Source organism: Phacochoerus africanus, chromosome 2, assembly GCF_016906955.1.
Source record: "Phacochoerus africanus isolate WHEZ1 chromosome 2, ROS_Pafr_v1, whole genome shotgun sequence".
In the NCBI taxonomy this organism is placed as follows: Eukaryota; Metazoa; Chordata; class Mammalia; order Artiodactyla; family Suidae; genus Phacochoerus; species Phacochoerus africanus.
In genome coordinates, this window is record NC_062545.1 from 114,386,325 (window position 1) to 114,453,415 (window position 67,091).

At 37.7% G+C, this 67,091-nt stretch overlaps 2 protein-coding genes across 4 annotated transcripts; both read left to right on the forward strand.

The window, feature by feature from the left end:
• Positions 1-6,573: 6,573 nt before the first annotated feature.
• On the forward strand, positions 6,574-29,881 carry BNIP2 (BCL2 interacting protein 2). Of its 2 annotated transcripts, XM_047766212.1 has the most exons (11): positions 6,574-6,778; positions 14,164-14,270; positions 15,586-15,653; positions 16,149-16,325; positions 17,987-18,163; positions 20,965-21,067; positions 22,029-22,160; positions 23,508-23,594; positions 23,710-23,808; positions 24,809-24,844; positions 27,456-29,881. In XM_047766212.1, exons 1-11 carry the CDS (start codon positions 6,575-6,577, stop codon positions 27,505-27,507), a joined length of 1,242 nt encoding a protein of 413 aa, XP_047622168.1. In that variant the 5' UTR covers position 6,574; the 3' UTR covers positions 27,508-29,881. The 2 variants fall into 2 exon arrangements, with proteins under 2 accessions (XP_047622168.1, XP_047622169.1); XM_047766213.1 differs by lacking the exon at positions 24,809-24,844.
• A 3,682-nt stretch (positions 29,882-33,563) lies between these two features.
• GTF2A2 (general transcription factor IIA subunit 2) lies at positions 33,564-60,648 on the forward strand. 2 transcript variants are annotated; one of them, XM_047766214.1, is made up of 5 exons: positions 33,564-33,711; positions 51,350-51,472; positions 52,699-52,803; positions 57,500-57,626; positions 60,348-60,648. In XM_047766214.1, exons 2-5 carry the CDS (start codon positions 51,401-51,403, stop codon positions 60,371-60,373), a joined length of 330 nt encoding a protein of 109 aa, XP_047622170.1. In that variant the 5' UTR covers positions 33,564-33,711; positions 51,350-51,400; the 3' UTR covers positions 60,374-60,648. The 2 variants fall into 2 exon arrangements, with proteins under 2 accessions (XP_047622170.1, XP_047622172.1); XM_047766216.1 differs by lacking the exon at positions 33,564-33,711 and adding an exon at positions 33,718-33,954.
• Positions 60,649-67,091: the final 6,443 nt, after the last annotated feature.

A 67,091-nucleotide genomic window follows, 5' to 3' on the forward strand; every position in this document is an offset into this window, starting at 1 on the left:
CAATAACAATTTAAATAAAAATTTAAAAATATATTGCTTTTGGCGGGGGCAGGCAGGGAGGGGCGGCGGAGGCACACCTGCAGCATACAGCAGTTCCCCAGCCAGGGGTTGAACCTGTGCTACAACAGTGATCCAAGCCACAGCAGTGACAATGCCAGATCATTAACATGCTAGGCCACCAGGGAACTCCTATAGGAGAACCTTCACTTGACTGAGTCCTAGCCAAGTTCAAGAATTACTTGAGTATTAGGAGTTCCCTTGGTGGCGCAGTGGTTAACGAATCCAACTAGGAACCATGAGGTTTTGGGTTCAATCTCTGGCCTTGCTCAGTGGGTTAAGGATCTGGCGTTGCCGTGAGCTGTGGTGTAGGTTGCAGACGCGGCTCGGATCCTGCGTTGCTGTGGCTCTGGCTTAGGCTGGCGGCTACAGCTCTGATTCAACCCCTAGCCTGGGAACCACCATATGCCGAGGGAGCAGTCCTAGAAAAGGCAAAAAGACAAAAAAAAAAAAAAGAAAGAATTACTTGAGTATTCAATAAATGATGTTAGGTGAAATATTTTTTTCAATTTAGTGAAATCAGATTCCCTACCTCATGTTATAAGCATAAATAAAAATTTGTTTCATTTCAATGTTCATACTTTTTAAAAGATGAACTCTAAACCACTATAACTACTTATATAATTTTAGGGTGATAACACCAAATTGAAAAGCCGTGAAAGAAAAGATTGATGGTGACTCTGAGCTAAGGTATCACTTCCCAAATGAAACCTTGTGCTTAAGGTCTGGAAGCCACAATTTTTTCCTTTGTGGACTTAAGAAAACTCACAATGGGAGTTTCTACCATGGCACAGTGGGTTAAGAATCTAACTGCAAAAGTTCCCATTGTGGCTCAGTAGGTTAAGAACCCAACATAGTGTCCATGAGGATGCAGGTTTGATCCCGGGCCTCACTCAGTGGATTAAGGATCTGCTGTTGCCACAAGCTGTGATGTAGGTTACAGATGTTGCTCAGATCTGGTGTTGCTGTGGCTGTGGTGTAGGCCAGCAGCTGCAGCTCCAATTCAACCCCTAACCTGGAAATTTCCGTGTGCTGCATGTGCAGCCATAAAAAGAAGAAAAAAAAAAATCCAACTGCAGCAGCTCAGGTCACTGCAGAGGTGCAAGTTTGACCTCAGCCCAGCACAGTGTGTTAAATTATCCAACACTGCTGCAGCTGTGGATGAGATTCAGTCCCTGGCCTGGGAATTTCCACATGCCATGGGTGTGACCATAAAGTTTAAATAAACAAAGGAAGGAAGAAATGAAGTGAGGAAGGAAGGAATAAATCACAATTTCAAAGTTGCAAGCAGTGTTTATTCAGTAATTTCCTGAGGGCTATATCCTGGGAGACAGTTTTTCAGACAGCTCTGAGGAACTGCTCCAAAGAGGTAAAGGGGGAGGTCAGTATATATGTGACTTGAGCAAACGGGGTTTGTGCAACCAACCATCTCAGGAGAAAGTTACTGTTAGTCATGAGAGATATACATCTTAGCAAATGGTTTCAGTGCTTTTCTAAGTAAGGGAAGATGCAGGAGTCCAGGTTCATAAAAAAAATTCTCCTAATTATCTAACTATCTAAAGAACAGTTCTGCCAGTTTTCCCAGAGCACAGGCTGCCTCATTTCTGATCGCCACCCTGAGCTCCTTTCAGGATCTGTTAAAGGTCAGCAGCTGCAGTGGCTAATGGCTACAATCCTTGTAGAGACAGGTGGTGACATTCTTTAGTCAGCACCTCTGATTTATTATTTTTTTCTATTGTTTTACTATAGTTGATTATATAGTTGAATATTCTGTCAATTACTGATGTACAGCAAAGTGACTCAGTTATACATATATATAAATATATATATATATATACATTCTTTTTCTCACATTATCCTCCATCATGTTCTGTTACACGTGATTAGATATAGTTCCCTCTGTTATACAGCAGGATCTCATTACTCATCCACTCCAAATGCGATAGTTTGCATCTACTAACCTCAAACTCTCAGTCCATCTCACTCCCTCCTCCTCCCCCCTGGCAACCACAAGTCTGTTCTCCAAGTACATGAGTTTGTTTCTTTTCTATAGAAACATTCATTTGTGCCATATATTATATTCCAGACATGTATATTCTATGGTATTTGTCTTTCTCCTTCTGACTTATTTAACTTGGTATGAGAATCTCTAGTTCCATCTATATTGCAGCAAATGGCATTATTTTGTTTTGCTGTGTTTTTTTTTTTGTGTGTGTGTGTGTGTGGCTGAGAAGTATTCCATTGTTTATTTGTACCACATCTTATTAATTCATTCCTCTGCTGATGAACATTTAAGTTGTTTCCATGTTTTGGCTATTGTGAATAGTGCTGCTATGAACATAGGGGTGCTTATATCTTTCTGAATGAAAGTTTTTCTGCATATATGCCTAGGAATGGGAATGCTGAATCATATGATAGTTCTATATTTAGTTTTCTGAGGTACCTCCATACTGTTTTCCATAGTTGTTGTACCAATTTATATTCCCACCAGCATTGTAGGAGGGTTCCATTTTCTCCAAGCCCTCTCCAGCATGTTATTTGTAGACTTAGTAATGATAGCCATTGACTGGTGTGAGGCGGTAGCTCATTGTAGTTTTGATTTGCATTTCTCTAATAATGAGTGATGTTGAGCATTTTTTCATGTGGCTATTGGCTGTCTGTATGTCTTCTTTGGAGAAATGTTTAGTCAGGTCTTCTGTCCATTTTTCAATTGGTTTTTTGTTTGTTTGTTTGTTTTTTGCTGTTGAGTTGTACCAGTTGTTTGTATATTTTGGAGATTAAGCCCTTGTCAGTTCCATCATTTGCAACTATTTTCTCCCATTCCTTAGTCTGTCTTTTTGTTTTTTGTATCATTTTCTTTGCTGTGCAAAACCTTGTCTGTTTGATTAGGTCCCATTTGTTTATTTTTGTTGTTATTCTATTGCCTTGGGAGACTGGGAAAACATTTGTATGGTTGATGTCAGAGAATGTTTTGCCTGTGTTCTCTTCTAGGAGTTGGGTGGTGTCTTATCTTATGTTTAAGTGTTTAAGCCATTTTGCATTTATTTTTGTGCATGGTATGAGGGTGTGTTCTAGTTTCATTGAACTACATGCAGCTGTCCATTTTTCCCAGCACCACTTGTTGAAGAGACTGTCTTTTTCCCATTTTATATTCTTGCCTAAATTGTCAAAGATCAATTAATTCACCATAGGTGTCTGAGTTTATTTCTGGGTTTTTTATTCTGTTCTACTGGTCCACATGTCTGTGTTGGTACCAGTACCACACTGTCTTGATTACAGTAGCTTTAAATATTGTCCAAAAAGTTTGGAAACACAGGGAAAACAATGTTTTTACTGCACTTTTTTCAGATTAATGATTAGACTCATTGCTTCAAAATATTTCACCTAAAGTTGGAGGAAAATATATTGAGTGTAGTATTTGAAAATGTAACTAGTATATTGTTTGAAAATAAGTTTTTCCTATGTGTCTCACCTTTTGGATATCCTATGCAGTGTTGTCTTCAACTATTAAAAAAATTGAGCAACAGAGTTCCTGTTGTGGCTCGGTAGATTAAGAATCTGACCGGTATCCATGAAGATGTGGGTTGAGGATCTGGCATTGCTGTGAGCTGTGGTGTAGGCTGTAGATGAAGCTCAGATCTCTCATTGCTGTGGCTGTGGTGTAGGCCAGCAACTATAGCTCCAATTCAGCCCCTTGCCTGGGAACTTCCCTATGCTGAAGGTGTGGCCCTAAAAAGACACATGCACACACACAAAGATAAGAAAAAAAAGAAAAGAAAAATTGAGCAACCTCGAAGTTCAATAAGGAATTGTTAGTACCTAAATTATCTGTAGTAAAGATAGTGGTGTTATTGACCTGAAAAGGAACTCAGGATATGTGTGTGTGTGTGTGTGTGTGTGTGTATTTTTTCTCTCTTTCTTTCTTTTCTTTCTTTTTAGGGCTGCACCCACGGCACATGGAAGCTCACAGGCTAGGGGTCGAATTGGAGCTGGAGCTGCCGGCCTACACTACATCCACAGCAACACAGGATCCCAGCTGGATTTGTGACTTACGCCATAGCTTGCAGCAACACCAGATCCTTAACCCACTGAGCAAGGCTAGGGATCAAACCTGTGTCCTCATGGATACTAGGCAGATTCTTAACATGCTGAGTAACAATGGGAACTCCCAGTATGTCCTATTTTTATAGTTATATGTATACAAAAATATGAAAGGATATACATAAATGTGTTAATACTTTCCTTTTTGCCATATCTATATAGTTTCTAATGTTTCAACAATAAGAATATATAATTCATAAGATGGAGATAAAAAGTCAAACAGTCAAATGGCTTACACAAAACCAAAGCAAACACTGACCAAACTTATTAAATAATAAAGTTAGTGAAATGAAAAACTAAAGCTTGCAAAATTACATAACTGTATACGATTTCAGACGATTTTCTGCCACCCTGTGGAGATTACTTCTCACTGCAGGACATGGAACTATGAAAAATCTGTAACTGAATTTGAAATTATTTTACAGGGGCATGGCCTAAGAAGTTGTTTAGTTAAAACTCTGTTTATTATTTGGTCAGTTGTTTGTTCTCTTTGCCAGGTATGTAACAAAATTGATAAGAGGGAAATAATAATACCTAACACAAATATAATTACACTGACCTACTATACATATGACTTTATCCCACAAAAACCCTAAGAAGTCTTACTTTCCCCCCATTTTATAGATGAGACAGAGTTTAACTTCCTGCCAACAGTGAGTAAATGTTACCTAAGCAAAAGAAACCAGGGAGCTGCATTTTGGGTGAATGACTTTAAATTTTGAGCTTTTTAGTTCCCCTCAGCCCCCCCCCCCCCCCATTCCATAGTGCATTACTCAAGTAGTTGACTGCTAGGACTTTGCAGGGATTTAGTGTTTGGATTTGAGAGGGATCATTATATTCTCTGAACTAATCTTAGTTCCTTGGAGCTAAGAGCAGTGTTGCTACTGAAAATATGGCCCTCAGACTTGGGCCCTGCAGAGAACTGTTACTGGTCCACAGTGTGACAGGTAGGACAGAAACTGAGAAAACAATATTTAGAAACTTTTATGATAATTTAATGCCTGCTAACTCAAATGATATTTCTATTACTTTTAATTTAGCAAAGCATGGTCCACGACTAATCAGACATTTTAATTTTTAAATTTTATTTGAATTTTTCCATTTGAGGGCAACATCTGAGGTATATGAAAGTTCCCAGGCTAGGGGTCGAATTGTAGCTGTAACCCCCGCCTACACCACAACCACAGCAACACAGGATCCGAGCAGGATTTGCGACTTATACCACAGCTTGCGCCAACACCAGATCTTTAACCCACTGAGCAAGGCCAGGGATCAAACCTGCATCCTCTTGGATACTATTCCGATTCATTTCCTCTGAGCCACAAGGGTAACTCCTGGACATTTTTAAAAATAATAATGTAAGCAGGTAGGGTAGGAGGTCCCCACAGGAGAAGTAGATACTGGTTTTTTTGATGTAAGAGAAGCCATTTTAGCCCTAAACCTTTTTTTATTTTTATTTATTTATTTATTTAAGGCCGCACCTATGGCATATGGAAGTTTCTAGGAGGCTAGGAGTCGAATTGGAGCTGCAGCTGCCGGCCTATACCACAGCCACAGCTATGTGGGATCTGAGCCCCATCTGTGACCTACACCACAGCTCAGGACAATGCAGGATCCTTACCCACTAAGCAAGGCCAGGGATGGAACCTGCATCCTCGTGGACACTATATCGGGGTCCTAACCCGCTGAGGCACAACAGAAACTCTCAGGCCTTAAAAAGTTTGTGATCCCAGTCTGGCTACAGTACTTGCCCTTCCCAACCACCCCCCCACCCCCCGTCCGCTTTTTCTTTTTAGGATCACACCCATGGCATGAGGAATTCACAGGCCTGGGATCGAATTGGAGCTGCAGGTGTCAGCCTATGCCACAGCCACTGCAAGACTGGGGCGTCTGCGCTGCCTCTGTGACCTGCAACCTGGCGCAACCTAGATTTGTAACCCACTGAGCGAGGCCAGGGATCTAACTTTATCCTTAGGACACTATCCTGCTGAGTCAAAATGGGAACTTCTCTAAGGATTCTCCTGGGGTTTAGTTCCCCAACAAGACATCAGATATTTTTCCTCCCCTTTTTGTACCCATTTTATTATATAGAACTATCACAATGCTCAATAAAACCAATATAAAGAATACAAAAATGGCTCTTTTAGACTGGAGGGAGTAGGTCTAAGGCAGGGCGAGGAAGCGCCTCCAACCACCGAGCGGGTCAGAAAAGGCTGGAGGGCTTCGCCAACCGCCCAGCGGCGGAGGGCGGGGCTGGCGAGGGCGCAGGCCCATCGCGGGCGGTAGTGCCTCCGCCCCCTCCCCACAGCAGCCGAGGGTGTAGGCGGGGGAGGGACTCTGAGGCTTCAAGACGCCACGCCTCCGCCTCTGCCTCAACCTGGGCAGAAGCCAGCTGCCGGGTCTGAAGCCTGTCGGGATGTCGTCACTTCCTAGGAGGTCGCCCTCTGCATCCGGGTCAGCAGCTGCCGCTGCCGCTGTGGCCGAGGGTCTGGTCCTGGGTCTTACCGCTGTTGAAGGAGAGCGGGCTCCGCTCGACGCTACGTTCTGCGACCTGGCCGTCCGCCCCACGTCGCCGGCCTGGAGGGGCGAAGAAGACGAGGAGGCCAAGGCTTCCTCCGGGGTGAGTGAGACTCGGGAAGGCTGCTCACGGCGGGTGTAGGCAGGGAACAGTCCTGGCGGGCGGACGTCTGAGGGGCGCGTACCCCGGATCGTTTGAGAAAGGAAGCCCAGAACATTGTCAGTTGTAGGACGCGCCATAGAAACTGCCGGGAGGCGCTTCCTGCATCCCGGCCAGTTTAGGCCCCCGCCCTTGGCCGAGCTTCTGTTTGCATTTGCCATCCTTGCTTCCCACCACCCTCCTCCCACCGCTTTTCCGTTTGTGGTGCTTGTCCTCGGCCTGGAACCTGCCCTCTTTTCAGCCCCCTGCACACTTCCCGGTCTGGGTGCGGTGACTGGGCACTATTGGTCCTTTATTTATTTCCAGCGTTGGTCCTGGTGCAGAACAAAGGAGCTTGGACGTCTAATGTGCCCTGCACCCTCGGGAATAGACGCGGAAGCGGCATTTGTAATCAGATATTTAATGGACTTTACTATGCGAGAAACCGAGTTGCTGCGTGGATTCAGACACTCCTTTTTATTTACCTAGCAAAAGTGGTATGGGTTTCCTCGGTGCCACCGCAGATCTACTGCAGCAGCTCATATTAAGTCAGAAATCCATTTTGATATGTTAACGTTGCTTTGAAATTTACCCAGGTTTTCCCAAAACTTTCTTTGAGAGCACGACTTTTGTCGTGTTCATCCAGGTAGTCATAGGGCCTTCCATATAGTTAGTTGAATGAAGTGATTGCCTTTTGATGTTGCTTTTTTTAATCCTCATCTTTTTAAAATTAGGATCTCTATTTCTCCTAATGCTTAATTACATAATTTTAAGAAATTAAACGTATTCTTTCTTTAAAATTATATGAGTTTCTGCAGCTTGTAAATTGCTTGCTCAGTTATACCTGAAGTTACCAAGTCTAGTTAACCGTACAGGCTGTGTTCTTGATGGTTTCTCACACCTCCTTAGTTCCTATCATTTTACATTTTTTTTCTTTCTTACAACTTTATTCTTAATTTTTATAGTCTCCTCTATTGCAACCTGCTATTGTTGAGCTGAGATAGGAAGTGTGACAGGTCCACTTCTGCAAACATAAAGCTTGAACTAGAGCATCATAAGTCAGTGCCGTTGTAGTTTTTCGGCATTACAGGACCTTTGAAGCTAAGTGTAACCAAATTTGGCATTGCAGGTTTATTCTGTATAAACTTGCCGGTGAACAGGGGACAGTGTGCTGTAGTAGAAACAGACTAGGTATAATCCGGAAACCATGATGTTGTGTCATTTGCCTCATATATAAAATAAAATGGGAATAATAACACCAGTGTTTTAGAACACAAAGTTTTTGGTTGAAACATATGAAACGATGCTCCAGTGGTTGGTAAATGGGAAAAGCACTCTTTGGGAAAATGATTCTGTTCATTCTGCTGGAGTATTGCTGGTAGAAGGAGCAGTGGTGAAGAAAGGCTCTAAGGAAAGGAGGTATATGGATAGCCAGATCAGATAAATTAATGTTGGCTGACAGTGGATCAAAATATGTGTTAAGGAGTTCCCGTCGTGGCTCAGTGGTTAAGGAATCCGACTAGGAATCATGAGGTTGCAGGCACGATCCCTGGCCTTGCTCAGTGAGTTAAGGATCTGGCGTTGCCTGTGAGCTGTGGTGTAGGTTGCAGACGCGGCTCGGATCCTGCGTTGCTGTGGCTGTGGTATAGGCGGTGGCTACAGCTCGGTTGCGACCCCTAGCCTGGGAACCTCCATATGCCGCAGAAGCGGCCCTAGAAATGGCAAAAAGCCAAAAAAAAAAAAGATGTTTTAAGTTTACATCCTGTAAAGCAGTGTGCTAATATGAGGCTAATATTGCAAAGTTATGATTTGTGCTACATCTAATATTTAATTTTCACAGAGCATCTCCAGTATGTTCTGCATACTGATAGTATAATAAATGCACTTTTTGTAGTCGGCATAATTATCTGTGCTTTATCGTCACAATATTGAGAAATGTCAGCACCACTATAATCTTTATTGAGTTTTGTGTTAACATTTCTGATAGGGTATCACATTTAATTGAGATATGTAATTGACATGACTTTTTAGTTTCAGGTATGCAACGTCATGATTCATTATTTGTATATATTGCCTAGTGTTTACTACCGTGAGTCTACTTAACCTCCATCACCGTTCTTAGTTACAACTTTTAATATTTATTCTCTTAGCAGCTTTCAGGTATATAGTACAGTATTATTAATTAGTCACCATGATGTACATTACATTTCCAGGACTTATTTTATAACTGGAAGTTTGTACCTTTTGACCCCTTTACCCATTTTATCCACTCCCACCACCACCTCTGGCAGCCACCAGTATGTTCTCTGTGAGCTTGGCTTTTGGGTTTTTGCAATTTGGGGTGGGGGGCGGTGTTTAAGACTCCACATATAAGTGAGATCATACCATGTTTGTCTTTCTCTTTGGGACTTATTTTACTTAGCATAATGCCCTCAAGGTGTTGTTGCAGGTGGCAAACATTTTTTAAATGGATGAGTGATATCCCATTGCACACACACACAGAGAACGCTTTTATTTACCTCTTTATACATCTTTATATTAGGTTGCTTGCGTATCTTGGCTGTTGTTAATAATGCAGCTGTGAAAATGGGGGTACATATATCTTTCTCAGTTTGCACTTTCTGACAATAAATACCCAAAAGTGGAATTAACTGGATCATAATGGGAGTTCTATTTTTATTTTTTTTGAGGAACCTCCTTATGTTTGCCATAGTGGCTCCACCAAGTTAACATTCCCACCAAGAGTGCACAAGGTTTTCCTCTTCTCTATATCTTCACACTAATGCTTGTTATTTCTGGTCTTTTTTTTTTTTTTTTCCGATAATAGCCATTCTAAGGTGTGAAGCGGTATCTCATTTCATTCTTAAAAAACTACATCACCCTGTTCTCAAGGAAGCAATGTCAAGCAAGCATATAGGATTCTTACAGAGTCGTTTTAGTGATGTTGCTAAACACACAGGCTGGTCTAAAGTATTTAAAGTGCTACCAACTTGCCAACTTAATAGGAAAAAGTGAACATAAATATTTAAAATGAAGTTCTTTCATGAAAAAGGGGAAGTGAAAAGCTTGCCTAGGCATTTCCTTTTGCCAGATGTAATTGATTTCAGCATACATGTTGGTTACTAGCAACTATTCCAGCATCTCTGTTAAACTGCAGAATAGAATTGCCATATAAAATTATAATTCAGGCAGTTTTAAATATGATCTTTTTTTGTTATGAAAGTATAGTTGATTTACAATGTTGTACAAATTTCTGCTGTACAACAAAGTGAGTCACATATATATATATGTCATATATATGTATTCACACACACATTCTTTTTTTAATATTATTTTCCATCATGGTCTATCCCAGGAGATTCCTGTGCTTTATAGCAGGACCTTATTTTTCATCCATTCAAAATGAAATAGTTTGAATCTACTAACCTCAAACTCCCCATCCATTCCACTCCTTCCTCCTCCCCCTTGGCAACCGCAAGCCTTTTCTGTGTGTCTCTGAGTCTGTTTCTGTTTTGTAGATAGGTTCATTTGTGCCATATTTTAGATTCCATATGTAAGTGATATTATATGGTATTTGTCCTTTTCTTTCTGACTTATTTCACATAGTATAATCTCTAATTGCATCTAAATATATTAATATTTAATTTTTGCTTATATTGTTAGGCTGCAGGGGGAAAATCCCCATTTTTTTCTTGGTGAATTTATCATGACACCTCCCTTCTGCAGCTATGTCAGGAGGAAATATAATATGTCCTTGATTTTTAACTTCACTGAGGTCATCTACTCTTGTGAATTTATCAGTGCCCTCCACTGGTAACTGGCACATCACTATGTGATGTGCCACCACTCTGACAAATTTGTTGAAAACTCAGGTTACTCGTGTTGTAGTCTATTATTTTAACAAATAGCATCTTAAAAGTGTTATTTCCCCATTGTGATTTACCAAATAAATGAACAGAAAAATGGGAAACAACCGCGGTTAACTGGTAAGTCAGCAACATCCTGATTTCCTTCAAAGTGGTTTTGCTTATATTGCTCCTTTCTTGTTTGTTTCCTGTTCTTAAAGCTGCTGATGATAATGTGCTTCTAAGAACAGCCCTCTCTCAGTTTAAACTTTTTACCTACCTAGTGCACTTTTCTCTTTAAAATTTGTGATGGAATGATTAAGAGTAGGTCTATATTTCTTTCTTTATCTAGGTTCTATTCCACTAGCTTAACTAATGATCCCCAAACTAAATATCCAAGTCCATATGCTGTGGTGTATTACCATCACATAATTCGATGATATTAAAGTAAAATTGAATGAATCAGACAAGTGAACTGAAAGACTCTGGCTTACTGTGTTTAGAGGAGTACTTTCACATGATAGACTTGTTCAAGTGGTAAAGCAGCATAAAGATATGGTTTTGTATTTTAGAATTTCGCAAGATAAATAGTTTCTGTTACAAACATGGAATAATTTTTTTTTTTTTGGTCTTTTTAGGGCCACACCCACAGCATATGGAAGTTCCTAGGCTAGGGGTGGAATCGGAGCTGCAGCTGCTGACCTACACCATAGCCACAGCAACGCAGGATCGGAACCAAGTCTGCACCCTCCATAGCTCACAGCAATGCCAGATCCCCAACCCACTGAGCGAAGCCAGGGATTGAACCTGAGTTCTCATGGATACTAGTTGGGTTTGTTACTGTTGAGCCATGATGGGAACTCCAAACATGGAATAATTTTACCAACAGAAATTGACACTGCTTGTATATAGGTTGCACCAAATACTTTCACCCCTTTTTTTGAAGGGTGAAACTTAACATGAAGCCTACTTATATAGCTTAATAAGCAAGATAAAGCTAAGAGGTTGAGCAAAACAAAAGTTTACTATTCAGTGTCATGTCTTACAATTAAATATTTTTAAATTTAACTAATATTTACAGGCCTTATTTGCCAGACACTGTGTTGATATTGGGAATAGAATGGTAGCAACTTCCAGTCACTTCTTTTATTTTTGAAATATTAAATATTTTTCTGGGTATGTAAGGTGTTTGAAAAAAATACCGAGAACATCTTAATATTTTCCCAACTGACCCCGTAAAAATATGAGACTAAATAATACAGAGCTTTCCTGATTATTAAATCTAGGAAAAGAGATTAGTTCACTTTAGAGTGAGTATCAAAAACTTGAGAAAACTTTGAGAAGTATAATGAGTTTAAAAGTTGGAAGAGACTGTCACTTCTCAGCCTTTAGTAATAGAATGCTTCAGCCTTATTTGAACATGAATTCTAGAGTAATAAGCATTAAGGATTTGGGTTTATTGGCCATCATTTGGGGGTCTAGTCTAATAGTCCTCTGGCTAAATAAGATTGCTTGGTAAGATAGGTATCCCTTTTTTGTTTGTTTTCCTCTCTCCAGAGAGTAAGAGTTGCTGTCAGAGGACAGTCTATGACTTGAAGATATGTGCTAATTATTTTAAAGTATAGGGTATGTGTCAGAAACAGAAACTCTAAAGTTAAGGTTATTGTATTTTAAGTGTATTTCCATTAATTTCTCAAAATTGTGTTTTTCCCAGAGAGTTAATAGTGCCTTACTCATATATATCAATTAAAATTTATTTATTTTTTAATTTTATAAATTATAAATTTGCTGGCTTTTCCCAGCAAATATGTTGGTAGGGAAAAGACAGCATTTACTTTTTTTTCCCATGTTTGCAAGTGGTTCCTCAAAAATTTAAACCTTTTGAGAATATTAGAAACCTCTTGAACATAAGTAAAAATTCAAACTGGGAAGAGAGCCTTCCAGTCTTGGCAGAGATATGAACTTAGTTTATTATGTGAGATCTAACTCTTGAGAAAATTCCCAGTGTAATTTTGTTGTTGTTCTGGAACGTAATGGGTTTTTTGGTACAACTTTGTGCGTCTTTTGAATGGTTTTAATGACACAGGAGATAGGCAACCATGAAACATGACCACTAGTTATACATAGTTTTAAAAGTTAAATGATTCAGAAGAATTTACTTTGAAAAGCACCATTCTCATCCCACTTTCTTTCTTCTTCCACTGGTGTCAATCATTTTTAACTTCGTTTTTAAAATTTCTAGTGATAACTAGTAATACTTTCTATATCTTAGGAGATACATGTTACTGCTTTTTTAAAAGATAAATTCAGCTATCTATTGAGTTACTCTAATGTAAGTGAGTTAAATATTTTGTTTATACTGCTTGTCCCCTAAAGTTGTACCAATTTGTTGCACTGTTAACCAGGTGATATTAATGACTTCTTTAATATACTTAAACCTCTATTTCTTACTACATCAACTATACCAAACTATATCCTTCATATTATAAGGTGAAAATAGTAACACCTACATCCTGCCTTGAAAAAACTAAAACAAAGTTAAAACATGTAGTTGCATGAATAGAAACTAAGTTCAGTATCTGAAAACTCACATGCTAAACAGTGTGAGAAAAGCTTGGTATAGATATGAAGCAAATCAGAATGTGGGATAATTCACTTACTGAACAGGTACTGAATAGCTTTCTTTTAAGTGGCTCAGGACTTACAGCATTGGAACTGTAGAGAAGGAAATATAAAAGACAGTATACCACTTGAGCTCTACTGAGTCATGGGAGTGTAAACGCTATTTATTAGTGTTCGGTTTCCAGAATTAACCTCTCTCCAAAGGATATAAAATTTACCTATGGGTCTAGAGTAGAGAACATGTTTACTTGCTTTTATTTTTTGTGCTCTCCTCCCCAAAATTGCTTTTACATTAATCACAGTAACTAAGAAATTTTAAATTGCATCCTGGAACACACATGCATGTTTGCAAATGAAAACAAGTACCTCACTGCACAATACCCCTATTATAAACAGTAATTACTTTATTAGCATATATATATCCTCTGTTTTCTAATTCTTTTTTTTTTGTCTTTTTGTCTTTTTCTTGTTGTTGTTGTTGTTGTTGTTGCCATTTCTTGGGCCGCTCCCACGGCATATGGAGGTTCCCAGGCTAGGGGTTGAATCGGAGCTGTAGCCACCGGCCTACGCCAGAGCCACAGCAACGCGGGATCCGAGCCGCATCTGCAACCTACACCACAGCTCACGGCAATGCCGGATCGTTAACCCACTGAGCAAGGGCAGGGACCGAACCCGCAACCTCATGGTTCCTAGTCGGATTTGTTAACCACTGCGCCATGACGGGAACTCCTGTTTTCTAATTCTTGAGGGGAAAATGTGATAGTTGCAACCCAATAAATTTCATGACCAGGGTGGAAGTGTAAACTAAGGTATAAGATTATTGGATCTTTTCAGCATAACAAGTGGAAAATAAGCCGATAAAGTTTCTTTTTTTTTTAACAGGACATTGGCTCTCCGGATTATCAGGAGTTTGTAGTTGACATAGAGTCCAGGCTAAGAATGGAAGGTGTAGAACTTAAGGAAGAATGGCAAGATGAAGATTTTCCAATGTGAGCAGTGCTTTTTATTATTGTATTTTATTTTATTTTATTTTATTTTATTTTATTTTTTGTCTTTTTAGGACCACACCCAAGGCATATGGAAGTTCCCAGGCCAGGGGTCCAATCAGAGCTGTAGCCACTGGCCTACTACAGCCAAATCAACATGAGGTCCAAGCTGCGTCTGCGACCTACACCACAGCTCAGGGCGATGCCGGATCCTTAAACCACTGAGCAAGGCCAGGGATCGAACCTATGTTCTCATGGATGTCAGTTGGATTCATTTCCACTGAGCCCTGACAGGAACTCCTGTTACTGAGCCTTTTTAAATGCATTTTAAATGAAAACAAATTTAAAGCAAAACTTCATAGTTTCTTTGCTGGGATATCAGTAAATGAATATTGCATTTAAAGAAACCCACTGTTGCAAGGTGTTCATTTAATACTAGTAATAGATTCTGAGGGGTTTCTAGGAGAAGGCAGTCTTTAGATTTCTGTAAGAATTGTTAAAATGTACACTTTTAAGAAAAAACTTACTAAATAGACAAGGAAGAGCTTTCTAGGTAATCTGGCCAGCTACCTTGACATGTCTGCATTTGTATTTACAATTGTATTGCCACCACGTGAGTTGAGGAAAAGAGCAAAGGCAGAGGTCTTTGAATGATACTTCCATGCCATCGTGGTCAGAAGACCATCCCAGTGCATAAGAAGTTTCCTCAGCAGGTAGAATATGGACAACTGGCGAGCGTACTGTCATTGCATAGCACAGCATGATAGTAATGTAGAAATGCTGTGCTCAAAAGAAAATTGTAATCGTCATTATCATGTTCCTATTGTGAGTGACAGTGTAGCTTCATCATACATTGTATCATTCATCACGTTAAATTCATGCATTTGAAATATGTTTGTTTTTTAGGTTGTTAATGATTTTTTTTTGGAGGGGAGGCCCACACCAGTAGCACATGGAAGTTCCTGGTCCAGGAATTGAACCCATGCCACAGCAGCCACCCAAGCTGCTGCAGCGACAATGCCAAATCCTTAACTCACTGTGCCAAAAGAGAACTTTCATGTTAATGATTTTTATATTTGTCTTGTAGTTGTGTTTAAGAGCAGCAGTAGATTTATATCTACTTTTAAGTATTACTTTATAAGTCAATTCAGGCAGTCTGAAATTTTTTTTTAACAGTGGTTTGTAAATTAATAAAGCTGAAGAAACATTGCTTTACTCAGTTTTTCACATAATTGTTTCTATAAGCTATTTTAATCCTTGTATTTCAAAAAAAATTTCTTTTAATTTCTGGGTGAAAAATTATGTCTGTGTGTTCTAGACCATTACCGGAAGATGATAGTATTGAAGCAGATGTATTAGCTGTAACTGGACCAGAGAGTCAGCCTGGTAAGAACTTGACACTTAGTTTCAGTGAAATGATAGACTTTAACTGTGCTATTTTTTTAAAAACACATTTCTTTGTCAAGATGAAAAATATACTTAGTTTTTGTTCTATCATAGGGTGCCAAAGGATAAGTTAAATGTTTAGGAAAGTGTTTTTGGAATGCTTTGGAAATTTAGCTTTCCAAAAACATACCCTTGGGTTTTGGAAATTTCAACAATAAAGGGATGAGGTGAGATCATTTTTAGTAGTAAAAAGTAACTATAAGATCTGCTGCTTTTATTTAAAACAGCATATCCTTGTTCAGATGTGTCTTGCTATGATATAGAAGCAATAGTGATCAAAATCCAATGTTTATAAATTAGTGCTCTAGAATTGTAATTAATTAATTAAGGTTATTTTCTCAAAAATAAAAGGTTAGAGTTTTTCTCATTCACTTTATGCTTCTAAGCATTTTTTCTAAAAGTATCTTTCACTTTTTTTTTTTTAACCCATTCCAGGCTCACTAGAAGTTAATGGCAATAAAGTGAGAAAGAAACTAATGGCTCCAGATATTAGCCTGACCCTGGACCCTAGTGATGGCTCTGTGTTGTCAGATGATTTGGATGAAAGTGGGGAGATTGACTTAGATGGCTTAGATACACCATCGGAGGATAGTAATGAATTTGAGTGGGAAGGTAATTATGCCATTGTTTTTACCTGACCTTTATTAATAAATGTTTGTGTACATATATATACATAGTGGCATTTTCATATTAGGATATTAGAAAAAAAACTTAATCATGAAACCAAATAAAATCAATGATGAAGGGATCTTTTTGAAATAAGGTTATGCTTTGTAGAATTCATATATTTGTTACTCAGGTACGAAATTCTGCTAACACTGAATATTCTCATGGCTTTCAAAACTGTTTATAACAGATTACACATGTAGCTTTACTTTTTTCTTAATTGCCCAGTGCTGTAAAGTTAGGTTTTTTCCGTGTTACTGCCAAATACTACCTGATAATTTGTCATGTTCTTTTAGTCAGTTGATCAACTAAGAAAAAAAAACTTTGAAAAAACATGTACTTTAGGGAATGTGCTAAAAGTAGTTAAGAATTTGCAGAGATGGATTTCTGAAGGGAGTTTTATTTGAGGGTGATTTTTTTTTTTTTAATAGGTTTACCCGGTAGTGCTGCACTTTGTAAACAACCGATTTGAATTAATGTCTACTCCTTGCCTTCACCCTTATATTCCTTATCATTAGTTACTTGGAATTGAAAGCAATTGGCATGTGTTGTGCTTTGCATGCTTTCTTTATTAGGTAATTGCTGTCTGTAGTATCTTTATAGCTATTACTAATTTATATATATATATTTCATCTTTAAAGTTATTTTTACTTCAAAGCAGCACTAGATATGTTATCTGCAGTAAGGAGTAAGGTCTTTAATTTGCTCTATCTTTTGTTCCTTTTTTTCTTCCCCATTTTACTGGTTCAATAAGCAGTCCAGTAATAAGCAATATTTTATAAAGATACTGAAATAGTTTTCTGCCTGTGTGTTTTGTCTCTTCTTTCTTTAATGCTGCTGTAGTCATTTCCTGGAAGGATATTTTCCGTTAACAGCTTTGTCTTGGAAACAACTAACATACAGTTAGTTCCCCTCCCCCCATCTTTTGGTAAGGACTATGATACTGAATTTTTGAAAAATCATTACTTCATTAAAAATAGCTAAAATGCAATCTTAAAATGTAAATTATGCCTAATCATTGGTGCTTTTGCTTTGGCTGATGTCACTTTAAAATAGACTTTTGCATGTACACACTTAAGAATATTATCCATAAATTTCTGCTTTATAAGACTGATCAAATGAGAAGTAATTATTGACTAGTTAACCACTTTCTATCTGGTATTAAAATGTTTGGGGAGTAATTTATGTGCTCAACAAAAAAAGTCATTTGGCCCCCAGAGTTGCTTTAAGTTACCATAGTGGTAACTGTCAAGGGCAGTGTTATAAATGGAATCTGGAAACGCCTTGCAGGGCCAGTATACTAAGATTTTGATGGCTGTATCAATTACCTTTTCTGAACTTGTGGATGTATGTTGCACTGCGATTAGGTCCTCTCTGAATTAGGCAATGCGGAAAAGTTAAAGATCTATGATTTGTAAAAACAAAATGGCCTTAAATCAAGAGCAAGCCTTTTCTTCCATTATGGAAAAAATATTTAAAATTCTGCAGAAGGTATGATGAAAAATTCTCTGAACAAACTGAAACTAGATAGTAAGGTGGTTAACACGTAATTTGATTTTTATTGTGTAAATAATAATCTGTGATTCAAAAACCTTTTATTTTGGCAGATGATCTTCCAAAACCCAAGACTACTGAAGTTATTAGGAAAGGCTCAATTACTGAATACACAGCAGCAGAGGAAAAAGAAGATGGACGGCGCTGGCGTATGTTCAGAATTGGAGAACAGGACCACAGGGTTGATATGAAAGCAATTGAACCCTATAAAAAGGTTATCAGCCATGGAGGTAAGAGTGATCAAAGGGTGTTCATATTTTTTATTATAGTTTTAGAACTCTGAATGTTTAAAGAATCTCTCCTTTGAGATATTACATAATTTTGAAAGTATAATAAATATTATGTCTTTTTTGAAACATTAACAAGTTTGAGGTAAAAGGATAAAAATGAACATTTGAAAATTAATACATGGTATGTAGTAAGTTCATAGGTTACAGAGGTATGCAGTAAAAACTGTCTGCCTCCAACCCCTCTCCCTTGGTACCCCTAAACTGGGACTTTCTTCCCTTTTTATCTACTTGTAATTAATTTATATGCAGTGAACTACTTTAATCCTTTTTTGGTAGCATTTGTAATTTCCTTTTTTTTTCCAGATTCATTGAGATAAAATTGACTTAACATTGTAAGTTTAAACATGTTGATCTGATACGTTATATATTGCAGGTGATTGTTACCATAGCATTAGCTAAGACATGCATAAGGTCACATAATTACCATTTTTTTTTTTTTTTTTGTGGTGGGAACACTTAAGATCTACTCTTAGCAACTTTTAACAACATTGGGAACTATATCACCACGTTGTGCATTAGTTCCCAGAACTTAGTTATTTTCTAACCAGAAGTTTGTACTTGAGCAACATCTCCTCTTTTGTCCCAGGCCTCAGCTCCTGGTAACCACCATCCTAATCTCTTTCTGTAAGATTGCTTTTTTTTAGATTTCAGATACAAACAGTATACTGTGTATTTGTCTTTCTTTTCTCTGACTTATTTCACTTAAAAATGCTCTAATCTAAGTGTTGATGAATGCCTGTGTAACCGTATATACCCATATAATCTACTTTCTCTAGCCATACGAAACATGTTCGTTGCCCCAGAAAATTCTCTCATACTCTGAATATCCTCTCTTTAATAATCACTATTCTGATGCCTTATCCCATGATTAGTTTTGCCTGTTACAGAATTTCACTTAACTGGAATCATTTAGAATATACTTTTTTGTCTACTTTTGCTCAGTATAATGATTTTGAAATTCATTCATGCTTTTGCTTATATCCGGAATTCATTCCTTGTTGCTGCTGAGTGGTACTGTATTGTGTGAATAAACCACAATTTGCTTGTACATCCCTTTTTTGATGGACATAAGAGTTTTTTCCAGTTTGAGCTATTATAATTTAAACTGCTATGTTTTTTTTGTTTTGCTTTGTTTTTTTTTGCTTTGTTTTTTGGGCCATGGCATGCAGCGGTTTGATGTGGAATCTAAGTTCCCAGACCAGGGATTGAACTTGGGCCACAGTGGTGTTATGTGCCAAATCCTAACTGCTAGACCACCAGGGAACTCCCCTTTCCACATTTTTATGGAACACCTACTTTGTTTATTTGTGGACTCTGCAAGAATAAGGCTTTGCTCCTTACGAAATTTACAAGTCAAACAGGAAAAGCTATGAAGTGCAGTTTTCACTTCTATCAGTCTGACTGTGCTGAACATAGAAGTTTATCTAGGCAGTGTGTAAATAGTACCAGAATGTTAGTGGTAGTCAAAATGCAACTCACTCTGTAAAGCATGTCATATTACCTGAAACCCTTCTAATATAGGACAGGGGGCCACATAGGTCAGGCAGATTGGGTTTTTTTCACAGAGCGTTGTTTCTGCTTAATTTACTCTCAGACAAATGCATTCTCCTGCTTATTTCTGTAGTCTTCATTCATCTGAAAGCAAATCACTTGAATACTTGAAGTTATATTATTCTGCCTAATTTAGTCTTATTCAGTGAAGAAAACAGGATAATATGGATCAGGAAGTCCACAGACATGTATTAATTCAGCTAGTTCATTGGAAGCAAGTTATAAGACCTGCCTCATGATTCAAACCTAGTATTTTTGAGAAATAGCACTTTATTTTTTTAGGGGAAAACAGGGCCATTTTATCCCATTGAGTTAGCACAGTGTGTTTTGTGACTAAGGGATTCAGAAAGGTAGTAAAGATTCTCATGTACTTGAAATGTTTAAACCTTTTCAGTGCGTGTTTGTGAAAAATAGAAAATTAAAGCTGAAATATTTCCTAATAGTTACAGCTTAATCTGTATTATATTTAAAACATTTATATTTTAGATATTATAATTAAAACATGTATTTCAGCACTATTTTTCTTCACTTGGACTTATGTCAGATATAATCTCATCTTACTTTTTAATACCTTAAAATCTATAAAATGCTAGAAATCATTAAATGTAGAACTTTCCTTTTTTTTGCTTTTTAGGGCCGCAGCCACAGCATATGGAAGTTCCCAGGCTAGAGGTCTAATCAGAGCTACAGCTGCCGGCCTACACCACAGCCACAGCCACAGCCACGCCAGATTCTTAACCCACTGAGCGAGGCTAGAGGTCCTACTCACAACCTCATGGTTCCTAGCTGGGTTCGTTAACCACTGAGCAACAATGGGAACTCCCTAGAACTATTTTTTAAAAAGCAACCACTTTAAGCTTAAGTTGCATAAGAATGTTTTATTGCAGATACTGTGTTGTGTCTGCCTAGATTATATTACTCTACTTGCTAAAATAATACTGGCTTTCTGAGTGTGCTAATTTAAGTGGATTTTTGGTTTTTATGCCTTCCCTTTCCTCTTTAAACTTTATTGTTGTCTTTTTGAGAAGAGAGGATTTTAAGATCTCTATAAGACTATATAGGGTCAAGACAAAAAAATCTATACTTTCTGATTCAGAAATGTATGGAACGTCAGCCACTATAATTTGTCAACCATAACTGGTATCCTCTGAAAAATCTTCAGAGTAGACTCATACTGGTTTATTTTTCAGGATATTATGGAGATGGATTAAATGCCATTGTTGTGTTTGCTGTCTGTTTTATGCCTGAAAGTGGTCAGCCTAACTATAGATACTTGATGGACAATCTCTTTAAGTAAGTAGATCATCACAAAAATATTTGAACAGAGTTGTGTTATTTAGGTCTCCAGTTTAAGGAAGTGAACTTGATTTAGCTGGGTAAAAATGATAAAGATCCTAGTTCTGATTCCTTAGGTCTATTTTTTGGCATTATGAAACTATCCAGTTTCCAACTCAGTAGAATTATCATTTTAAAACTGGAAGAGATATTACAGATGATCTGTTCCAACTTCTTTCTTTTACATTTGAGAACATTTTAAATGTAAAGAAGTGACTTTTTTGTCTCAGAATCACTTGGCTGAAAGCTAATTCAGTTCTGTTGTGTTTCCACAGTCATTCTGTTTCTCAAGTTATTGCAGATTTTTAAAAACTTTAATGGGGAAAATTTCAAACATATGCAAAGGTAAAGAGAAGTATATTAAAGCTTCGTTTAACAATCACCCACTTCCACAATTACCAGTTTATATTTTATTCCCACAAATACTCCCCCCATGGTATAATTTTGAAGCAAATATCAAACATCATTTAAACCTTTTTTCTTTTTTTTTTGTCTTTTGTCTTTTTGTTGTTGTTGTTGCTATTTCTTGGGCCGCTCCCGCGGCATATGGAGGTTCCCAGGCTAGGGGTCTAATCGGAGCTGTAGCTGCCGGCCTACGCCAGAGCCACAGCAACGCTGGATCCGAGCCGCGTCTGCAACCTACACCACAGCTCACGTCAACGCCGGATCGTTAACCCACTGAGCAAGGGCAGGGACCGAACCCGCAACCTCATGGTTCCTAGTCGGATTCGTTAACCACTGCGCCACAACAGGAACTCCTAAACCTTTTTTCTTTAAATAACCATAACACCAACTAATGCAGTTTTAAATTTTAGTTTTTTCTCTCCCTGAAGGAGAAGGAAGGGAATTGTATTATTTGGATAAGTGGTTTGATTCTGCATAGCAATGCTTAAGCCTTGAACTTAATTTGTTTTTACAGGTATGTTATTGGCACTTTGGAGCTGTTAGTAGCAGAGAACTACATGATAGTTTATTTAAATGGTGCAACAACTCGAAGAAAAATGCCCAGTCTGGGATGGCTCAGGAAATGTTATCAACAAATTGATAGAAGGTATTATAAATACAAGTTTGAAATCTAGTCTGAATAATTTCTATAATGGCCTTATTAAATTTCATTTTATGTTTCCACTTGAAGGCACCATGTATCTGCTTCATAAATTACATTTATTAATTTCATAACAAGTTTCTATTTTCAAACTTACAGCTCCCCCCTTTTTTTTAATGATCTTTATTTTATTAGGTAACATTGTATTTAATTTTTTTTTTGTTTTTTGGCTGCCTGGTGGCATATGGAATTTGAGCCACCGTTGCAGCAAAGCTGGACCCTTAACCCACTGTGCTATGCTGGGTATGGAACCTGTGTCCCAGCAGTCCAGGGTTGCTGCCAGTCTTGTTGCATCACAGCAGGAACTCCTTCAAACTTACAGCTCTTTATTTCTCCTTTATACCTTATGGAACATTTTCCTATAATTTACATTTTGAGAAGGGGTGGAGAATGTAGTACATTTCTTATTTTATTACATTCTGGATTTTGCCTCATTTGTAGTACTTAGTATATTTTGTTCCTTAAGATGCTTGTTTAGTTGTAGTCTTTCTTCAGAATAGCTCTGGGAGTGTATTCTCCTGGAAGTTAGTCATCGATGCAGATGAAGGGTATTTTCATCCTTCGCTTGGTTTGACTTGATCATAGCTAATTCAGACTAATTTAATCAAACCCATTAATAGATTTCTCTTCATACCTAACATGACATAGGCTGGTTCTTGTGATTTTTAAAGAATATATGCTTAGAGATCACTTTAAGTGTGAAATATGATGATAAAACAGCAGTTTTTATTTGTCATTAAGTTGTCTAGGATAATGCTTTTAACTTTTAATCAATTTTTAGACTCCATAAGAATGCATTATATCTGATTTATGTTTCCTGTTTCTCTGATCTCCCCTCCCACCTTTCTACGTGCCCAGTGTCTTTCATGGTGTTGAAGAAATTAGTAATAGTTTCTTTCCCCTCTGCCCTGAAAAATGAAAACAGCTTACTTAACAGCTTACTTTTGTATAAATTCAGTATTCGCCTCTACCCCTGGTTGACAGAGTCCTGTCCTGAAGGCAAGTGAATGTATACTAGGAGACATTTAATAACAGGCTACAAGGTGGACATAAATTTAGCCAAATGAAGTAGAGTTCAATGTCATAGCAATAAGAAGGACCATTGAATTCAGTGAATTCAAAAGTGCATTTGCTTTCTTTAGGAATAACATATATAAATGACACTCTTGGAGGAGGGTTTTTTCAAATAATTTTTGTATAGACTTGCACATACTTGTAGATGTCTTAGCTTTTCTTCTAGCATTAGACTTTATAGAGCTTTTAAAGCTTTCTTTCTTTTTTTTTAAACCCCAGGTTACGGAAAAACCTAAAGTCTCTAATCATTGTACATCCCTCTTGGTTTATCAGAACACTTCTGGCTGTTACAAGACCATTTATTAGGTAATTTTCTGAGAACCTTTGACTCAGGGGAAAAAAAACCTCTTTGTATGAATTTCTTGTCAGTTCTATTGGTCAGAAATAGTAAGGTGATTAATATTTTTCTTTTCTTCTGTAGCTCAAAATTCAGCCAAAAAATTAGATACGTCTTTAATTTGGCAGAACTAGCGGAACTTGTCCCCATGGAATATGTTGGCATACCAGAATGCATAAAACAGTATGTTTTTGTTTTATTTATTTTATTTCTTTAATTGTACTGGATCTTTATATTTCGATGTGCAGGAGGTAAATATTTTAATACTCATTCTTTCTCCCTTCATATATTGTAAATATTTTGTAACTGCTCTTGTTTTTGTAACAAAGAAAAGGGGGAAGAAGACACTTTCCAAAACCCTTCCCTTAAGTCACTGTTTTCTTCAGGCTCTCAGTTGAAGAAGCGGGAGGAATCCTGTGTCTGGTCGTTCATTTATATTTTTAAAGCCTAGTTACAATCTTAGGAGATGATTTCCTAATTGGCTACTTGTAAAGAACATTCTCCAAACTTAAACGTACTGCTCTCCAAATTTGAATAATCTCATCATTGCATCAAATAACTTTAGTACTAGGGAAATAAAATACTTATATCAGCCTGATCTTAATACTGGAATTTGTTCTTTTTACCAAATTCACTTATTTTTGTCTCATTTATTTATTTATTTATTTTGTCTTTTGTCTTTTTAGGGCCAAACCTATGGCATATGGAGGTTCCCAGGCTAGGGGTCAAATCAGAGCTGTAGCCACCCCACCGGCCTACACCACAGCCACAGCAACGCAGGATATGAGCTACATCTGTGACCTACACCACAGCTCATGGCAACACTGGAAGGCAAGGGGTTGAACCCACGTCCTCATAGATAGTAGTTGGGTTTGTTAATCACTGAGCTACAACAGGAACTCCCTATTTCACTTTTAAAGGACTTGGTAAAAGGCTGTTAACATAGATAGTTGAGTATCACAGTAGTATAATGTAGGAAAATGTTTCTTTGTTCTGTTAATCAGAGGTTTAGTCTGTTGAATGTGTCAAAGCCACATTTAAGTCAGTTTTGACTTTCTATATAGTATAATCAATGTTTTTGGTTTTGCCTGCAAACTTATAAGATTATTTTTAGTGCCTTTTTTTGCATTTTTGTTCATCTTCATAACATGTATATTTACTGAAATAACTCTTCCCTACCAAGGTATGAAGAAGAAAAGTTAAAAAAGAAACAGAAAAGGTATATGCACACCTTGACTGGGTTGCATCTAGACTAGTCCATTTGCATTGCACAGACTAACTCTTCCTTTTTGGTTGGTTAGCTTGTAGACAAAGATAATAGCATTTGTAAATATAAATATACCCCAGAATCCAAACACAGAGTGAATCCAAAGTTCTTCATGCTGGGTATGGCTTGGATTCACTCTTAAACTGGAAAATAAAGACCTTAGCTTCTCTCTCCTTTTGGTATAAGTACTAATGGTAAAACCAGAGAAATTCCCAAGAATACTATTTGAAAAACCAGTTACTTGTAAGACCTTATCAGTGTCACCATATACCTTAAATCTCTGGCTTGTGATTTTGAAATATTTATGTACCTTTTAAATGGATCAGTTTTCCCCCCACTCCCTGGGGTTGACAATTATATTTGCAATGCACATATTCTTTGGCTAACCAACATTGATTTCCTTGTATGCTTAAATGGCCTGCTAACTAGTCAAATTCTAAATGTGATAAAATACCTAAAAGTTCAATCTACCATTTAATAGTGAAACACTCTGCTTTCCATCTTTAATTTTGAATACCTCTGCTTTGAGCATAACAAACTATCATTTCTTAATGTCTTGGCATAGAAGATGAAAGGCAAGAGTATAAAATAGTTACCATTTTTTAAAAATAGTTACCATTTTATATAGTAATTTAGAAAAGTGTAGGATTTGGATTTAACTCATTACTGGATTTTTAAAATATTGACAAATTGGCAAAACAGATTTATACAGTCTTTCAGGAGGGTTAAGGTGAGAGATTTATATGCAGTTATCATTTTGACCATTGTAAAGAACTAGAACTAGAATATTAACTTTGAACATATTTTGCTCTGTTGATGAGCAAGAATTGAGTTGATAGAATCATAGCTTTATACGACACTTTACAGTTAAGTATTTTAACATAGAGATATGGACAGTGATTTTAGATCTTGCTAATATCTCATTTCTCTCAATGCATTGTGCATTTGCCAGACAACTATCTGAAATGTAGTCTAAAATTGTAGAATATTTTGAAGCCAACTTCTTCATGGATCTCAAAATAAATTGCCTTTGTTGATAACACCTATATTGTGCTGTTTTACAAAATTCTTAATTATGTAATGCAGGCATCATAAAAAATGGAATTCTACTTTTATTTAAATGTATTATTTGAAACCTACCACTATTGTTTTATCTTGATTTTTTTTAACTTCTGTTTCATTTACCTTAAATAGAATCATTACATATATCTTTTAGGCACTTCTTAGTTTTTGTACAGTTTCTTTAGCCTTAAGAGGTAACAAATTCTTATCAGCTTGAAAATGTTAACCTTCAAGCTTTAAAAATCTAAGGGCATGTTTCAAAATCAAATGAACAGAAGCTACATGTTGGGGAGTTTACTTACTCTCTATAATGAGTACTGGATAAGGAGGATTCAGAACTGAGTGTTGAAGTATAACGGTTTTAAATGTTTTAGATGTTTCTTTCAAAGAGCTCAGTTCAGATATGACCAAGGAGATGTTTCTTTCAAAGAGCTCAGTTCAGATATGACCAAGGAGATGTTGACTGTTAAAACGACTGAACAGAATTTAAAAATAAAGTGATTATGAAATTGGCTCATACCAGTATTTCAGATGTTGAAAACATTAATGTGTATTGCATGCCTTATCAAAAATGTGTGCCTTCAATTGCTTGATAACAATATAAAAAATGTTTTTAAAGGTTGTTAATCTGGTGTCGCCACAGGCCAGGGGTTTTAGGTCTGATTCACTTAGTGTTCAGGTGATTGTAGTAGTTGAAACAAGTGTGAGAAGTATCTCCATATGTTATACCAAGTTGTTCTAAAATCCCCTCCATCAGTGATTCAAACTACTGCAAATATAAATATACAAATATAATAGTAATAGATTGTTGTACATTATCTGCAAAGAGTTGTCTGTAATTTTGTGTGGTAATTACATAATTTTTCTCATCCCCACTTGCCTAAGTTTTGACGTGGTCTCTGTGTATTGTCCTCCTGTTCTAGTCATATTTTTAAACTACATCTAGATATTTGTGATTATTAAATCCTACAGGCTCTTACTATCAAAATAAATGACAGGCATTCACATTCTAAGTGTACCTGTAAATTTTGGAGAATAATTATGGCATATGTAAATATGTACTTTTATCACTGAACTTGAAAATATAAGTTGATCATTTGGTGGCATCAGTGTCATTTTAATATTTCTGTTAACAAAATTATTTTGATGAATTGTTTTTCCTGCCACTTTCTTATCACTTGGCTTCTTGCCCCAGCCACGCTACATTTTAGCATTTTAATATGCCTGTTGTAATTTAAACTTTTAATAAAGTTTATGGGCATTTGTATGTAAAGTACCTTATAATCTTCAAAGAAACAACAGTTACATTTCTTGCCAGTGTCCTCTTGCCTTTAAAAATTATCTTTTCCTAGTTTGGGAAATGTTTGGTAACCTTTTTACTATGCTTCTTTGCAAAGCTTTGTTTTTAACAGAATAATAATCTATCCTAAAATTCATCATTATTTTTAGAAAGAGAATTGTTCATTTGCTGATTGGTTATCTGTTATTTTTCATTAAACAGAGTTGATCAAGAGCTTAATGGAAAACAAGATGAACCGAAAAATGAACAGTAAGTTTGGCATCTAGTCCAAACATGACTGAAGAATGTGCTGATGAAGCAGTGCTTTTTTTTTTTTTTTTTTGCATTTATAATGCATTTATTGGTCCTGGTTTTTATGTAACCTGTTACAGAATTGACTTGACTTTTTCTTAATGGACTTTTGTATGAGGGACTGTTCACTGCTGTATTGGTTTGCAGATCTCTTGAATTTAGCTCTTTACTAGCTACTTGTAATCATTTTATATTTTATATTGCTAAATAGCAGAGAACCACACTTTATATAAAGCAGTTTTTGGATTTGTTTGTTAAATAATGTGTCTTCTTCAGTAAAATATTTATATGCCTAAATGGAAAAGGAGAGAGATAATATATATTTTTATGTTTTTGAGCAATATTTTTTAATGTATACCTTTCATGTGGAAGAATATGCAGATAAATAAGACCATGGTTTTGTAAAGTGCATGTTAGAATTTTTGTTTTTGTAAATGGTTCAATACATGTCCTGGGTCACTTAGAAAATATGCTCATAAGGTGAGGGACAGTTAAACTGGTTCTCATGAATATCCAAAGGTTATGTACATAATCTAAGTAGATTAGTACCACTCTGAGCTTTTTTCCCCCTTAACATTTGTTGTTTCTTAATTCAGATACACATACTCAAGTGTATTATGCACTTTTTCCTTTTTTAACTTAAAAGACAAGTCAAAAAGACATTTTTAGAATTAGAGAATTTAAGAGGTTCAGAATTGGGGGTTGTGTATGTATATATTGGACATTTTATCTTTTGGCTAAAAGTCAGAAAGAACTTCATTAAAATTTTTAGGTCTGTTCACTAATGTGAAATAAACTGTGTGTCCAGGGTATCACTTTCCTGAATTTGTGTGAGGGCAGTGTAATATTCAGAGAATGTGGTGAGTTATTCATTGTTAATACTTTTCTTTAGAAAACAGGGGCTGCTTTATTTAGTTGTCTTCAATGTGGGCACTTTACCAAAATACTTTCACATCAGGTGTTTGACCTAACCCATGGTTTGTTTTCACATTTTCTGTTGAATCGTCTTGACAGTACTGTAAATTAAGTTATTTTGTAAGTCTTAGAGCATCATCATATTATGCTGTTTTGGATGACACATTTGGTGTAAGCATATAAACTTGTTTAATTTGGTAAGAACCTTGACTCTACATTGAAATTGTACTTAGGTTTCCAAATAGAACTAATTACCCACAAAATCATCCAAAAACAACAGATTGGTCTACTACTACGTCATATACTTGTGTGGCTCATATATTTGGTAAACTTAATACCTTCCTCATTTAAGGTCATACCACGCTTCAGCTGTTCCTATAAGGTAATTTACAAAAGAGTAGCAAAATTGAGGTCAGTGAGAGCTAAACTGTTAGGATTTATTCCGTCCTAGCCCGAACACACATGTGGCTCTGCCCCCACCCCCCCAAACCTCCCACCCTGTTGTTGGTCACACTCATGACATGTGGAAGTTCCCAGGCCAGGGATCAAATCCGAGCTGCATCTGTGACCTGCACCACAGCTACAACAACACAGGATCCTTAACTGCTATGCTGGGCAGTTTCCAACCAGAAATGCCACAGAGACAAGGCAGATCATTAACCCACTGTGCCACAACAGGAACTCCACACGTGTTGCTGTTTTTAGCATAATGTTTCTAGTACAAAAGAGAATTTTCCTTTACTTTTTGTCCTCCTCAGTCTTGACACACTAACCTGAGTCCAATTGTGGGAGGTGGTGGAGGATTCCCAGGATGAGACTTTTCCTCAGCAGCCTCCTGACTTAATTGGAGCCAGCAGCTGTAGACAGATGCTGAACTAATATCATTTTAGTGAATAAAGCCAAAGCTATCATTCCTTGCTCCAATCTTAGAAATACTTTGTGTTCAAAAAGCAAACTAACAATAACAACTTAGGCATTCCTTTTGATTTTAACATATGAGGATGAATAATATGAATAAAAGATCATACTGAATTTAATTGTGATTAGAGTCTGTATTCGTAGAGCACTTTAAGTAGTCTTTCATTTATAAATTTGTATCTCACTCAAACTGGGCTAACCTTTTTAAATGGGTGGCTTCCCTCCACATTACCCAATTCTTCATTTTCTACACTACTGTTTATTGACTTGGTTGCTTCTGCAAGCCTTGTTCCTTTAGAACATTAAAATTTAGAGGGAACAGTGATAGCATTTAGGATATAACCAAAGAGATGTGCTATGAATTACTAGGTTTAAAAGGCCATCTGTTCTAACCTACACATTAATGGAATCTGGTATAGGGACATACCCTGTAACGTTGGGATTTAGGCTTTGGAGTGCTTCTTTTTACTCAAGAGTTTCTCATATAAAGTAATTGGATTGTGTTCTGCCTGGTCATATTCCTTATTAGCACCAAAGGAAGACACTATATTGATCCCAAAGTTTAAGCTCAGTAGTCTTTAACTGGGGATGGGGATGTGTGTAAAGAAGTATGGTTTTAAGTGGGACCTAGCAGGGTAGCTGGAAAAGATTACAAAACAAGGAGGTAAGAGAAAGAAAACTATAAAGGGTTAGAGTGCTGTTATCTAATATGCCACTGAATGTGTCCTTGTTAAGGGAAGTGCTGTATATGCTAGCTGTTGGTACCATTTCCTGTATCAGGCAGGAAAACCTGCAAGCCTCACACAGAATATGTTAATAAGGGCACTGTGGAGTGAAAGGGGCAAAGGCTGGTAATCTGTAATGAGTGCATATTTTCCTCTGCTTTGTCTCTTGATACAGAAGCAAGTTTAAACAGGGAGGGTCAGCAATTATGGTGATTTAGATTAAAGTTTAGGGCCAGGCTACTTTTCACACTTCATGGTCGGTAAACATTAATTTATTGTTCCAAAATGGATATCACTGTTTAGTAACTATACTGAATACTGAAATATGCTGATTGATAGTTATATATAGGTAGCTAGACTTTCTTCAGCTGCAATTCCAGAATTTAAAAAGGTAAAGAATCAGAGTTCCCTGGTTGCTCAATGGGCTAAGGATCCGGCATTGTCATTGCTATGACTCTGGATGCTGCTGTGGTGTGAATTTGATCCCTGGACTGGGAATTACCACAAGCTGTGGGTGCCCAAACAAAAATAAAATGAAATTAAAAGGTAAGGAATCTGCTTTTTGGTAAGAGACTTCTTATGAATGACTATAGCATTACTCTTTGGCTATTATGTGAGTGCTCAGGGAATTTGAAAGTATTTAAATACAGAAGTGACTTTCTCTAGGTTTCTTCAATTGATAGATCAGTTAGCATTAGGATGTATCAAGTAGAATAGTCCAGTTTCCTGAAATGGACAGTAGCATCATCCTTTTTCCCATGTTGTATATGGAAAATTGCTAACTGGCTCAATCAGAAGCAAGAGGAGATAGACTGAAAATAGGTAGATATGGCTACTCCATTCTGTTTTGTTTTCATGCCTATTTTTTTCATTCTATATAAATATTTGAGAAGTGGATCACAAATCTCAGAAGGATGGGAGAGATAGAGGAATTAATGTACTTAAAGGTTAACCTTGTCAGGGGAACAGGGACTATGTAAAAAGAGTTAAGGACTTTGACTTGAATGAGGTCAGCTGTTAAGGGAAGTGGGTTATTATCTACTTAGTGTTCTAATAGTAAAGAAGAATTACTTGGAGAGCCTTTCACCTCTACCCCCCACCCCAAGATTCTGAATGAATTAGAATCAGATCAATTGTAAGTCCCAGCAATGTTAACTTTCCTTTGAAGTTATGGTCACTGAAATGGTCGTTGAAAATTAGGTAATGTGGGAGTTCCCGTCCTGGCTTAGTGGTTAATGAATCTGACTAGGAACCATGAGGTTGTGGGTTCGATCCCTGGCCTTGCTCAGTGGGTTAAGGATCAGGTGTTGCCATGAGCTGTGGTGTAGGTCGCAGACGTGGCTCAGATCCTGTGTTGCTGAGGCTCTGGCATAGGCCAGTGGCTACAGCTCTAATTAGACCCCTAGCCTGGGAACCTCCATATGCCGTGGGAGTGGCCCTAGAAAAGGCAAAAAGACAAAAAAAAAAAAAGAAAATTAGGTACTTTGTTGAATAGCAAGGAGTGACACTAAAATTTGGATAGAACTGTTACTTTATTGCAACTGTATATGATCTACTTAATTTTTGTGTTCTGAGAACTACTTTTAAAAGGCTATGAAAAGTTTACATAAATCACTTAACACCTCGAAGACCAAAAGGAAATCAACGGTCTAATGCTTTCATGTTACTAACAATTATGTTTCAGATAGCTATCTAATTCTATTTTACAAGACACTCTACAAGAGGATAAAATATTTGCATTTTGAAATTTTTGTGCGTTTTCACATTCAGTGTAGCTAAGTAGAAACTTGGAAAATAATATTACCTACTCCACTGCACTTTTTTTTTTCTTCTTTTTTCTTTTCTCTTTATGGCTGCACCAGCGGCATATGGAGGTTCCCAGGCTAGGGGTCAAATCGTAGCTGTAGCTGCTGGCCTTGGCCTACACCACAGCCATAGCAACTCGGGGCAGCATCTGCAACCCACACCACAGCTCACGGATCCTTAACCCACTGATCAAAGCCAGGAATCGAACCTGTGTCCTCATGGATGCTAGTTAGATTTGTTTCCAATGAGCCAGGATGGGAACTCTTTTTTTTTTTTTTTTTTTCCAACAGCACTTTTTGTATTTGAATTTTCTGAAGTTATGCCCCTTAAATGGTTAATATACATAAAATACCTAGTAAATATTTGTGTCTTAAGGCCACTGACTTGTACAACCCTTGGGGCATAATTCACATGGGACACAACTCAGTTTGTTAGACACTAATGTACATTCATTTAGTTTTCAAGGATTTGAACATTTTTCTTACAGGTTTACATGCTGCCATTTAGACAGAGTGTACTGTGGTTATTTTACCACTTTTCAGATGATGTTCCCTGGCCTAGTGCTTTCCTTTTACTGTGTGAGAAATTGAGTTCTGAAGACTGTACAAGATGTGGATGTGGTCCCTGTAAGAAATACTACAGTTGTGGTCTTGATGTACTAGGAGGATGTAATATTTTCTTTTTCCTTGACTTGTTAGGAATATAGTAACTTGTGTCCTGATTTATAGCACATCGTATTTTTGCAACATTAATTAATTTAAATAAATTCATTTAAAAGTTTGCTTTTGACTCATCACATTTTTCTATCTTCTGTTTTACTACTGAATTTTTACAAAGTTTATCTAAAGCTTTTCGAATAGTTTTAGACCTCTTTTGTTTCTTTCTGTAGTTTGGGTGCTGCTTCCTATTCAAGAGAGTGAAGAGTTCATCCTGTTTGAATTTTAAACATCTTAACTATCACATTTTGTATTTCATAGTTCAGAATTACTTTAGTTATGGGATATGCAACAATAAAATCAGTTCAATTAAGTGGCTGAAAACATGGCATAAATAATCTGTTTACTTTATGGGTCTCCTCAGCTGTTCCAGTTGGTGGCACTTGTTTTGCATTTACTCCATAATCATTGTTCAGCTGCTTAACACCAAACAGCTGTGCATATTACTGCTGCCTTTAATACACAGGATACCATTTGGGATTACATAAATGCGAAATACATATTAAAGTATTTGTCTTGCATTAAGCGCAAATTTTAAATACAAATTCCCCCGAGTTAAAATTCTGTATGATTCACAAACTATACCCTTTTGCTGGGTTAAATGGGTTGTCTCCCTGTTTTGAATTAGATATCTACTATAATCGTTTCAGAATTTGTCTTCAATTTAGGGTCTTCAATAGTATTACGCTGAACACATTTCAGGCATAAAATGTGACCTTTTCTAATTGTGCGTCTAACAGTGGAGAAGAGTAGTCTCCAAAATTGCAGTTCTCATGATCATTTAGTGAACCTGCTGGATCACTGTAGTGCCGCCTAGGGCTTGAAAACTGCGGCGCCACGCCCCTCCCTTCTCCACATCCCCGCCCTCTTGAAAGGCTGGAGTGGCGGGTGGGAGCAGGGGTGGGCGGGGCTTCCCGGCCCACCGGCGTGGTGTCACTTCCAGGTTTTGCGAGCGCTTCCGGGTCGTCAGCTCAGCTCTGCGGTGTTTGAGGCGGGCCGAGAGGTGGTCGGGTAGTAGCACCTCCCGCTGGGTCTCTGGCCGCACCGCTTCACTCCTCACCGCGGCGGGAAGCGCCTTTTCCACAGGTACTGGGGGAGCCGGCCTGCTCTCCCTGCCACCCTCCAGAGCAGGGATTGCGTTCGTTGGGTTTTCTGCGAGGGCCTTTTCGGCCTCGGGTCCGCCCGTTACCCGCTTGGCTGCCGGGATGGCCCCGCGGCGGTTCCCGGGATGGGAAGGGCAGGGAGGCGGCCGGGAGGCTTGTTGTCCACCCGGTTTCCACTGAACGGACCTGGGGGAGGTCCTCATCCAAGCACCATATGTTTAGCCAGGTGAATGTCTTAAAGTTTCTGGGGTACTGTTTTTCCTCTGAATGTTGGGGGAGCGCATTCCTTAAATGTCTCATTCTTGTGTTTCTTTGCTTGCCTGAAGTCTGCCTGCTAACCTCATGTGAAGTTATACACAGAATGCGTTAAAACTGGATGGTCTGCTCAAGAAAGAGTAGGACTATGGGGTTACTTCCGAATATGGAGCCTTCTAATTGAATTTTCTAAACTGCAAAATGGGGTAGTACTACATGTATGTGGCTCATTCCACGTCTAAGAGAATTGAACATTTCACAAGGAATTTTTAGGAATCCACGATCATTAAAGCAAGTAATATTGACTTTTAATAAGAGGTATTTATAAAATTATTTTTATTGAGGTGTAATTGACATAAAACTACATTAGTTTTGGGTATACAACATAATGATTAAATATTTGTACACACTGGGAAAGTATTAGAGATTAAGTGTAGTTAACATCCGTACCCAGACACAGTTGCAAATAATTTTTTTCTTATGAGGACTTTTAAGATCTCCTCTCAGCAACTTTCAAATTTGCAATACAGTGTCTTCAACTCTAGCGGCCATATGGTACATTCCATTCTCATGACTGCCATTAATTTATAATTGGAAGCTTGCAGTTTCAACCATCTTTTGCCTAACCTCAGTCTCTTTATCTTCAAGCTTAATTTTGTTTTCTTTTTTTTAATTTCCACGTTTAAATGAGATCGTGTGGTATTTGTCTCTTTGATTTCACATGGCCAAATGCCCTCAAAGTCCATCCGTATCGTCCCAAATGGCAAGATTTCATTTTTTGAAATGTCTGAGTAATATTCTGTTGCATATGTGTATATGCCACATATTTTTTTTTTGTCTTTTGTTGTTGTTATTTCTTGGGCCGCTCCCGGGCATATGGAGGTTCCCAGGCTAGGGGTCTAATCAGAGCTGTAGCCACCGGCCTACGCCAGAGCCACAGCAACGCGGGATCCGAGCCGCGTCTGCAACCTACACCACAGCTCACGGCAATGCCGGATCGTTAACCCACTGAGCAAGGGCAGGGACCGAACCCGCAACCTCATGGTTCCTAGTCGGATTCGTTAACCACTGCGCCGTGACGGGAACTCCATATATGGCACATATTTAACCGTTCATCAATTGATGGACAATTAGGTTGTTTACATACCTTGGGTGCATTTATCTTTCTTATAGTGTTTTGAATTAGTATTTTCTCTTTTTTTGCTTCTTCTCTTTGGGGCCACACCGGTGGCCTATAGAAGTTCCCAGGCTAAGAGTGAATTGGAGCTGCCGACCTATGCCAATAGCAAAAGTAGAATTGTTGGATTTTATGATATTTCTATTTTTAATTTTTTGAGGAACCTATATACTGTTTTCCGTATTGGCTGCACCAATTTACATTCCCACCTACGGTGTATAATGATTCTCTTTTCTCCACATCCTCACCAATACTTGTTATTTCTTGTCTTTTTGATAATAGTTATTCAAATGGGTGTGAGGTGATATCCTGTTACGGTTTTTGATTTGCATTTCCCTGATGATTAACATCTTCTCATCTACTTGTTGGCCATCTGTATATCTTCTCTGGGAAAATGTCTATTCTGATCCCTTGTCAATTTTTTAATCCAGGTTTTTTGGCTTTTTGCTGTTGGGTCGTGTGAGTGCTTTATATATTTTGGATATTAACCCCTTATAAGATAAATGATGTGCAAATATTTTCTCCCATTCTGTAGGTTGTCTTTTCCTTTATAACTATATATTGTTTTGAAACTCTTTACTGTATTTGGATACATTCATTGTTCTCAGAATTACAGTTCATTTGTCCTTGATCAGTTTAATATTTAACTTATAGATTATGTATTTTTAGCATAGATCTATATACAAATACATGTATTATCAAATCAATCTTTTGAATATGAGTCAAAATTTCTGTTTTAAATCAGCTGCATTTTTTATTTTTACCCCCTTCACCTGTTTCTCCAACCCACTACCCTCACCTCTGGCAACCCAGAGTCTGTCTCTATCTGTGAACTTGGGTTTCTTATTTTATGTATGTGTGTATTTATTTATTTTTGAAGTGTGTTGTTCATTTCTGCTGTACACAGAGTGATTCAGTTATAAGATATATATACTCACACATATATATTCTTTTTAAAGTATTCTTTTCCATTATGGTTTATGACAAAATAATGAGTGTAATTCTCTGTCCTATACAGTAGGACCTTGATGTTTATCCATTCTATATAGTTTGCATCTGCTAACCCCAGACTCCCAATCCATTCCCCTACCCCACAACCCCTGGGCAGCCACAGGTCTGTTCTCTTTGAGTCTGTTTCTGTTTCATAAAAGTTCATTTTTATCATATTTTTTTACTTTCATTTGTATTTTATACTGGTACATAGGTGATTTACATACAATACTGTGTTTCAGGTGTACAGCAAATTGATCATTAATTTTATTTATTTTTTCTCTTTAGGGTTGCACCCGCAGCACATGAAAGTTCCCAGGCTGGGAGTGGAATCAGAGCTACAGTTGCCGGCCTTTGCCACAGCAACACAGGATCTGAGCCACGTCTGCGACCTACACCACAGCTCATGGCAACGCCAGATCCTTAACTCACTGAGCGCATCGTCATGGATTCTAGTCAGGTTCATTAACCGCTGAGCCACAAAGAGAACCCCTGATTCATTTAAACATATATACATAATCATTCTTTTCCAGATTCTTTTCTCATATAGGTTATAACAGAATATTCAGTAGAATTTCCTGTGCTATACACTAAGTACTTGTTAGTTATCTATTTTACATATAATAGTGTTGACTTTTATTTAGTATGATAATCTCTGTGTCCATCCATGTTGCTGCAAATGGCATTATTTCATTCTCTCTTGTGGCTGAGTAATATTCCATTATGTATATTTGTACACCTTCTTTTTCCATTCATCCGTTAATGGACATTTAGGTTGCTTCCATGTCTTGGTTATTATGTTCCAGTGAACATCGGGGTGCATGTAACTTTTTGAATTATACTTTTCTATGGATATGTGCCCAGGAGTGAGATTGTGAAATTAGTTTCTTAAGGAGCCTCTGTATTGTCCTCCATAGTGGTTGCACCAGTTTACATTCCCAACAATAGTGTAGGAGGCTTCCCTTTTCTCCACACACCCTCTCCAGCATCTATTGTTTGTAGACTTTTTGATGATGACCTGACTGGTGTGAGGTCATACCTCATTGTAGTTTTGATTTGCATTTCTTTAATAATTAGTAATGTTGGGCATCTTTTCATGTGTTTTTTGGCTGTTTTCCTTGAAGAAATGTCTATTTAGATCTTCTGCCCATTTTTTGATTGGGTTGTTTGCTTTTTTGATGTTGAGCTGCATGAATTGTTTGTATATTTTGGAAATTACTTACTCTCTTATTGGTCACTTCATTTGCAAATATTTTCTCCCATTCTGTAGGGTTGTCTTTTTGATTTACTTATGGTTTCCTTTTCTGTGCGAAAGCTTTTAAGGTTGATTAGGTCCACTTTTTGTTTTGTTTTGTTTTGTTTTATAACGCCACACTCCTGACATATGGAAGTGAAGTTCCCAGGCTAGGAGTTGAATCGGAGCTACAGCTGCCAACCTATGCCACAGCCACAGCAATGCAGGATCCAATCTACTTCTTCAGCCTACATTGCAGCTCATGGCAACACCTGATCCTTAACCCACTGAGCGAGGCCAGGAATCGAACCCACATCCTCATGGACCCTAGTCAGATTTGTTACTACTGAGCTACAACAGGAATTCCCCCAATATGTTTATTTTGTTTTCATTATTCTAGGAGGTGGATCCAAAAAGATATTGCTGTGACTTACTGCACAGGGTGTTTTGCCTATATTTTTCTCTCAGATTTTTATAGTATTTGGCCTTACATTTGGTTCTTTAATCCGTTTTGAGTTTTTTTTTTGTATATGGTGTTAGAGAATGTTCTGATTTCATTCTTGTATGTAGAGCTGTCCAGTTTTCCCAGCACCATTTATTGAACAGACTGTCCTTTCTCCATTGTATATTCTTGCATCTTTTGTCATAGATTACTTGACCATAGGTGTGTGGGTTTGTTTATAGGCTTTCTGTCCTGTTCCACTGATCTGTATGTCTGGTTTTGTGCCAGTACCAAAACAAAGCAAAGCAGTCATACTCTTTTGATGACTGTAGATTTATAGTATAGTTTGAAATCAGGGAGCCTGGTTCCTCTGGTTCCGTTTTTCTTTTTCAAGACTGCTTTGGCTATTTGGGGTCTTTTCTGTTGCCATAAAAATTAAGAAAATTTTTGTTCTAATTCTGGGAAAAATGCCATTGATAGGGATTGCATTGACTCTGTAGATTGCCTTGGGTAGTACAGTCATTTTAATAATATTGATTCTTCCAGTCCAAGAGCATGATATATCTTTCCATCTGTTTGTGTTATCTTCTATTTCTTTCATCAGCATCTTATACTTTTCAGATTACAGGTGTTTTGCCACTTTAGATAGGTTTATTCCTAGGCATTTTAGTCTTTTTTTTTTTTTTTTTTTTGTCATTTTAAGGCTCTACCCGTGGCACATGGAGGTTCCTATGCTAGGGGTCGAATGGGAGCTATAGCTGCCAGCCTACGCTATAGCCACAGCAATGCCAGATTCAAGCCTTGTCTGTGACCTACACCACAGCTCACGGCAATGCCAGATCCTTAATCAACTGGGCAAGGCCAGGGATCAGACCTATGTCCTCATGGATACTAGTCAGATTTGTTTCCACTGAGCCACGACAGGAACTCCTGTTTTTTTGTTTTGTTTTGTCTTTTTGATGTGATGGTAAATAGGATTGTTTATTTAATTTCTGTTTCTGATCTTTCATTGTTAGGGAATAGGAATGCAAGAGATTTTTGTGTGTTTTGTATCCTGCAACTTTACCAAATTAATTGGTAAGTTCTAACAGTTTCTGGTAGTTTCTTTAGGGTTTTCTATGTATAGTATCATGTCATCTACAGCCATAATTTTACTTCTTCCTTTCCAATTTGGATTCCTTTTGTTTCTTTTTCTTCTCTGATTGTTGTAGCTAGGACTTCCAAAACTATATTGAATAAGAGTGCTGAGAGTGGGCATCCTTGTCCTGTTCCTGATCTTAGAAGAAATGCTTTCAGCTTCTCACCATTGGCTATGATGTTAGCTGTGAGTTTGTCATATATGGCCTTTATTATGTTAAGGGAGGTTCCGTCCACCATTAGAGAGTTCTTGTCATAAATGGATGTTGAATTTTTTCAAATGCTTTTCGTGCATCTACTGAGATTATCATATGGTTTTTATATCACACTGATTGTTATATAGATATTGAAAAATCCTTCCTCCCTGGGATAAATCCAATTTGATTGTGATGTATGATCTTTTACTGTATTGTTGGATTCATTTTGCTAGTATTTTGTAGAGGATTTTTTGCGTCTGTGTTCATCACTGATACGGGCCTCTAAGTTTCTTTTTCTTGTTTTGGTATCAGTGCTGGTAGCCTCATAGAATGAGTTTGAAAGTGTTCTTTCCTCTGTAATTTTTTGGAAATTTGAGTAACATGGGTGTTAACTCTTCTCTAAATGTTTGACAGAATTTGCTTGTGAAGCCATCAGTCCTGGACTTTTGTTTGTTGAAAGTTTTTTAATCACAGTTTCAATTTCAGTACTCGTGATCAGTCTGTTCATATTTTCTATTTCTTCCTTGGTCACTCTTGGAAGATTGTACCTTTCTAAGAATTTGTCCATTTCTTCTCAGTTGTCCATTTTATTTGCATATAGTTACTTCTAGTAGTCTCTTATGATCCTTTGTATTTCCATGGTATCAATGGTAACCTCTCCTTTTTTCATTTATAATTTTATTAATTTAAGCCCTCTCTTTTTTTCTTGATCGTCTGGCTAGAGGTTTGTCAATATTGTTTATCTTTTCACACAACCAGCTTTTAAAAGTTCCCATTGTGGCTTAGCGGTAATGAACCCAACAAGTATCCGTGAGGATGCCAGTTTGAACCCTGGCCTTGGTCAGTGGGTGAAGGATCTGTGAGTTGTGGTGTAGGTCGCAGATGTGACTCAGATTCTATGTGGCTGTGGCATAGGCTGGAAGCTGCAGCTCTGCTTCAACCCCTAGCTTGGGAACTAACCATATGTTGCAGCCCTAAAAAGCAGAAACAAAACCACCCCCCAAACAATTTTTAGTTGCATTGATCTTTTTTTGTTTGTTTGTTTTCTTCATCGCTATTCATTTATTTCTGCACTAGTCTTTATGATTTCTTTTCTTCTACTAGCTTTGGACTTTGTACTTTTCTCTGATTGCTTGTCTGCCCCTGGTGGGTGAAATTGATCCAGGGGCTTGTTCAGGCTTCCTGATGGGAGGGACTGTGGTGGCCACTGGTGGGTGGAGCTGAGTCTTAACCTGCTAGTGAGCAGGGCCACAAGGTGGTTGTGAGCTCAGTACAACTTTTGCTGATGGGTGGGGCTATGTTCCCATCCTGCTGGTTGTTTGGCCTGAGGTGTCCCAGCACTGGAGCCTTCAGGCTGTTGGATGGTGCCAGATCTTGGAGCTAAAATGGCAACATCTGGAAGAGCTCAGGCTAATCAGTATTCCCTGGTGCTTCTGCCACCAGTGTCCTTCCCTCCCCAGGAAGCCCTCTAAAACCCACAGGTAGCTGTAGACCAGGGTCCCATGGAGTCACCACTTTGTGCTTGGTCTTTGTGAAACCTTGTGTGCGCCCTCCAAGGGTGGGGTTTCTGTTTCTCCCAGTTCTATGGAGCTTCTGCACTCAGGCCTCATTGACCTTCAAAGCCAAATGCTCTGGGGGTTCCTCCTCCTGTTGTGAGACCCCTAGGCTGGGGAGCTTGATGAGGGGCTCAGAAAGCTCCTGTGTAAGAACCGCTACAGAATAATTATTTTCTAGTTTGTGGGTCACCCACTCAGCAAATAGGGGATTTGATTATGTCACAGAAGCCCCCCTCTTTCCATCTCATTGTGGCTTGTCTTTGGATGTAAAATAACTTTTTTGGTAGGTTCCAGTCTTTTTTGTCAATGATTGTTCCACAGTTAGTTGTGATTTTGGTGATTTTGTGAGAGGAGGTGAGCCCTAGTCCTTCTTCTCTGTCGCCTTGACTTGAATCGAGGGGCTACTTTCAGTTTGTATGCTGGCTACCTCTTTCCTCAGAGTGTGCTGGCTCTCTTCCCTTTGATATGGGGTGTGCACATGCAATGGTCCATGACCACTCCAGGGACAGAGGGGAAGCACTTGGCACCTGCTCACAGGTCTTGTAGTGATGGTGGTGGCCGATACACTTCCAGGACAGTGGCGGCAGTGCTTGGTATACGTTTGCGGGTCTCATAACAGCATTGGTGGCACATGCATACCTCTGGAGTCCGCCTATATCATATTTTTTTAATTTACTTTTTTTTTGTCTTTTGTCTTTTTTGTTGTTGTTGTTGTTGTTGTTGCTATTTCTTGGGCCGCTCCCACGGCATATGGAGGTTCCCAGGCTAGGGGTTGAATCGGAGCTGTAGCCACCGGCCTACGCCAGAGCCACAGCAACGCGGGATCCGAGCCGCGTCTGCAACCTACACCACAGCTCACGGCGACGCCGGATCGTTAACCCACTGAGCAAGGGCAGGGACCGAACCCGCAACCTCATGGTTCCTAGTCGGATTCGTTAACCACTGCGCCACGACCGGAACTCCCCTAATTTACTTTTTTATTAAAGTGCAGTTAATTTACAGTGTTTTGCCAATTTCTGCTATACAGCAAAGTGACCCAGTCATACATAGACATACATTCCTTTTTCTTACATTATCTTCCATCATGGTCCATCCCCAGAGACTGGATGTAAGTCCCAGTAGAGCCCATTGCTTATCCATTCTAAATGTAATAATTTGTATCTACTCACACCGAACTACAGTCCATCCTACTCTCTCCCACTTCTCCTTGGGCAACCACAGGTCTATTTTCTATGTCTGTGAGTCTGTTTCTGTTTTGTGGATAGGTTCATTTGTGCCCTAATTTAGATTCCACATATAAGTGATATCATATGTTACTTGTCCTTCTCTTTTGGACTTACTTCACTTAGTATGAGAATCTCTAGTTGCATCCATGTTGCTGCAAATGGTATTATTTTGTTCATTTTATGACTGAGTAGTATTCAATTATAAATATGTACCACATCTTCTTAATCCAATCATCTGTAGATGGACTTTGGTCATTTCCATGTCTTAACTATTGTGAATAGTGCTGCTGTATCTTTTTTTTTTTTTTGGAGGTTCCCAGGCTAGGGGTCGAATCTGAGCTGAAGCCGCTGGCCTACACCACAGCCACAGCAACACAGGATCCAAGCCATGTCTGCAACCTACACCACAGCTCACGGCAATGCCAGATCCTTAATGCACTGAGTGAGGCCAGAAATTGAACCTGCATCCTCATGGATGCTAGTCAGATTGGTTTCTGCTGAGCCACATGGGAAATCTCTGAATAGTGCTGCTGTGAGCATAGGCATGTGTATATCTTTTTGAATTATAGTTGTGTCTAGGAGTGGGATTGCTGGATCATATGGTAGTTCTATATTTAGTTTTCTGAAGTACTTACATACTGCTTTTCCATGGTGGTTGTACCAATTTACATTCCCACCAACAGTGTAGGAGGGCTCCCTTTTCTCCACACCCGCTGCAGTCTCTATTATTTATAGACTTTTTGATGATCGCCATCCTGACCCATGTGAAGTGATATCTCATGGTAGTTTTGATTTGCGTTTCTCTTTTAATTAGCGATGTTGAGCATGTTTTCGTGTGCCTGTTGGCCTTCTGTATGTTGTCTTTGGAGAAATGTGTATTTTGGTCTTCTGCCCATTTTTTTGATTGGATTGTTTGGTTTTTTGTTTTTGAGTCGTGTGAGCTATTTGTAGATTTGCGAAATTAATCCCATGTTGGTTGCATCATTAGCATATATTTTCCATGAGTCCATAGGTTGCCTTTTTGGTGTGTTTCCTTCTTCTTCTTCTTTTTTTTTTTTTTTTTTGGCATTTTGAGGCCCCTCTTGTGGTGACAGTTCCCAGGCTAGGGTCTAGAACACAGCCACAGCAGCACCAGATCCAAGCCATGTCTGCAGCCTACACCACAGTTCACAGCAATGCTGGATTCTTAACCCCCTGAGCAAGGCCAGGAATTGAGCCCACATCTTCATGGACACTAGTCAGGTTTGTAACTCGCTGAACCACAACAGGAACTCTTGTCTTTTCTTTTTATTTATGGTTTCCTTTGCCATGTAAAAACTTGTAAGTTTGATTAGATCCAATTTGTTTACTTTTGCTTTTATTTCTATGCCTTGAGATATTGACCCAAGAAAATATTGGTACAATTTATGTCAGAAAACATTTTGCCTATATTCTCTTCTGCAGTTTTATGGTGTAAGTCTGTAAGCCATTTTAAGTTTACTGTGTGTAAGATATGAGGGTGTATTCTAGATTCATTGATTTACATGTACCTATCAAGTTTTCCCAACATCCCTTGCTGAAGAGACTCTCTTCTTCCTATTTTATAGTCTTGCCTCCTTTGTTGAATAATTGACCACATGTGTGTGGGTTTATTTCTGGGCTTTCTGTTCTGTTCCACTGGTGCATGTTTGTTTTTGTGCGAGTATATTTTATTTTGATTACTGTAGCTTTGTAGTAGTATTGTCTGAAGTCTGGGAGGGTTATACCTCGTATTTTGTTCTTTTTCCTTAGGATTGCTTTGACAGTTCTGGGTCTTTTATGGTTCCATATAAATTTTTGGTTTATTTGTTCTAGTTCTCTGGAAAATGTCATGAGTCGCTTGATAGGAATTGCATTAAATCTTTAAATTGCTTTGGGTAGTATGGCCATTTTAACGATATTAATTCTTCCAGTCCAGGAACATGGAATATCTTTCCATTTCTTTGAGCCCTTCTTTAATTCCCTTGATTAGTGTTTTATAGTTCTTAGCATATAAGTCTTTCACCTTCTTGGTCAGATTTATTCCTAAGTATTTTCTTTTTTCTTTCTTTCTTTTTTTGGTGCAACTTTTAAAAGTACTTTTCTTATTTTCTGTTTCTGATATTTCATTGTTGGTGGAAAGAAATACACCCTATTTCTGTATGTTAATCTTTATTATGCTGCCTTGCTGAGGTCATTTGTCAGGTAGTTTTGGTTGTTTGTTTTAAAGATTCCACACATAAGATAGATCATTTGGTATTTTTCCCTCTCTGACTTATTTAATATAATGTCCTTGAGGTCCGTCCATACCATAGTGAATGGCAAGATTTTGTTCTTTTTTTACGGCAAGTAATAATCCATTATGTGTCTATGCCACAATTTTTTTTTTTTTTTTGCTTTTAATGGCCACACCTATGGCATATGGAATTTCCCAGGCTACAGGTCAACTTGAAGCTGCAGCTGCCAGCCTACACCACATCCACAGCCACACAGGTTCCAAGCCATGTCTGCTACCTATACCACAGCTCATGGCAATGCCTGATACTAAACCCATTAAGTGAGGCCAGGGATCAGACCTGCATCCTCATGGATGCTAGTCGGGTTTGTTACCACTGAGCCACAGTGAGAACTCCTGCCACAATTTCTTTATCCATTCATCTTTCAGTGAACACTTGGGTTGTTTTCGTATCTTGGCCATTGTAAATAGTGCTATAGTGAATATGGGGGTGCATATGTCTTTTCTAATTAGTATTTTCATTTTCTTCCAATAAATACCCAAAAGTAGAATTGCTGGATCATGTGGAAGTTCTGTGGGTTTTTTTTGAGAAACATCCATACTGTTTTCCATAGTGGCTGCACCAGTTACATTTCTACCAACAATGCACAAGGGTTCCCTTTAATCCACATCCTTGCCAACACTTTCTATTTCTCATCTTTTGATATTAGCCATTCTGACATGTGTGAGGTGATGTCTCGTTGTGATTTAATTCGCACTTCCCTGATGATTAGTGATGTTGAGCAGCTTTCATTTGCCTGTTGGCCATCTGTATATGTTCTTTGGAAAAGTGCCTGTTCACATCTTCTGCCCAATTTTCAATTGTTTGGTTTTTTGCTATTGAATTTTATATATTCTTTATATATTTTGATATAAACCCTATATGAGATACAGGATTGGTAAATATTTTCTCCATTCAGTATGTAGCCTATTCAGTTTTTTGATGATTTCCTTTTTTTAATATGATGTAATGCCACCTACTTATTTTTGCTTTTGGTATCAGGTTCAAAAAGTCATCACCAAGACTGTGTCAAGAAGCTTACCATCTATGTTTTCTTCTAAAAGTTCTGGGAGTTTTATGGTATTAGTTCTTACATTTCAAGCCTTTAATCCATTTTGAATTCAATTTCATGTATGGTATAAGGTAATGGTCCAGTGTCATTCTTTTGCATGTAGCTGTCCAGTTTTCTCAGCACCTTTTATCAAAGAGACTGTCCTTTCCCCGTTGTACATTCTTGCCTCCTTTGTTGTAAATTAATTGACCATACATGCATAGGTTTATTTTTTGGCCCATTGATCTGTATACCCCTTCTTATGCCTGTAACATAAGGGTTAATCTTGGGTTGTTTTGTTCTGTTTTGTTTTGGTTTTGGTTGCACCTGTAGCATGCAGAAGTTCCTGGGCCAGAGATTGAACCCACACCACAGCAGTGAATCACTGGATCTTTAACCCCCTTGGAGCTACCCAGGTAACCCCAGTAACTTACTATTCTGATTACTGTAGCTTTGGATAGAGTTAGATAGCAGCAGATGTGATGTCTTTAGGTTTGTCAAGCTTGCTTTGGCTAATGGAGGGAGAGTTGTGGTTTATTAAAAGTTTTAGGATTGTTCTATTTCTTTGAAAAATGCCATTGACATTTTGATAGGAATTGTATTGAATCTGTAGATTGCTTTAGGCAGTATGGACATTTTAACAATATTGGTTCTACCAAGCCATGAGCATGGAATATCTTTCTATTTATTTGTGTTATCTTCAGTTTCTTTCATCATTGTCTTAACATTTTCAGTGTACAGGGTCTTTCATCTCTTTGGCTAAATTTATTTCTAGGTCTTTTCTTCTTTTTGATGCAGTTGTAAACAGAATTGTTTATTTCTCTTTCTGATAATTCATTATTAACTTAAAGTTACTTTCTAGATAACTTTTATTCTTGTGATAAATGGGCATGACACCAGATTTTATGGTCTTACTTTGTCAAGTTTGTATTTTCTTATTGGAACCTCTTCTTCCCCTTTTCATCCCTCTCACCTACTCACACACATTATACCTGGTAACTGATATTTTGCCTTCATTCTTTCATTGAACAAGTATTTAATTGGCTCCTATTATGTGTCAGGTAGTGTTTGTTCTAGATGCCTGGTTTACTTCAGTGAACAAAAATAGACAAAATCCCTGCCCTGGTGGATCTTACATTCTACTGGAGGATGCAGAAAATAAACATAAAATAAGTAAACTATATAATGTGTTAGAAGGGGGTAGTGTCATCACAGAAACATAGCAAGGTGAGGGGAATTGGGAAATTCCAGAGTGGTGGGATTTGGCATTTTAAATGGTGGTCTGTTTAGGCCTGATTATGTACATGCTATACCTTCAGATATAAAGGTATACTGGGGGCTTAGCATTCTGGGTAGAAAGGACAGCCTTTATAAAAGCTTACATAGTCAGGAACATGTCTGCCATGTTCTAAGAAAAACAAGGAAGCCAGTGGGTCTGGAGAAGAGTGAGAACAAGGGGAAGATGATAGGTAGATGATAGGTCGGGGTAATAGGTAGCCGGATTATTGTAAAGGACTGAGTGAAATGGAAGGCATGGGAGATTTGAGCAAAGGAGTGTTCTAACCTACGTTTTAAAAGATCACTTGATTGCTGAATTGGAATTAGAATGTAGGGGGGCAAGCATGGAAACAGGGAAACCAGATAGGAAGCTGTTTCAGTAATCCAGATGACGGGTGATAGTGGCACACACCTGAGTGATAATAATGGAAATGGTTGGGTTCTGAATCCATATTGAACATTGAGTTTACAGTTTATGCTAGGGAATGGTTGTGGAGGTAGGTTGGCTAGACTGGGGATGGGAAGCATGGGGTCGGGAATAACTTCAAAAGTTTTTGCCTATACCCATAGAAGTATGGAGTTATATCAGCTGAGATGGGAAAGACAACAAGCAGAGATGTTGAATAGGCAGATGGATGCAGGAGTGAGTTCTCTTCTGGTGTATGAATTCTGGAATTATCAGCAGTGGTATGTAAAGCCATGAAACTAAGTGCTATTACTAAGGAATGAGTGTAGACAGAAAGCAGCAGAGGACCAAGGAGGTATCTTAAGACATTTAGAGTTAAGAAAAAAGGGGAAGAGCATCAACCTACCAACATCATTGAGAAGGATGAAAGATTGAGTTTAAGAAAACAACATAAAAAGTGTTGTGTTCCAGAAGCTAAGCCAAGATCTTTTATCAAAGAGGGGGGAATAATCAGCTATGTCACATGCTTAAGTCTATGAGAACTGAGAACTGTGGAGTTCCCGTTGTGCCTCAGTGGGTTAAGAACCTGACTAGTATCCATGAGGATGCAAGTTCTATCCCTGGCCCTGCTCAATGGATTAAGGGCAGTATAGGTCTCAGATGTGGCTTGGATCTGGTGGTGTGGCTGTGGCTGTGGTGTAGGCCAGCAGCTGCAGCTCCCATCTGACCCCTGGTCTGTGAACTTCCATATGCCACAGGTGCAGCCATACAAAACAAAGGGAGAAGAAAAAGAACTGAGAATTGAGTATTAGTTTCAGCATTGCCATTGGTGACCTTCACTATCTGTTTCATTTGAATGCCTGAAGCAAGTGTCTATAAGGAGTGAGTTTAAGAGAAAAGGAATAAGAGACAGTGAGTATAGACAACTCTTAAGAGTTTGCTACCAAGAGGATTAGAGAAATAGAATGTAGCTGGTGGGGGAAGCTAGTTGACTTTATTTATTTATTTTTTTTAAAGATGGGATAAGTAGCCACCTGTTCGCTGATGGGAATGATCCACAGGGATAGAAAATTTGAGAAGGAGAGAAGGAATAATTGAATTGTTAGAACAATATTCTGCCTGTACTAGAGGCACAGGACCTGATGCACAAGTGGAAGGATTGTAGTTCGATAACAGCATGGGGTATTTTGTAGTGAAAGACAGAGTGTATGGATAGGTGGTTAGATGCAGTTTGGAGAGTTGGAGGTTTTCATTGCTTCAGTTTCCTCAGTAAAGTAGAAGACCCATAATAAATGCATTGAAGTGCAATACAGTTGGATATTAGCATTTTGATATTCACTAATACTTATTGAATATGTACTGTATGCTAGGCATTGTTCTAAATAGTAAATAAATAGCTGGACAAAAGTCCTGTCTTCAGGGAACATCTGTTTCATGGATGGAAACAGAATGAGTATGTATGTGTCAACTTCAACCAGTGGTATGAATGGAAATAAAGCAGTATAAAGGGGAAGGGATCTAGTCTTTTTCATGGGTTGGTTACAAAGGTTCATTCTGGTGAATTGACATCTGAGCAGAGATCTGAATCAAATGGAGTAAAACTTGCAGGTATCTGGGCAGAACATTCAAAGCATAATAATCAGGAGTTTCCTCATGGCTCAGCAGGTTAGTGTTGTTGTCACTGCTGTGGCTCTGGTTATAACTGTGGTGCAGTTCCATCTCTGGCACAGAAATTTCTGCATGTGTGGGTGTGAGCCCCCCCCTCCCCCCAACACCACCAAAAGAACATCAATGCAAAGGTCCTGAAGCAAGAACATCTTGCCATATTGAAGTAAGGGACTAGTGTGACTCCAAGTAAATGAGGAAGTAAGTGGGAGAAGTCAAGTTCAGTAGGTAGTGGAAGGCCCAGATCATACAGGCCCTGCAAACCATTCAGAGGACTTTGATATTTACTCTGAGATAGGATGCTGCCAGGAGGTTTTGAATAGGCAAGTGATGTTTTATGTTTTAAGAGGCTCACTGTGGCTTCTCTGGGGGCAGAGGTGAGATAGACAAGGGTAGAAAGAGGGAGACCCATTACTTAGCTATCACTGTTAAATCTTAGTGACAGATGATATACTGACTTACTGCTAGCAGTGGAGCTAGCTGGTCAGAGCGGTCCAGTTCTGGAAGTTCTTGTTGTGGCTCAGTGGTAGTGAACCCAACTTGTATCCATGAGGACATGGGTTTGAATTCTGGCCTCTCTCAGTGGTTTAAGGATCTGGTATTGTTGTGAGCTGCAGTGTAGGTTGCAGACATAGCTCAGCTCTGGCATTGCTATGGCTGTAGCATGCTCTGGTAGCTACAGCTCCAGTTCAACCCTAGCACAGGAATTTCCTATGCCAGCAGAGTGAGAGAGAAGTTAACTACAAGGTTTTGGAGTCATCTTACTGGAAGACTAGATTTACTCTTAACTGAGGCAGGCAAACTGAGGGCAGAAAAGCTTTGGAGAAGTAGTATCAGGAATTTGGGTTTTGGCAAGGTATTTCGATCCAGTGTCAAGTAAGCAATTTTATATATGGCAACATGGGCTCATACAAAGGTCAGGACTGGCGATAGAAATTTTAAAGTCATCAGCAGATAAATAAAATGTCTTTAACACTATAAGCCTGGATGAGGTAATTGAGAATGGAGCACACAGAGAAGACATAAGAAGCCTTGGGTCACTTAGGTAGATAGAAGTCAGATTGCTGAGGAGCAGCCAGCAAAAGAAAACAATAAACCGTAGTATCCAGTGATGTGGGTAGTTCTCTCTACAAACTGTATTATCTCATCATTCTGTTTTGTTTTAGCAGGAAGGCTTTCACTTTTTCTTTGTTGAGTATTATGTTGGCTGTGGGTTTGTCAATAATGGCTTTTACTATGTCATGTTCCTCCTCTATACCCACTTTGATAAGAGTTTTTATCATGAATGGACGTTGAAATTTGTCAAATGCTTTTTCTCCGTTTATTGAGATGATCATGTGGTTTTTCACTTTGCTTTTGTTCATGTGCTCTGTTACATTGATTTGTATTTATAAAACTATCATTGTGAACTTGGAGTGCATCCTATTCATTCATGGAGTATGATCTTTTTTGTTGTTTTTTTTGTTTTTTTGTTTGCTTTTTAGGGCCACACCCTAGGTGTATGAGGTTCCCAGACTAGGAGTCCAATTAGACCTACAGCTGCCAGCCTACACCACAGCCACAGCAATGCAGGATCTGAGCCACGTCTGTGACACAGCTCACGGCAACACTGGATCCTTAATCCACTGAGCGAGGCCAGGGATTGAACCCACAACCTCATGGTTCCTAGTCAGATTTGTTTCCATTGCTCTACAACAGGAACTCCAGAGTATGATCTTTTTTATGTGTTGTTGGAGTCGGTTGGCTAAAATTGTGTTGAATTTTTGCATCTTTGTTCATCAAAGATACTGGTGTATAATTTTCTCTTTTGGTGGTATCTTTGTCTGGTTTTGGTGTTAGGGTGATGGTGGCTTCATAGAATGTGTGTGGGAGTATTCCCTCCTCTTCAATCTTTTGGAAAAGTTTGAGAAGAATGGGTTTAAGTTCTTCTGTATATTTGGTAGAATTCACCTGTGAAGCCAACTGGTTCTGGAATTTTTTGTTTGTAGGGAGTTTTTTAATTATATATTCAATTTCATTTGTAATGATTGGTCTGTTCAGATCACCTATTTCTTCCTAATTCAATTTTAGTGGACTGCAGAGTTCCTGTCATGGCTCAGTGGTTAGCAAACCCGACTGGCATCCATGAGGACGTGGGTTCGATCCCTAGCCTCGCTCAATGGGTTAAGGATCTGGCATTGCTGTGAGCTGTGGTGTAGGTTGCAGATGTGGCTTAGATCCCGAGTTGCTATGGCTGTGGCATAGGCTGGCGGCTGCAGCTCCGATTGGACCCCTAGCCTGGGAACCTCCATATCTAGAAAGTTGTCCATTTCTTCTAACTTGTCAAATTTGTGGGCTTGTAATTGTTCATAGTATTCTCTTATGTTTCATTTCCACAATGTCAGTTCAGATTTATTTTTCATTTCATTGAGACTCCTACTTTGTCATTTCCACTTGCATGAAGTATCTTTTTCCAGCTCCTCGCTTTCAATCTATGTGTGTCCTTTGCCCTAAGGTAGGCCTTTTTTAAGATGTATATATGTATTTATACTTTGTATAAAGAGTATAAATGGCTGTGTCAAAATAACAGAAAAAAAATAGAAAAAAATCATTTTAACTATTCCTTGTAATTCCTAAATTATATAGTAATTTGCAATCACTAAGGGTTCTTATAGTATAACATGAAAACACATGAAGTAGACAGTATTATACATATCATTTATAATTTCTTTATTCTTTAAAATTAAATTTTTAGGACATCAATGCAAGCCTGAATTTAAAAAAAAGAATTTCTCCCTTCTAAGCCATGGCATATCAGTTGTACAGAAATACTACTTTGGGAAACAGTCTTCAGGAGAGCCTCGATGAGCTTATACAGGTGAGAGACTAAAAAAAAAATCAACATTTTTATTTAGATAGGTCTGTAATAATTATTGTTATATCCCTTGTCCCAGGCAGAGAAATATCTTATTGATACTTGACCCAACAAGTCAGTTATTCAGGTGGATCACCTCAAACTCCTATGCATTATACCTTCCTGACTACAGAACATAAAATATGAAGATGATGGAATCATATAGTTGAATCTTTTCAGAGATTTTTGTTGAACATTGAGATCATTGGTTTTCTTATTATTATGAAAGCAGCATAATCTATGTAGCTTTAACTTTGAACAAGTTAATATAAGTCTTGAGATTAAAATTAGAATTTTGAATTTGTTCTAATTTTAGGGAAATTAGCCTTTTTATATAAACCTCTCATCTAAGAACATTTTATTTCTTTTTAATTACTTTAAGCCCACACCTGCATGTTTGGGAGTTCCCAGGGTAGGGGTGGAATTGGAGCTGCAGCCGCTGGACTATGCCACAGCAACACCAGATCCAAGCCATGTCTGTGACTTTTACCCCAGCTCATGGGAACACCAGATCCTTAACCCACTGAGTGAAGCCAGGGATCAAACCCACATCCTCCTGGATACTAGTTGGGTTCGTTTCCACTGAGTCACAAAAGGAACTCCTAAGAACATTTTAGATATTTCCATTTATTTTCATATATTTTCAGCTTTAATGAGATTTATTAGATTTTTTTAACTTATTATTATCAATGAGGTCCTGCTGTATAGCACAAGGAACTATATCCAATCACTTGTGATGGAACATGATGGAAGATGATACAAGAAAAAGAATGTATATATATGTACAATTGGGTGCTTTGCTGTACAGCAGAAATGGACAGAACATTGTAAATTAACAACAATTATAAAATTTAAAAACAAAAAAAAACGTATTATTAGTCCCAAGTTTATTTAAAAGAAACTTGTTTCCTTTAATTTATCAAATACCTCTTTCCAAATGCTGTTAGAAGTGGTAGAGTTTTGTCCTGGTGTTTATAACGTCACTGCACGTTTTCTTTTCAAAATTATGTTTGTGTCAAGATAGTACAAGAACATATTGTCAGGCTTTGCTTCTTAATTGTCACTTATGACAAAAAAAGAATAGGGGATTGTAGTTTCGAGGCTCTGGTTAACCTCAGTTATATTTTAGATGATAATTCATATATTTAATGTTCTTCCCTAAGAGGCTTTTGACCCTTATTTTTTCTCAGTCTCAACAGATTACCCCGCAACTTGCCCTTCAAGTTCTCCTTCAGTTTGATAAAGCTATAAATTCAGCATTGGCACAGAGGGTCAGGAATAGAGTCAACTTCAGGGTAAGGATATTTTCTTAAATCTAGAAACTTCACCAATGGTTGTTACAGTAGTGCTTTTTAGGACACTTGTATAATTTATTAATTGTGAGAAGAAGAGATGGTTTAATCAAACTTTGGAACTTGTTTTATAACAACTAAATCATGCTTTACGTTTAAATGATCTTTATACTGAGTTCATCCACGTAATGTGAGATAGAGTCATTTTTAGATTTTTATTCCGTTGTTTCACAAATCACTGTATATATGTTTGGCTCCCTTCCCTGAAGAGTTACTGAGATTTTACAAACATTATCTGCAGTATTGAAGCTAAGTGAGAATGATCTCTAAGGATAAGTTATGTTTTTTAAACTCTGACCAGTGAAGTATAGAGTTATTTCTAGAAACTTCATGTTGCCTCTCACCTACTCTTAGATAACATGGCTTATAAAGATCTGAACTAATGGCAGATAATGGTCTGTTCTAGTAGCTTGGTGTCATTTGTACTTTGAACAGAAATCTCAGGAGTTCCCATTCTGGCTCCAGGTTATGAATCTGACTGGTATCAGTGAGGATATGGGTTCATTCCTTCGCTGTGAGCTGTGGTATAGGTTGCAGATATGGCTTGGATCTGGTGTGGCTGTGGCATAGGCCAGCAACTGCAGTTCTGACTCGATCCCTAGCCTGGGAATTTCCGTATTCCGCAGGTGCGGCCTTACAAAGAAACAATTATCCCAAATTGAACAAAATTTTTCTTCTCAATTTGATGTTAAGTCCAAATATTTTAAAAAATCAACATATGAAAAGAACATAGATATTAATTTGTGTTTAAGAGAACTTCAGTGTTTGGGTTTTTGTTAATGATGAAAAACATAAAAATTTATTCAATGAACATTTCAGTGCCTGTTAACTACCAGGCATTGTTCTAGATACTAGGTACACAAGGGAGAGCAAGACAGACAATGCCTCCTTTGACTTATTTTAGTGAAGGGATAAAATCTGCTCATATTTTATATTCATATAAATAAGTCACATCAGTTTCACATGCCTAACAATTACTTAGAGTAAAATATGTCTTTAAAACTATAAATTTCATCACCAGATTCTTACATTTTTTAAAGTAATAATTCTGGCAAAATTAATTACCTTTTTTTCTGTACAACCATATATACGGATCTGCCTAGTTTGTCATTCAAAACCTGATCCTTTAATTCTAAAATAATCCATATTGATATATAAACTTCTACCTATGTAGAAAATTTGACTACTTATCAGAGTCTTGGGGTTTATAAGGCCTGAGTGGTCTTCTAGTTGTATTATTGTATGTTTCTAGTTTGGCTCCATTTAGCTCTTGACATTGTATTTTTCTTGCATAGCGTTTTGTAAGTTTGCCAATTTTCCAAAAGTTATAAATAATTTTTACCACATCTGACTTCTCCCTTGCTTTTTCTTTTCCTGCTGCAACTGGTCTAGCTCTCGTTATCTCCCCCTCTGTACTACAGCAGACTTTAAATTAGGTCCAGAATGTTTGCAAATAGCCTTCTGTTTAGCTTGGTGGGGAATGTGACAAAGACAAAAGAGGTAATATGTTGTTAATGTCTAATTTTCATAAATCACATTTAAATATATATTTTTTATTTATACTAATTTATACTGGCCAGGCAAGATTAAGGGCCCACTGAAAGAGTAATTTTATATAGCATGCTAAATTGTGGAGGTTTTATTTCAGTCCTCATATGAATTCTGTATAACAGATAATTTAGTAGAATGTTATAGGAAAAATACCTCCTTGAGTATGAGAACGAAGGTTTCAATCTTTTTTTTTTTTTGTCTTTTGTCTTTGTTGTTGTTGCTATTTCTTGGGCCGCTCCCACGGCATATGGAGGTTCCCAGGCTAGGGGTTGAATCGGAGCTGTAGCCACCGGCCTACGCCAGAGCCACAGCAACGCAGGATCCAAGCCGCGTCTGCAAGCTACACCACAGCTCACGGCAGCGCCGGATCGTTAACCCACTGAGCAAGGGCAGGGACCGAACCCGCAACCTCATGGTTCCTAGTCGGATTTGTTAACCACTGTGCCACGACGGGAACTCCTCAATCATTTATATGTTGACATTTCTTAGTAAAAAAGTTAAAATATATTTACTAAGGACCTTGAATTGATTTAATTCTTAGGGGGAAAGTTCAGATTGAAAATTCGTATATATAACTAATGTTTTAAAGAGCCACCGTATGCTTTTGAGAGACTGTATGCTGGCAGGTGAGAGTAATGATCACTTAAAACTTGATAATTCAAAACTTCAAACAGTAATAAGCAAGCATTAAAAGATTTAATTATCAAGAAAAAGCCCTTCTGAGGACACTAACAGTTTCTTTTTCCCTATTTGTTCTTTAATGTTTCTACCTTGAACATGTATTACATAACTTTTAAAAATATTTTAACTTTAAAAAAGTGTTACTCAGGTAAAGATATATGTAAAAAATATTAGAGGTACATTAAAGATACAATTTGGCCACATATTATCATGTAGAAGGAACTTTTTGAATAAAAAAATTTCAGCATATTTGAGTGTTCACATGCTAATCATAAATCCCAGTGACATGCCTTGTTCAGATTGACACAGCTCCCACCAAATTGGATCATGGATGACACATGAGTTCGGGGATGTCAGAAATGAACACTGAAGTTGGCATCTGGTGGTACAGTCTTTCAAACTACAGCCAAGGAATAGATCTCATAAAAAAGAATTTTTTTTTTACAGTTAGAATTCTATGTGCTTTTACTTAACACTATGTCATGAGTGGTTTTCTATCTATTTTACTGCCTAGTCTCTTTTGAAACCCATTATGTCCCTTGAAACCATACTATTCTAGCTTTTCTTTTCTCTGGCCCCCTTTCTCAGACTCCTTTGTAGTTTCCTTCTCTCTCTATCACTTAATTGTTGGTATTCCTTACGATTATCTAGGGCTCCACAAACTCTCCTTGAATGATCTCATCCAGCCTTGGCTCTGTAGCTAAAGAGTTGATATGCTTTGCTCCCATGCTTTCTTCTGCACTCCAGCTGCTTATTAGATGATGGTGACTTTGATGTTTCTCAAACTCAAATTTGATATTCCTCCTAAATCAGTTTTTTCTATGAATATATTGTTACGTGAGCCAGAAACTTAGGAGTAACAAAGATTTCTCTCCTCTCTGCCTGACCATTTGGTTGTCAAATTTTGTCAGCTCTACCTTTTAAAACCTCTCCACTTCTTAGGATCCGCTTGCCACTGCTGTGGCACAGCCGATTTCACCTCTCTGATGCAGCCAGCTAACACATGTCATCTTCTTAGCTGCTCTCCTGGCCTCCAGTCATCTCCCTGCCTAATCTGTTCTTGATGTTACTCCTCTGCTTGAAGTCCTTCATCCACTTACTAATCCCCTTGGATTCTGTTTCCTGGAACTTACTATTGCATTTCAAGCATTTGTTTTCTGTTGTCCAACCTCTCCGTTGACTCTTTTTCATTCTTCAGGACTCCAACTACTTTGTGAGAGGGGCTTTCTCTGCCCTGTCTCCTGTACCCTTGGGTGTCTCTGCTTTACTCCCGTGGTACCCAACTTTACTCTTTCATAGCACTGTTAACACTATGTATTTACTTGTTTTAAGGATCTCCCTGCTAACCTAAGCTTATTAATAGCAGCAACCATATGTGTATTGCTTACCATTGTATCCTCAGAGCCTGGTATAATCTAACAAATAGTATGCATATTTATTTATTTATTGTCTTTTTAGTGCCGCAACCATGGTATATGGAGGTTCCCAGGCTAGGGGTCCAATCAGATTTGTAGCCACCGGCCTACACCACAGCCACAGCAATGCAGGATCCTACACCCACTGAGCGAGGCCAGGGATCCAACCGGCATCCTTATGGATGCTAGCTGGCTTCGTTAACCGCTGAGCCACCATGGGAACTCGGTATGCATATTTATTAAATTCATTCAGAACCCCTAATCATTCTAACGTGGTAAGACATTAATTAGAATCCAATTTTCACAGTTATAAGTAACAGTGCAATAACAGTGCCTTTTTTCCTGAAGTGAGGTTTTAGGCATATACATATCAAATATGTTCAGATACATATTTCTCCTTAAAAAAAAAAAAAACTTAGAAGAATGTCAGTTGCACAGGACAATAATATTCTAACCTTACTGCAATATCATTAATTTTTCTGAGCCAAGTCATAGCATTAAAATTGTTTCTAGGAATTCCCTGCTTTTGTACAAATTTGGAGAATTAACATATACAATAAAAGAAGATTGCTTTTAAAAAAGTATTCACATAAAAATTCACATACAATAAAAACATTGCTTTTAAAAAAGTATTCACATAAAAATTCAAATGAATTTTCACAATTTAGCCACACGAGGGCAGTAGAAATACAAATTCAAACTTCCATTCACTTTTTCTTCAGATTTCAGGTTATTTGCAGGCTCTTCCAGTTCTGAAAATAGTCTGCCAACTAAAAAAATACTTTTTAACTCTTCCCCTAGCAAATTTATTTAGGATTTTTTTTTCTCTAAGTGATAGGATGAAAATTAAGGAAAATCTTAAGCAAGGTAAGTGTTAAATACTATTTTAAGAATTATGTTACTTGGGAACTAGGTTTTCGTAAATTGCCTGGAGAAAAATGTGAGGGGATAAAATGACTTCTCATGGTTTGTCTAAACATTTTGTTTTAAAGGGCTCTCTAAATACATACAGATTCTGCGATAATGTGTGGACTTTTGTATTGAATGATGTTGAATTCAGAGAGGTGACAGAACTTATTAAAGTGGATAAAGTGAAAATTGTAGCCTGTGATGGTAAAAGTAAGTGTCTCCCCTAATTATTGTGAAAGCAAAGCTATTTGGAATCTTGTTTTCATGAGTCTTTAGAAAATCTTCACTTGAAATTAAAAGGGCAAATGGCTGATGATCCACTTTCAAATAGAAACCTGGCTTCTTTCTCAGCTAGATTCTGAACTCCAGATCTCAAACAGTCTTCTTACTTTAGGTCTGAACATTTCATACACAGACTACTTCCACAGGTTGAATTAGGTAGGGGGCAAATTGGCTTCTTTAAAGAAGCATTTCATTTCAGCAGTTTATCCAAAATTTATTCTGTGTTGCTGGATACCTATGCATTTCATATTTTTAAAATGATTATTTGAAAGATTTTAAATAACCATAAGAATCTTATCAGTTAAAATGGTAAATATCTAGTCCTCTGATTGTTATATTTTCATAGCAGACCTAGGAAACTGTTCAGGTCCTTAAAAATGTTTCAAAATCTTTATATCTCTGCTTTGTGTCCCATGATTATTTTCTTTTTGCTAATTGAATTTTAAATATATAAATTGTACTTTAAAGGTGCTATTCCTGAAATAGAGAAATTAACACTTTCTAAAAAGAGGGGTTTTTTAAAGCAAGAGAAATGTGGAACCCTGTATTTCTAAGGTTATAGGTCAGATTTTTTGCTTTTATATATTTTGAGTTACAAAGAAATGCTTTTATCACTGAAAAAATATAAAAATATAAATCACAGATGAAAAACATCATTTTTAACACTATCTGGAGATAACATCACTTGTAATATTTTAGTATATAACTTTTCTAGTCATATCTTTATATTAACATGTGTGCATATATACTCATTTGCAAATATATTATTTTTCACACATAAGTCATTCACTTCTCTTAAACCTGATTTTTTTTTTTTGTCTTTTTGCCTTTTCTAGGGCCACTCCCGTGACATGTGGAGGTTGCCAGGCTAGGGGTCTAATTGGAGCTGTAGCTGCCGGCCTACGCCAGAGCCACAGCAACGTGGGATCCGAGCCGCGTCTGCGACCCATACCACAGCTCACGGCAACGCCAGATCCTTAACCCACTGAGCAAGGCCAGGGACCGAACCCACAACCTCATGGTTCCTAGTCGGATTTGTTAACCACTGAGCCACAATGGGAACTCCTCTTAAACCTGATTTTTTGTTAGCTACCTAAAATTATATCTTTAGCTCTTTGTAAAGAAATCGTCTTTTCCAGATGTCAGAGTGTCTGAAACTAGCAATGTTACAATTATTTGTACCTTTCAGAAGGTTAACTATGGATGATCATTCTAAGAACTTTAAGCATAGATGACTTTTTGATATAATTATCAAACACTCTTTCTTGCTGTAGCAACAAAAAATTCTGTGTTTATAATTTTTAGTTCCTGGATCACAAATAACATTTCTAAATGTGAGATAATGAAGGAATACTTTTTTTCATGTCTTTCTTCTAAGTGAGGCTACTAGCATGCTTATAGCCCCTATGTTTTAAAGTTTTTACTAGACTATATAGAATTTGAGCATTAACAATTTCTAGACCTCAGGATACACAGTATTGAAGGCATGAGCCTGTTGTGTCTCCCTTGCATGGGAAAGCAATAAAGTTATTTTCTTCTTCAAAAAAAAATTTTCTAGACCTCTATCAAATTGAGTTAATGATGTGAATCAGTGCCGTTCATAAAAACTTTCTTACAGACAGTATCTGTACTCTCAGATAGCCATACCTGGCTATTCAGCACTTTAAAATTTTCAGTTGCCCTAATACATTTCATGTTTTAATTTTTATTTAGCCAGTGGCTACCATATTGGACAGCACAGATGTAGACTAATGGAGTATCAGATTCAATCATTGCCAACATAGCTAAGAACCAAAAAGTCATTAAAGGCCCTGAACAAACATTACAATATCAAGGAGTCCATGTAAACATATGTGTTTTACTTACCGGTGGTCCTTAAGAGTGTATTTTTCTTGCTTAGAGATACAAGATTTTCTGTTTTGGGTTGTTTTTTGTTTTGTTTTGTTTTGTTTTCCAAACTTAGTGGGTGTTTAATACAAATCGGTCTTACTGCAGTGCCTTCTTGGGAAGCTTACCCATAGTGTAGTAATGTTGTTCAAAAGAAAAAATTGGTGAGTATTTGAGAAAAATTTAGATTGTATGCCATATACGCTATGTCAGCAGGAAAGCATAGTCATTAAAATATAAATGATTGTGGCACTTAGAGGTAGAAGTTTAAGTAATAATTAATAGTTTGTTATAACCAGATAAATGCAATATTACACTGAAATAAGCCCATTTTTTTCCTAAAGGTCACCTTTCTGAAATAAAGTTCAGTTCTTAATAGAGAAGCAGAATTATGATAGTGGCTAGAATTTTGGTCTATTTCTTACCTGGAATTTAAATACAATTCTCATTTTATCTTATAGTCTTCAGTGGTTTTAAATGTGGGGTCAGTAGAGAACGTCAAAAAAAGTAGGGTTATGTAGCAATTAAATGAACCAAATATAACTTGCTCTTTCTTAACATAAATATGAAGGCTAAGCATTAACTTTCTTTTTGAGACAGAAGTAAAAAGACATTTAAGTACCCAAGATATTTCTGTGGTCAGTTTTCCTTTCCACCCCTGTCTCCCTCTTCACCACCATTAGTTCCTGTATTACTTTTTAAAGATGGTCTCAAAATATTTAAATAACTTCTTGAATTTACTCTCTCTCCTCTGTTTCCTAGATACTGGTTCCAATACTACAGAATGAATAGAAGAATATGGCTTTTTAAAGCCATTCTCTGTTATTGTTCATCACTTTATGAAGAGAAGCATAGAAGAGACTTTTTTTTTTAATTTATTCTAGCATTGTCGAAATGACTACACTGTGCTATACTATCAGAGAAACCCTGTAGAAAGAAGCTTATAACTGTACCCTCTTACGTTTATTCTACAGCATGAAGAAACCGAACTTTTTTTTTAATGACAAATCAAATGTTGTTGCCTTTCTAAGACCATTCTGTAATAAATTCATTTTAAAACTCAGTGTGACTAATAACTGCTAGAGCTATTAAGCTAGCAAAACGAAGATATTAGATAAGCTTTTTAAAGAGCACCGTGTTCCTTTCCAAGCAAATTAGAAAATGCATTCATTTCAGTAAAGTCAAGTTAGCTTTATCAATTTAAGTTTAGTTGATGAAAGCATTAGTAGTGGAAAAAACAAATTCCAGAGTGGAAGTTTCCTTAGAAAAATGATTTTTTAAAAGTATGTAAACCTCAATTTCCCCTTGTGGCTCAGCGGGTTAACAACCTGATTACTATCCAGGAGGAGGTGGGTTCAATCTCTGGCCTCACTCAGTAGGTTAAGGATCCAGTGTTACCACAAACTACAGCATAGGTCATGGACACGGCTCAGATCTGGCATTGCTGTGGCTTAAGCTGGCAGCTGCACCTCCAATTCAACCCCTAGCCATAGGTTCAGCCCTAAAAAGAAAAAAAGTACAAAACCAAGGATAATTATAATAATTGAAAAACTAAATATAAATTAGGAAAAATTAGACATCCTTTAGATAGGTTTTTTTGGTTTTGGCTGTGGAAGCTATTTCCAGCAACATAAAATAGTCTTTACATGATGTGTAAATTATTTCTTAAAATGGCCATATCAAGTCAAGGTTCATTTTAGAATGTTCTACATTTTTACCAGTTATTAGATTTTCAATAAAAAGTCCTACTAAATGTATGCCATATCTTTATTTGAAGGAAATAATTTTGTTAATCTAAGAATATATGATAAAGAATTTGACATTTCTAAAATGTCACAGGGCAAGAGGAGAATGTCAGGTACCAGGTAGTTAAGTAACTGAAATTTAGTAGCTGACTAGATGAATCAAAACCAAAGAGGATCTGGCGCTTTTATCATTTAGTAAGAGTAGGCTTTTACAGCCCCATCCTGTGGTCATCCCCACTTCAACCCACTTTGGTATAAAGCTATCTTTTCACTCTCACTCTGCTGAGAGATAATAGTTATCAGTGATCTTCATGAGAAAGCTTCTCATAAACCTACTAAGACATGAAATAGTTCTTTATGTTGCACACACACAACATCTTTTTTAGTTGTAGAATCATGTTATAGAGAGGTGTCATCTTTTTTAAGTAATCAGTGCTCAAGTCTTACCTAAGTAATATAATGGCCAACTTTACTTTCTTATGGGTGAGGCCAGGTGCTGTAGGTGTTAACATCCATTCTTCTGGATAATCCTCAGAACAGCCCTGGAAAATCTGTGTTCCCTTTTTACAGGTTTAGAAGCAGTTATCAAAAGTCACATAATTGAGACTTTTTCTTAATTGCACTTCATCCAGATCAACACCTTTTTATTTTGGAGGTTCCACATAATGGCTAGGAGACAGGTCAGGTGGTTGTAGAAATGTCTGATTCTTAAGCAGTACATTATGGTTTCAACTTTTTTCATATTAACAGTCACTGAGGTCTTACAGAAAGAAGTATAGGGCTGGAGGTGTGTACCTGTTTGGGAATTTTAAGTCCTATAAATGATGTCACTAGATGGTACCTCCAAAAGATTCAGAAGCAATGTTGACCCAGATGATGAGTTTCTTATAGGCAATGGTTGACTGCCATGACCTACTGACTGGAGTAATGATTGGTGCTCCTATACTGTTACCTCAGTAATCAGTGTAGTCCTTGATTCTCACATTACAACTAACTTTCATGTTGCAGCCCATTCTGTGTCAGCTATTCTAACCTTTCCAACTGATGCTCACATAGTCTGCTCCAGTTAAGTCTGAGAAAGAAACAAAGTCAGATCTGATTTTTCTTTTGTCTTTGATTATGCTGTTTCCTCCATTTCTCATGGCTTTCTTTTCAAAATCAAAGTCCTGCCCATCCTTCAGAACTTAAACCCGCTTAAATCTGAGGATAATCCATAGTGATCGTTTCCCATGTGAGCTCTTACAAAGAAGTCATGAGAAAACACAATAGAGAACAAGAACAATTTGGATCAGTTTTGGTACCCACCCATAGTCATCCAGGTAACTGGTAAGGAATGCCTAGGGTTTAGAGTGTACATAGAGATGTAAACCCTAGGGATTTTACCACATCCCATCAATTGAAACCAGACTTTGATCAACCACCATACACACCTCTGCTTTTGCCTGGGCAGCAGTGCAGAAGTCATACTCTGACATTTCCTCCTCTCAGTTCTAATTACTTGCATACTCATCACATGGCTAACATTTGCAGAGTGGTATAGATGTTCCAGTCTTCCCACAGTGGTACTTGGGCTTTACTGGAAATAACAGAAGAGTCATGGCAAGAGCGTACGCCACTTTGTGCTCTCCCACCTAGCCACAGTCTCCAGTAGTAATAAGCTTACTTGCCTGTTAATGTGGAGGAAGAAAAAAAAATCCATTATTTCATCTATTATCAGAACTAAAAGTAAAATCTGGGCTTTCTGTGATAATACAGAGTCAGTATTCTCTAGATGCATGACTATATGCTATTTTTAACACTCAAAAAGAGTGGACAAAGAATATCTTCTTTGATTTAATGCCAGACTGGTCATTGTTTGGTTTATTATGCTGTCCTCAGCTAATTTAGGTGGGAAAAAGTATTTTATCTCTTGGTAGACATCAATTTCAGTGTCATAAGGTATGTTGCCCTCAGTTTTGAGTGGATCATAATTGAATTGCTAATGGTAAAATCTGAAATTGTAAAATATGTAGATGTATTAGGATGTGTGTGTGTGATTTTTTTCACTCAACCAAGGGAAGCAATTATTTGTAAAATAATCATAAAACTTGGACACAATAAAACAATACATAGTTAGGGAAAGTGCAAATTCTCCCTAAGAATGTGCACCTTTATTTTGTCAGTCCATTCTAAGAATGCTGTCTTGTGTGGTGAAAATTCATCCAGGCATTTTTTATATGCTGTAATAATATAAAAATTTCCTGGTATATAGGTAGGTAAAATGTACATGGGACTTGGGGAAAGGTGTTTCATCTTATAAGTATAGGAACTTGGCAACATGCAGCAAAGGATTTATCAGGAGTAGTTCAAGACATCATTGTACAGGACTGTCAACAGTATTCTCTCTTCAGTGTCCTAACTCTCTTATTTTCTGATTCTGTGAATCACCTAAAGTTCTGCTCCAGGAGAAACCGGCTTCATAACTGTTTTTTTTCACCCCTGGGCAGAGATCTGAGATTGTTCTTTCCACTTCTAGAGATGCATGGACACAATTAATCTTTTGGCTGAGTTAAAGGACTGGTCACACATGATCTGTGCTTTTCCCCCTCTGCTTTTACTCATCCTGTTCCCCAAGATAAACCATAAAACACACTGAATAGCCAAATGAAAATGAAGAACAGAGCTTTAGGCATCATGCTTCCTGATTTCCGACTAGATCACAAATCCGTAGTAATCAAAACAATAGGGTATTCTGGTATAAAAATAGACGCAGAAATCAATGGAAAAGCCCAGAAAGCCCAGAAATAGACCAGCACATAGATGGTCAGTTTATACAATGGGGAAAGACAGTCTTGTCCATAAATGGTGTTGAGAAAACTGGACATCCAGATGCAAAAGAATGAAACTGGACCACTATCTTACACCGCTCACAGAAATTAACTCTTGAGTGCAATAAGGCTTGAACATAAGACCTCAAGGCATAAAACTACAAAAAAAAAAAAAAAAAAGATGTATAAAGCTCTCTGGCCTCAGTCTTGGCATTGGGTTTTTTGGTTTTTTTGTTTTTGTTTTTGTTTTTTGACACCAAAAGTGAAGGCAATGAAAACAAAAATAAGTGGAACCACATCAAACTAAAAAGCTTTTTTGCACAAGGGAAACAATCAACAAAATGAACAGGCAGCCTATAGAATGGGAGAAAGTATTTGCAAATCATTAATTTGGCAGGAAGTTAATACCCAAAATATATGAAGAATTCATACAACTCAATAGCTAAAAAACAGGCAGAAAATCTCAATGGACATTTTTTTGAAGACAAATATGTCCAACAGGCACATGAAAAGATGCTTATCATTAATCAGAAATACAAGACAGGAGTTCCCGTCGTGGCGCAGTGGTTAACAAATCCGACTAGGAACCATGAGGTTGCGGGTTCAGTCCCTACTCTTGCTCAGTGGGTTGACGATCCGGCGTTGCCGTGAGCTGTGGTGTAGCTTGCAGACGCGGCTCGGATCCCGCGTTGCTGTGGCTCTGGCGTAGGCCAGTGGCTACAGCTCCGATTCAACCCCTAGCCTGGGAAACTCCATATGCCGCGGGAGCGGCCCAAAGAAATAGCAAAAAGACAAAAAAAAAAAAAAAAAGAAAAAAGAAATACAAGACAAAAACACAGATATCACCGCACACCTGTTAGAATGGATACTATCAGAAAGACAACAAGCACTGGCGAGGATGTAGGGAAAAAGGAACACTTGTGCACTGTCAACAGGAATGCAAATTGATGCAACCATTATGTGGAGCTTTCTCAGAAAATTAAAAATGAAACTTTCATACAGCTCAGCAGTTCCACTTCTGGATATTTGTGTGAAGCATTATTTACAATAGCTAAGACATGAAAATTGATGGATGAGTGAATAAAGAAAATGTGTTATCTATGGCCGACAAGGGCTAGATACTAGTCAGTCATGAAAAAAAATCCTGTCATTTGAAACAACACAAATGGATCTTAAAGACATTATGAAATAAGTGAGAGAAAGACAAATACTGTATAATCTCACTTATAGGTGGTATCTAAAATAAACTGAACCCATAGATAAAGAGAACAGATCTAATTTGCCAGAGACAGGTGTTGGCAGGGTACAAACTTGAGTTAAAAGATAAAAAAGTCCTGGAAATGTAATGCACAGCACAGTGACTATAGTTAGCAATGCCATGTTGTATGGAGTTCCCTTATGGTGCGGCAGGTTAAGGATCCAGTGTTGTCACTGCAGCAGCTTGGGTGGCTGCCGCGGTGTGTGTTTGATCCCTGGCCCAGGAATGTACATATGCTGTGGGCGTGGCCAAAAAAAATACTGTATTGTATAGTTGATCCTTGAACAACACCAGTTTGAACTGTGTGAGTCCACTTACTTGTACAGGTTTTTTTTTTTTTTTTTAATAGTAAACACTACAGTGCTACATGATCTGTAGTAGGTTGAGTCCATGGATGTACAACCACAGATTCAGAAGAACCACATGTACAAGGGCCGAATAAAAGTTATATATGGATCAGCAACCCTAACTCCTGTCAAGGGTCAACAGTGCATTTAAGAGCTGCTAAGAGAGTAGACCTTAAAAATTCTCATCACAGGAAAAAAAAAAAGTTCTTGTTGGTGATGGATATTAACATGGTAATCATTTTGCACTAATCACATATAAAATCATATGGTACACATAAAACTAACACAATGTTGTATGTCAATTTTATCTCAATATGTTTTAAGTTACCATCTTCAGAGAATTCTAGTCATGCCAGAAAAACAATGACAAGACTTAATTACCTTTTATCAACAACTAAAAAAATATAAAAAAATGCATGAAACAGTGCTTTTCATACATTGGACAACAGGTAGCACAAGGCTGTAATCCCTGAGAAGGAAAAAAAAAAAAAGAGAGAGAGAGAGAAACAAGAAACAAGAGATCATCCAGCTCTCTGCATGGAGGCAATATCCAAACTATAGACATAGGGAGAGGGGAACCCAAACAGCCTGGCAATCTTGCTGAGTTGGGAAGACAGTGACTTCAGAGTCTAGGAAAGCTGAGGTGGTTGAAAGTTTCAGAGTTCTAGAAAGGAATCAACAGTGGTCCCCTAGAGTGTTTGCTGGGTACTTGGCTGCACATAAATAGAATGTCATTCTACAAAACCAAGTAAATAGTAACTAAGGTATTAGTTGTAATCAGCAATTCCCAGAGTTCACATTGAGTGAGGAACCAGAGTGAAGAGCTCTCAGTAGTCACCCAGGGCATTAAACAGAGTGAGACCCAAGAGGGGTCATGCCTCAATAGTAGGCTAAAATGGAGTGAAATTTACTTTAGCTTAGACCTACCCTAACAGAAGTGAAAAAGAGGATTTGAGGGAATCAAACTGATTGGTAAATAACTGCCAAAATAAAGTTCAATATTCTGTTAAGTAAACAAAATCTGGATTCTTAAAAATGTCCTACATCTATTTTTTTTTTTTTGTCTTTTTGGGGCCACACCCATGGCACATGGAGGTTCCCAGGCCAGGGGTCCAATTGGAGCTGTAGCTGCCGGCCACAGCCACAGCCACAGCATCTCCAGATCTGAGCCGCATCTTCGACCTACACCACAGTTCACAGCAACACCGGATCCTTAACCCACTGATCGAGGCCAGGGATCGAACCTACAACCTCATGGTTCCTATTTGGATTCGTTTCCACTGTGCCACAAGCGGAACTCCTAAATTTTTAAGAAATTAGTAGACATGCCAAGAAGCAGCCCATGGCCC

Excerpts from the sequence above, each read along its gene's own strand:
- BNIP2 (XM_047766212.1), top strand. The coding sequence starts at position 6,575 with ATGTCGTCACTTCCTAGGAGGTCGCCCTCTGCATCCGGGTCAGCAGCT. Across the intron at positions 6,779-14,163 it reads AGGCCAAGGCTTCCTCCGGG|GACATTGGCTCTCCGGATTA; the intron begins GTGAGTGAGACT and ends TTTTTTTAACAG. Across the intron at positions 22,161-23,507 it reads TATCAACAAATTGATAGAAG|GTTACGGAAAAACCTAAAGT; the intron begins GTATTATAAATA and ends TTTAAACCCCAG.
- GTF2A2 (XM_047766214.1), top strand. The coding sequence starts at position 51,401 with ATGGCATATCAGTTGTACAGAAATACTACTTTGGGAAACAGTCTTCAG. Across the intron at positions 51,473-52,698 it reads GCCTCGATGAGCTTATACAG|TCTCAACAGATTACCCCGCA; the intron begins GTGAGAGACTAA and ends ATTTTTTCTCAG. Across the intron at positions 52,804-57,499 it reads GGAATAGAGTCAACTTCAGG|GGCTCTCTAAATACATACAG; the intron begins GTAAGGATATTT and ends TTTGTTTTAAAG.